We start from the raw sequence: 72,089 nt of genomic DNA on the forward strand, positions 1-72,089 counted from the left end.
TTAATTGCATTATTTTAAGAACTTCAAGTGACACAATGACAAATTAACAAGGGTATCACTAATGTAAATATTAGTTGACATACACACACGTATCACAATTTGAATAAAAATTTTGAGAGTTTTAACTTTGCTCATATCAGTGGAGAAGGGATTAGCCTGTCGTTAAATATTAAAAAAATATCACAATAATAACTTATAAAATATATATATATATATATATATATATCACAATTTTCTGAAAATCAAAGTTTTTATTAAATATTTCATAGGAAAGTACAATATTTTCTTTAAAATTTAAACAAATTAATTAAAATATTGTTTTATTAATTTAAAATTGATGTGGTTTTTGCCTATTGAGCAATTGAAGTCAACTTTTTATACCATTAATGTGATAATTATCTCGCATTACAATAATAGACAAATCATTGTGCATTTTCAGAACACTATTTATAAAAGTTATTATTAAATGTTTAATTGGAAAGTAATACAAAAATAGACATTATTTTACAATTTGAATAAATTAATTAAATATTTATTTAATTTTATAATTGACATGGCTTCCTTCATTTGTATATATACCAGAGTAATTGAAATAATCCAATTTTTATATTCTTCATTGTTGTGGTAATTATCTAGCATCAATCAATAAATAACACATGTCTTTGTTGATGTTTGTGAGTCAAACTTATGTCATATTTTACAAAACTTTCATCTTTATGACGCAAAAAGTTTATGTGAGATTCTCTAATTCACAAACATTACATTTCACATGTATGAATTCATCTAATAAAAAAAAATTTTTCCACATTTTTTTCCCCATATTCTCTTGCTCACCATTTTTTCTTTCTACAATGAGTGATATACTCCTTGGACCTTCTTAAATTATTTTTTAAAGTTTTAATGAACGTATATGATTAAAATGTTGGAGGAAACTAAGATAGTTCACTCAAAAAATTTGGAATCGTTGAATCATGGATGTGTATAATCACCCAAGTTAGAGCAATGATACAGGTATCATATGTATCTAAAGTGATGTTATATAATATTATCACATTTATGATAAAATAAATTTAACTAACATCTAATAAATGTCAATTGCACAAATTATGTATCCAAATAAATAAAATAAAAAATAAACCATGTTATGATACTTGATCAAATTTCAAGTCTATCATGTCACTTGAATAAGAAGAGTTGGATTCTTTGAGGGATCAGTTATTATTTTTGTGTGGAAATCACTCTATGTTAGTCTCGGTTGATCAATCTTCATCTTCTACGGAGACACAAAAAGAACTAAACCTATTTTATTGATAACTATTGAGATCTAATGGATAACGACTACCTTGGCTGAGTTAATGAAACACTTACAATTTCGGCTTGGATAATGGAAGGGTTGAATCATTTTCCAAATGTCTTCAGCTCAAGATTTAGCCATTTGTTAGATGATTCCTACATAAGGTAAATGATTTAATTTCTAAGTTATGTAATAACTAGTTATGTTCTTTTATCATCATCATCATCATCATCATTATTACTACTACTACACTCCTAGAAAAAAAAAAAAAGCTCTTTATGACGATTACCTGTCATCTTACCCATGACATGAAGGTTGAGCGACCGTCATTAATTCCAGTGTCAAGAAAAAAGTATGACGATTTTTATATGTCATGTTAGGCACGACGTATTATCCATCACGATTTTGTCATTGTTAGTTTGATGAAAAATTTTCACGCATGATTAATATCAGTCATAAACGTTTCCCATTCATAACTATTGTCTGTCATATAAACATGACACATTTAATTCCTTAAATTCGATGGTAAATGAAATATATTTTAATTATTTGACAGGAAATAATGAAATTGGCGCCAATTTTTTAATATTATTTTTTGGTAAAAATTAAAATATATCCTTTAAATTATTATATAAATAGAAAAATCTTTATATATATGTATGTATGTATGTATGTATATATATAATTCATATACAATTTCTCAAATCTATCCACAAGTTTCATAGATTATAATCATGTTATGAAATAAAATAACTACAACAATTATAGCTAAATAAATACTTCATCAATTCTTAATTTGTTTTCCAAAATAACGATTACAATTTCTTAAATGAACAATCTTGAATCAGTCAGCTAAACCACCAGCAACATAACTAAAACCAACAATATTGCTTGAATCAACCATCTCAATAAACCAGCAAAATCAGCTGAATGAAGCACCTGGAATTAACATCAGCACAGCAAGAACAATCTTGAATGAACACGAAGAACAAACCATACTGCCATCAAATGCCACATAGTCTCATACTGCCATCAAATACAAGTAACATATTTAACAAAACCAAATACAAGTGAGATGTTGGAAAACATCAAATAAACTAAACCAAATGCCACTATATTCACACTTCTAGTAGTTAAACTAGATGATATGTTCAATTAAACAAAATGTAGTTTGATACTGATGACATTACATTCAAAATTCCAAAAAGGTAGATTTCCATCAGTAAAGCATCAAAACCAAACCAATCCAATCCAGCATAATTACAAGCTCAACCCAAAACAACTATACGTTATATTGAAATATCAAAATTGGCTCTCAAACCAAGCTAATACAGCCAAGTAAATGAACATGAGAACTTAAAACAGACCCACACTAACTAAAGTATGTAATAAACAGTTCCTCAGCTTATATGAGCATTCGGACATAGTTCATCCATTCATACCGTACCTCATCCATTTCTGCCTAAGTGTAAACTGGTTTGTTGTTAAATTGCAAATGACCAAATGGTTTAATAGCAAATATGACGGACAAAAATATCAACAAAAAATGAACATAAAATATATTACTTACATTGTTGAGCAATAAACTAGGATCGGCAATAATATCCCTCATATACAATATGACATAATATCCACACTTATAAGAACTAGGTTTTTTTTTTTTTGAACCTACAATAATAAAACTCAATCTAAGTACGTAATACGTTATAGCATGTAGTTAATTAAAATGATACGCAAAAGGAAATTGTATTACCTGTACAATTTTGAATTCAAGGTGCACTCTTTTTTTATCGCTTGTTGCTGTGAACATGTTGATCCCACTAGGAGTTTAAAACTTACTATTAAAACTACTGAAATGTTTATAATGGACTTAACATTCTATGATGATTTAACGATGATATACCTACTTTATTACCAACTTTTTAATGTCTTCCACCGGATTATTTCCTTGCGGATCCATGATTTATCCAGTCTTTGCCACCACATGGATCACAACAAGAATCCAATGAGCTATATAATTGAGCAACAACTTATAAGTAAGAAGAAATGAAAATTAACAACTCATTTATTAATGAAAATGAAACTACCTAAGATTGTAAGGAATGAATATCAATTGAGAGGGGCGACTTGGCCAAATGATTAGCAATTGCTTGTGTCCTCGTTATACTCGTTTTAAGCGCATTTTCAACTCTGCTGGGGCTAACATGATCAGGATTCATGAAGGCAAACGGTTTCCCCATCTTATCAGCTAGAATTTTGTCATATAAGCAATTGATATTCAAGAAAAGCAAGAATTAAATATTTATATAATCTTTTAATAGATTTTATAATTAAAAAAATGAAAAAGAAATTACTTATGCCATATGGATATGCATGTGATTAAGGCCAAACCATTCCATGGTAGCCAATGCATAACAATCATCGCTCCCAATATAAGCCAGACATTCACCTTCAAATACCTCATTATCAAGTGGATGAGGAAGGTAATTCCACTGAAAGACAACTTTATGTTACGTAAGCCTAAAAAGAATTTGAATCTTGGATTCCACATGGCGTTCTGTTGGTGCTGAGTAGTTGCTTGTGTTGTCTTTCTTTTTAGAACCATTAGGCCAGTATCACCACAATCTTCAAGTTTGGTCTTCCGAACTAGTGCTTTATTGGGTTTTTCCATTGCTTTTTTTTTTTATCATTACTACTATCTGTGGACTTTTCTTTTTTGGGGCTACCTTATCTCGTGTTTGGAGTTTTAGGGAGTTTGCCAAAATCTCCCAACTTGTTGTATACTGTTTTGGGTCTTTTCTTTTTAGGGTTACCCTTTCTTTTATTTGGAGTCTCAAAGAATTTGCCAAATTCTTCAAGTATCTTCATTGTTGTTTTATACTTTTCCTTGTTGGTTGGGGGGGGGGGGGGGGGTTTTTTTTTGGATCCCTACTATTCTTTCTTGGAGATGTTGTTGTTGATTTTAAGTTATGTTTTGAAACCTATAAGGCAATTTCCATGATTTAAAAACAAGAAATTTAGGGTAATTATCCTTTATCTTTATAATGATGTAGAACAAAATAGTTTGTGCAGTACCTTTTGTTCATTAACTGTAGTGGCTTTAACATTCATCTCGAGATCTTTATCATGCATGTAATCACTCTTCATTGGTGTATTAGAGCTGCCGATGTTAGAGTGCCTAGGTTTCCTTCTAATTTGCTTCCACAACTCTTCAATACATGTATCATGCTTTGCCAACCAATCTTCCAACTTCAATATATCCTTTTCCATGATATCATAATTACGTGGAGTGTCAAAATAAAAAGTTCGGGTTACAAATTGGCCGACCCCTTGTATATGGCCATTTCTTGGGCGTTCCCTAAACTTTTGCAAGCAAATCATTTATTCCATCTGAACTTGAAGATACATTTTTTGCATTCCATCAAGCCTTCATATAGGTATTATTTACACCTTTTATCAAATATTGATATAAAAAACAGAACTTTTATAATAATACATATACAAACCAGCACTTACAAGGTTATCAATGATGAGTTGAACATCACGATGATATCCCCTATTCTTTTTTCTCATACCTTTGATATGAACTATACTCCTATCTATTTGATCTTCACTAAGACCAGTTTCAACACTCTGTAAAATTGAAGTTGAGCAGTAAATTAAAAGCCCCCTCAAGTTATACCTAATGAAAATGTAGGCAAAGAATACAAGTAAAAGAATGCAAACAAACATATATATTTCAGAACCTACTGTAACAATCAAATGCAAGCAACTAGAATATAAACATACTTACAATTTCTTCCAAAACAATGGTTACACTAGCTACTAGCACGCATTTTTTTATATTTCTCCTTTCTTATTTTCTACCATAAATCACAAACCAATATCAATGCAATGTTATACTCAATTGTTAGTATTATATAGCATTCAATGAAAATTTTCCTATGACAAAATATTGAATAAGATTTAATTTACGTTCTTGATACCTTTAACTTGTTCCCGCACATCATGGCCTATTAATAGTTTAGGTGGGTCTCATTCCTCCACCTTCTTATTGATTTTTTTAAAATCAAAATTCATGGTTCTTAGAAAGAAAACACATATGGCCCATATAAGCATTTTTCTTACTATGTGACAATTGACAGGGAGTTATGTCTTCCCCACAGTATGGACAAGCATAATACCCTTTTGTCATACACCTAGACAAATTTCCATAAGTTGGAAAGTCATTGATCGTCCATGGTAAGGTAGCTCGCTAGTTGAAGAATTCTTTTCTATAGGCATCATATGCCTCAACATTAACAGCCCGTAAAGACTGTAAGTCATCGATTAATGGTGCTAGGGACATATTAATGCCATTTCCTGGTTGTTATGGTCTGGAAATCAATAATGAAAACATCATGAATTTCTTTTTCATACAAAACCACGGAGGAAGATTATAACTTACAAGGACAACTAGCCAACAACTGTATGTACTACTTAGGGTGCTATGTGAATTGATTTTGAAAGTTGAAGAGCCAAGACGAAGATTTCTAGATTCAGATGCAAATGAAGGCCATTGATCCTCCACTAACTTCCAAGCTGGAGAGTCAGCTGGATGACAAAGCTTGCCGCCAACGTTTCTTTCATTTGTATGCTAAGTTAAGTCCTTGGCAGTTTGTGGTAATTGGAATAGCTGCTTAAACCTATGAATGAGTGAGAAATACCATAAAATGTTTGCGGGAACCCCTTTCCTATATTTTTCTTTAGAACCATCTTTTTTCTGCCACTGTGATACTCTACAGGTAGGACATAAAAGTTCTCATATTCCTTTCTATGTAGTATGCAATCATTTGAGCAAGTATGTATTTTTTCATACCGCAAGCCCAAGGCAAACATAGTTTTTTTTGCCTCATATGTACACCTAGGCAATGTATTGTTCTCTGGTAACATGTTAACAAGGAGACTTAATAAATTTGAAAAGCTAGTATCAGACAAACCATATTTCCCCTTCAAATTGTATAACTTAACCAATGCACCTAACCTAGTATATTTTTGTGAACTCGAGTACAAAAGTTTCTCGGCATATTCTAATAAGGATTTAAAGGCCTTAGGATTGTTATCAAAATGCTTGTAAGTATCATGAATCATGCTTACAGCCTCACCCTGATTAAGGTACATGTTTTGTGGGTCAACTTGATCACTTAAATCAATTTTTGTCATGTCAGGTTCGGTTTCCCCATGCCAACTCCAAATAGTATAACTCTCATCAAAATCTTTTAAAATAAATGGTCTCTAACTATCCTAGAATTGTAAAATGCAAGCTTTTTACATTTGATGCAAGGACACCTTATAAAATCACCATTATCAAAATTTTCAATTGCAAAATCCATGAACATATCCACACCAACAATATATTCCGAAGACAATCTATCACATGTTATCCAAGACTTTTCCATTTTATAAACAAAACAAAACTCCCGATACAAAAGTAAAAATGTAATAAAATATTAAAAAAACAAAATGACAAATTACATGCAAAATCTTATCGTTTTTTAAAGTTCCAGGACAAATACTATAAAACAGTAGCCAATAGTTTATGAATGACTTAAATTACAATAAAGCCAGCCCTATCAACACTCATTATTATCATAGAATAAAAGCCAGTCTAAAATTTTTATTTATATCAATATAACAATACCAAATATGCTATTGATCATGTTATGTGTTCAATTACATATGATCAATATTTAATTTTGGCTACTAATCATGAATATATTTAATTGCATATGATCAAATTTAATTTTACATGCACAAAAACAAAATAGACTTTACTTTCATTAGTTTAATGAAATAGGCAGTGTCATGCAAGGGAAATGAAATAAAAACTAGACATGTAGTACCTAAGCAACCGAAAAAGTAGTATTATATATTTCCAGAAAAACAGTCATATATCTATTTACCTACTTGATTATGCAGCTTAAATGCTTTTCTTTATCAGAGTATTTTACAACCACTTGTCTCTAATCTAAAGAACATATAAACTCGAAAGAAATTGGACATTAATGCTTTTTGCTCAGCCCAATATTAATTGTTTTTCTTTTTTAACTTTATAGTATAAAAATCGAAAACACATAAGTATCAAACAATTTAGGGGATCCATGTGTGTAAAAAATGCAACACATAAAGGCCCTCATTGTGCCTTTAACTATTTGAAAAAATAGCCATGATCACAAACACAATAAACAAACAAGGTCCACAATCTGTAGAAAAGAAAAATATATGTTCGGGGACCACAAACAAACTATTGTAATAAAGAATATATACCAACCTTTTTCTTTATCACACCATCAAATACCCAAAGAGACAACTCAATAAACTTTTGCGTAGCCTAATGCACATAAAGACAATCCAAAGCTTTACACACAATCCATGCAAAATTAGAATCACATGCAATTCAGAGCTTAACACACAATCCATGTGAAGTCAATTTAATATTCATAATGATTACAAATGGTCTTAACAAAGTCAAAAACAAGTAAACAACAATTAAATTAATTACTTAAATCATCCCAATTAGACATGTAAATTAGAAATAATTAGAATCACAACCACAATTTCACATGCAACACTTAAAATCATTTAAATTTGAAATGGATGAACATGAATGTACTAGCATTACATCATAACACCAAAATGAACAAGCTATCTTCAAAGCTCATATTGTTGTGCAAATTTTATTGAATTCGCAAGTGCACGAATCTATTGTAGTAGAGATCAATGGTGACGAGTGTCGATCCCACGAGGAGGTGGATTTTAATTATATGTAGAATTAATTTTGTATGAAGGTGGTTGGATTTGTGGTGAAAATGATTTGGATTATCCTAAAATTGGAATTGAAATGGCAAGAATAAATTGAAGTGAAAATCTATTAAATTGACGTACTTGAGTATCTGGATCCGTATCAACATGCATCATGGGCTAAATATTCCTTATTAATACCAATTAAATCATGAGGGGGGAATCCACACCTCATGAACCACACTCTAATCAATATGGTGCTAAGGGCTTATTGTGCTAAATAATAACAATCTTGTATTTGAGAGCCGGTGAAACCAAGGCGGTATCTAGACAAGATTATTATTATTTGTTGACGAAAAGTCAAATCATCCACAAAAATTAGAGGGGAAAAGAAAATAAATTTACCAAATAAAGCCCATGACACATGTTGAGACTTCACTTTCAACCCAAGCTTGAAAGAAAATTAGCTACTCATAATTGAACTAGGGGCAAAATGAAAATTTATTAAAATGCGTAGAAAATACAAGATGGAGAAAAAATTACAGAAAATGAAGTTTAAAAATGGATTCAGAGCTATCAAATTAGGGGGGGGGGAGACCCCTTTTTTATAAATACATTGAGTAAATCGTGGCCATCGGATTAAAAACAGTTTGGACGCTCATGATTGCGCCACGTCATTAGTCAACAATACGCGGTTTGACCACGCGGGTGAACAGTAACACGGTTTGACCCTGGTTGAACAGTGACGCGGTTTGATTGCAAATAATCTTGTGTAATGCATGTACTGTACGTGAGATTTTTGGTCCACTGATATGCTGCCACGTCATCGATCAACAGTGCATAAGAATTTTAGTCCAACAGGATCGTGACACCTCATTAGTCAATGCCACATCATCGATCCGTCTATGTGAACAGTGTCGTGAACAGTAACGTAGACAGTACCGTACATGTGAACAGTGCCATTTTTCCTTTTATGCTCCTCCTAAGGTTTTCGACCGTCTTGAGTTCAAAAGTGATGCCCGTTTTGCCGTCTGATCTCTCGTTCATTATGAAATGACTATGATGCCCCTAAAATACATAAAATACTTAATTAAAATAAAACACACATAATTAAATTACAAGAAGCTTAAATACATAAAAGTAAGGATTGTTAGTAAGGCTTGAAATATAAAATGACAATTTTCTCCTTTATAAATATGCATTTTCTAACACTCAACACATATCAATTTAGATATTAATCAACCACAACAACCATAACCATAATTATTACATAATTGCACCATTTTCTTTAAGACCAAAGAAATATAGAGGCAGTACCACCCATAGAGTCAAAGGATGCAAACCTCAAGGTATTTTAATTTCACTCATGTAGCAACAGAAACCAAAAGCTTCTTTTGTGATAATAGTGGTTTCAACTCTATGGCCACATCTGTAACTGTAACAAGTACATAAGACGTATTAGAACCTACAAATTTAAATAAAAAAAGAAAAATAGAAAAAGAACCAGGACCACTACCAAACATTAAAAATAATTATTTAAGGAACCACTGGATCTATATATATTCCATGGCTAAAATTTAATTAGGTTCCATTAGAATAACACCGCATCTAAAACCATCACATGCATTACCACTTAAAATCAACCAGGGATTTAACATTGCAGATTAAAAAATTGAGTGAGGCTTTTGATTAACATACTTTTTCTCCTTTTTCTCTTTCTTCTCTAATATCAATTGGTGACAACAAATGAGTGCCAGTGCTAAAGGCTTGGCAATTGGAGAGCTTCTTTAAATTCGTAATGGGTGCTGTGATGTGCTTCATTCAATTGATTTTCTTCAGTTGGGTGATTAGGTTTTCATCAATTGTGTGAAAAAGAGGGCGTAGCAGTGCGCGATGCTTCTTCTGTGCTTGAGAGGTGGAGAACGAAAAAGAAAAAAAAGGGCTGCAATCGTTGCAAAGCAAAACGATGGCATTTTGCTTTTCTTTTTAGTTTAAATTATTCAATTAAAAAGGCTTTCACTCGTTCCAACTTGAGGCAAAACGGTGGTGTTTTATTTTAATTTAAATAATTAAATTGAAAAGGACATTCACTCGTTCCAAAGCAAACGATTGTGGTTTTTTTAATTAGTTAACAATGGCAATCTTGTAAATAAATTAAGTTATACATTAACGAAATATTTTTAAATAATTAACAATGGCAAATTTGTAATATTTAAAATTTTAAAAATAAATTAATTACATGTTTAAGTTAAATATTTTTTAAATAATTCATTACAGTCCATCACAAGTTTGTGTCATATAGATAAAACAATTTAAATGCCATGTCGTTTTGAATTTTTAAAAATTTAAATTAATCAACCATGACATTTATCCATCATCAGTTTACGTCTGTTGTCTATTAGTCATGAATGTGTCATGAAGGCATGATACATGTTATATATCATGAAAATGTCCTAACTTAATGATACACTCGTGATATATCCGTATCTATCATAAAAAATATGTCACAGATCAATGTTTTTTTAGTAGTGTTATGGGAAAATTAGAAAAGTACTGCAACTTTATTTGGGATACAAACTTTAGACATGAAACCTTTTTAAGCTTATGCATCATTTATTAAAAATCAAATTGGGATAATTTTAAATAAACTCAAAAATGAGTTAGAGAATTCTTTAATTGGTCTGCTTTATTTAAATTAATTAATTTTGTTTAAGTATCGAAAAACTATGGTATGAAAGTATACCGGCCAACTACAAACAAATTAATCATATCAAACTAGGAAAACACACCAGATAATTTTTAAAAAAATACATTTCTCATAAACTGAACTACATACTAACTGTTGGTGGTAAATTTTGAGTAAGAAGAGCCAAGTGTGACGCGTATAGGAATATTGCACATGACTTTTAAGCCCTTGAAAGGAATGAAGGAGGAGTTGAAGAGATGATGGAAAAATGGAAAAATCCCATAAAATTAGCTCCAGCCACCCAAATCATTTAAGAGTTGCAAAAAAATGCCTCCTACAACATATCACCATCCACATGTCAACATAGGACCACAAGAACCATGATAGCTTCATCATTAACGCTAAGAGACGTCATTGCAGCATAGTCCCCACCTAAAATGTCTCCAATATATCTCCCTACAGGCCACAAATATCAGATGACATAACTATCTGTCTCACCTCTAGCAAAATTATATGTCCCTTGACTATTTAAAATGAGTCAATTAGAGTTGAGGATATATTGCTCGCAAGGACAGCTCCCCAAGGATAGTTAACCAACCCAAGCAAGGTAAAGAACCTCAACAAGAAAGACTAAATAACCCTTAAATCCCTACCTAAGGAGGAAAATAACTAATAGCGGCTTGCTAGTGTCCCAAAGAGACGTAAAGACGCCCTTAGCAGTACTCTACCTTATAAGTGAGGTTAGTATAAAAAAGAAAGAGGTTCTCTCACCAAAAAAGCTCATTTTTTTCTCAGATTCTAGGATTTCTCTGAAACTCATCATCTTTTTCAACCTCCATCTGACTTGATCGTCGGATTGCCAACGCCGGTGACCGTTTTCTTTGATTTCAAGTTTGTTGCAATCACAATCTTTCCCAAAAATTTTTTTTTAGGTGAGCCAGCCTCCATCATTATCGGAAACCACTTGGCCAAGTCTATTGTGCCCTTGGACGGCGTACCCCTTATTTATTTTCTAGTGAAGTAACCGTTTGATGAAAATCAGCCTTATCTTATGGTGATTGAGTGGGCACGTGGCAGATAAAACATACTAGAATGCCTGTCATTAGAAGGGAATTGTTTTCATAACAAAAGTGTGTTAGTAATAGACCACAAATATGTTGATCTATTTTAACAAGTTTACGAGTTGAAACAATGGTGACATATTGAAGCAATTAATTTGTTGGAAACAATAAATTTGATGTGACTAATAAATGTTATGCTACAATGTGCATAAATAATGTACAGTAACACTGTTCCCTTAAAAAGCAAGTAATCAATATTTTAGCAACATTAATGATGTCAAGTGGGACAACACATGATAACTAAAAATTCAATAGATGTTTTTTAGCTTAATATAGGTTTTTTTCCCCTTCATCTTTTACCATATTAAATGGATTTTTTTTTAAAATTTGATTCTCACATTTTTTGAATAAGAACTTATTCAATAGATATCCATATTTGTTTTAAGTGCTCTCTTTCTCTCTAAAAGAGGTACTAAGAATAAAGTAAAATGAGTGTCATGACTCTATAGGTCACTCACTTGTTGACTGGGAGTTTTTCTCTAAAAGAAAAATAAAAATGAAACAACAGAAAGTACAAGCTGTGAGTTGGTAAGGCATTAAACAAAATAGTAATTATATGGGGTGAGTAAGTGTTGTGAGTTGTGAAATACTAACTGGGCAACCTAAGAGGAGGTGAATTGGGTTTCTAAAAATTTAAACAACGAAAACTTGATGCAATATAAAGTAAGCGACCAAAATCAAAATAAACAAATTAATGTGTAATGAAAAATAAAGAGATAGGGTAAGAAAGAGCAAACACGTGATTTTACGTGGTTTGGCTAACCGTGCCTACGTTTACCCTTCCAAGCTCATCGGGCTTGAGGACTTGACTAAGCAAGCCTCCAAGGCTTCAACAACTCTTACAATTGACTTTCAAGGTGTCAATAGACCTTTACAACATGAGATTATCCCAATCTCTTAACCTAAGTGTATCCCAACACTTACAACCTTTCAAAATTAAAGATTACAAATTAATTTTCTCTCACATAATGTGTTTGATCACAAGTGAAAGCTCAATGGGTGAATCAAGGAAATATAAAATAAGTTTAAAGCTCAATAATGGTTGTATGCTTAGTAGCAAGCTCAATGATAACTCTTAGATCTCTCAATGTTTGAATTTGATTAACCATTTTATAGTTGGAGCTGAAAACTACCAGTTGTTGACTTTCTGAGAAAAATCAAATCATCGTTAACTGCTATCGGTTTACTGTTTTGACTAGTCTAAATGATCGTTGTGCTGAGATTTCAAATAGTCGGTTAACCATTTGGGGTTATCGGTTAGCCGTTAATTTCTAGAAACCTGTAAAATAAATTTGGCTTGACTGTTCTTGCTAAATGGTTCACGATTAGAATGTAATTGATTTCTGGAAATTATCGATTAGCCATTTGAAATTATCGGTTAGCTGTTTATTTCCAGAATCCTGCAAAGCAAATTGTAGTTATTCGTTCTTATTAAGCAGCTCACGGTTAGAATATATTATCTTTTTAGAAATTATCGGTTAATCGTTTTCAGTAAACGGTTCATATTATTTTTCAGAATTAGCATTTTAATAGATTTTTGTAGAGAAATATTTTTCGATTAAAGTTGACGATTAACTAAATTCATAAACATGTCTAGAAATATTATATGGTTTTTAAGAGTTTGTTTATTAATGAAAGCTCCAACATTAGTTTGTTTATTAATGAAAGCTCCAACATTAGTTTGTTTATTAATGAAAGCTCCAACATTTTTAATAAAAAATATATACATTTTGTTAACATCAAAATCAATATTATAAACACTTAACAAGTTGGTGTGAGAGTCATTATTGATAGTTTTTTAAGTCTTTTTAAAGTATAGATACAGAGGAACTCATACAGAAGTCCAGTGCTATAACCTTAAAAGAAGAAAAGAATGGTAATATTACTTTATTAGCCAGTAGGAAAGAGAAAGGACTAAAGCACGTTGCAAACTGTTTGATGGGTAAAATTGTACTAAACAGAAGAGTTAATATAGAAAGATTGAGAGCTGCAATATAACAAGTGTAAAGATATGTTAAAGAATTCAAAGTGGAAAGCGTAGGAAACAACATCTTCATTTTCAAATTCACCCTAAAAAAGGCCTTAGATAAGCCTGTCCTTTGTCTCCATACTTATTTATTTTGTGTACAGAATCATTTTTCAACTTGTTACTGCAAGCAGAGTAGAATCATCAATTCCAAGGGATGAAATTTGGAAAAGAGATTACTATTTCTCATTTATTTTTTGCTGATGACATCCCGGTGTTCACAAAAGCTTCTGTTGACAGTTGTAAGAATCTCAAAGCGATTTTTAACTGTTATGTTGCTGCCTCAGGACAACTCTTCAATTTTTATAAGTCGTCTATAGTTTTCAGTGGAAAAATACCAACAGATAGAGTTAATGCAATCAAGAACGTCTTTTAACTTAATGTAGTATCTAGACATGAAAAGTATCTAGGCTTACCAAGACAAGTTTTTTTAATGAAGCAAAGCTCAGGGCAGGGTTCAAGATTTCAAACTGGAAGCATAAGTTTTTTTTTTTTTTTAAGTACAGCCAAAGAAGTCTTTATCAAAGTAATGGCTCAAGCAATACCAGCCTTTGCAATGAGTATTTCTAAGCTTCCCTTAGGGTTGTATGATAACATTTAGATGGCAATGGCTAAGTTTTGGTGGAGATTAGAAGAAGATAAGTGTGGAATCCATTAGGCAAGATGGGAAAAAAAAAAGCCAGGCAAAGAGTAGAGGAGGCCTCAGATTTAGAGAGATGTCCAGCTTCAACCAGGCATTCGTGGCAAAGTAAGGATGGAGATTGCTACAGTACCCTCAATCATTGGTTACCAAAGTGTTAAGGCTAGGTATTATAAAAAGTCAGACTTTTTTAGAGCTCAAGCTGGATCTAATCCATCTTACATATGGAGGAGCATATTGTGGGGAGGACATGTTCTTTGAAAAGGAATTCAGTAGAGGATCGGTAATGGTGAAAAGATACATATTTACAAAGACAACTAGATTCCAAGTCCCAAAACCTTTAGGCCCCTCTCAATCCAAAATCTGCCAGCAGAAGCTATAGTCTCAGAGCTCATTAATCTTGAAAGTCAGTTGGATAAAAGAAATGTGATGTAGTGGTTTATGGAAGACAATGCAAATGAGATTTTAAAATTTCCATTATTAGGAAACTAAAAATTAGATGAGCTAATTTGGCATTTTGATAAAAAAAAAGATTATATTCAGTGAAAAGTGTATATCAGCTGGCTTTAAAAATCAAGTATCCTAATAAGCCAAGCTACTAGTCCAAGGGGTTCAATCATTGGAACCTTTTATGGACCCTCCAATTGCCAGAGAAGATCAAAATATTAAAGTGGAGAGCAGCCTAAAATCTACTGCCCACTACCAAGAACTTATAAAAAAGAAAGATACTACTGGAACGAAATATGTAAACAAGGAGTGGAAAGCATATCTCATGCTTTGGTACACTGCAAAGCTGCAGGAAAGATATAGGTTCATGCCCCTTTTGAAACATGCTTCCCAGATGCTGCTAGCCAAGACATGTGGAATATTATGCTCGAAATGGCTAAGAAGTTGAGCGAGCCAGATATAGAAAATTTTGTTGCATATTGCTGGGCTATCTGGTATGGTAGAAATCGTCAGACTTTTTAAGGAAAAAAATGGACTTTTTTCTAGTTATGGCTAAAGCAGAGGCTATAGTTAAGGCCTACAAACGAGTAAATCAGCAAGGGCAAGGATTGGGGGGAAGCATAATTCGATGAATCAATAGAATTGGTGCCCTCCACCAGCAAATGTTTTCAAGGTTAATGTTGATGTTGCTGTTAACTCTGAAAAATGGATAACAGGGTTGGGTGTTGTAATCAAAGATTAAAATAGCCGAATTATAGTGGATGTTGTCAAGATCACCAATTTACGGGAGATTTAAAGACTGCAGAAGCTGAAGCTGTTGAATGAGGCTTAGTTGTGGCAAGGAATGTAGCTCTTAGATCTTTAATGGTGGAGACAGATTGTCAAGACGTGGTGAAGTTGGTTAACAACAAAGAAGGCAGCAAAACAGAGACTATTTGGGTGATTTCAGAAATCTAATATCAAAGTAAGGATTTCCAACACATTAGCTTCCATTACGCCCCTAGATCATGTAATGCTCATCCCTATTCCTTAGCTAAGGTAGCTTTAAAAAGTAATGGATATGTTGTTTGGATAGAACCTTTGCCAACTGATATTAAATCTATATTCTCAAATTTGCTTTAATAAAATTGTAACTTTTCTTCTAAAAAAAAAAAGAATAAAAACTCATTTGCTAAAAAATGAATATTATAAAATGAACCATAATTTTCAAAGAATTTAACAAATCATAATTTCACATAAGATGTGAGCATGTCACAGCATAGTGCGCATGCACACATTCTAAACTTCTGAGTTCTGATGGTCATGATATGCTCTGCTCCACCTAATTTCATTTCTCTTTGCGTATTTAATTTTAACGTCGGTTAAATCCATTTTCAATGGATTGATTGGGTTAATTTTTTTAACCTATTTAATAATTGGGTTGAGTTGCATTAATTAAGATAAATCCATGTAAAGCAACCCAACTCATATAAAAAATAACAATAATAAAAATATATTAATCCTTAATTGTTGAACCCTAAAAGTCCTAAGCGGCTAACTTATTTTTTAACCTCTTTTTATTATTTTATAAAATAGATTTAAACATGATTTCATTATAATATCTATTGCTTTATACTCCAATTCCAAAACTAAAAACACACTCTCAATCCTTAGTAAAAGCATGGTATTATCATTCATTAATTCATTATTCTTTATTATTATTATTATTTTACTTGTAATATTCTATTTTAATTAGTTTATTTATTTCCACAAAACATACATGTTTTGGATATGGAAGATTAGAACTAATGGTTACGAATTCTTTTTATTTTTAAGTAACTGATAGTTTTCATACTTTCAATCTATTTAATTTTTAATTTTAGTTTGACCTTCAACCCAATCAATCCAACCAATTCTGATGACTTAAGGGTTGAATTGGTTTAGATTGAGCATTATCTATTTAGTTGGATTGGCTTGGGTTGAATGTTTCTTAACCTAATTAATAATGGGTTGAATTAAAATTTTATAAACCCAATCTAACTCAGTCATGTACCCTGTTTAATTGACCAAAAATTTATTTACAAAACACACTTTTTATATTCTACTATTCTTCATCTTCTCCTCCATACTTTGAGCAAAACCACAAAAACATAGGCCATTTTTTATTAAATATTTTCCTCTCACCGCTAGACTAAATCAATCTAGAATGTAAATAATCCATAATTTTGGAGGATTCACAATGACCAAATATACTATTGAAGTTTAAACAAATGTTAATACACAATTGTTTGCCTGGTGATGTAAGGTAAGAAATTAACAATAAACTTTCTCTATATGTTTTTTTTAAAATTATTTGGTTTATTTTCAACCAAGTAAATGATGATACACTAGAATTCATGGCTATTGGGTTCTATTTTTTCGGAAACTTTGGCAAATATTTGAAGGCTTTGAATCTACCAAAATAAATCTATAAAACTTTTGAGTTTTCCTGAAATCTTTTGGTACGAAATGAAATTCTTTTAGAAGAATATTTTTAACTTCTTGTGGACTTTTTGAAATATATTCATCTTCCAAAATAAGAGCTATCGGATTTTTAAAAGGAATCCTTCTATTTGAAGTCGGTGAAGCATTTGCAACCTTCATGAATAATGTCCTATTACCCAAAGATGGAAATATTTTTTAATACATTAGAGGTATTATATCAACCATACAATAAGAGAATAACGCTATAATATATGTAGATATATTTTAAAAGATCACCTTAGAAGTGATGGTTATATTAAATTTAATTATATATATTATTCATGAATCAATTGGTTGCCATACGATGATGTGGCATTGACCGATGATATGGCAGCATCTTATTAGACCAATAATGTGGCATCACCTTATTGAACCGAAATGCTGATGTGGTGTTGACTGATGATGTGTTCTAACCAATCAAAGCTTGCCACGTGTTGCAATCCTGAGCGTCCGAATTGTTTTCATGCGATGGTTATGATTTATCCATTGTATCTATAAATAGAGGGCTCTCCCATACTGTGACACCCCTGAATTCATTTTTGAGCTCTATTTTCTATAATTCTCTTTCCATCTTGTATTTTTTTTTATGTATTTTAATAAATTTATCATTTTAAACCTAGTTTAATTATGGGTAGCTAGTTTAGTTTCAAGTTGGGTTGAAGATGAAGCCTCAACATGATCTATGGGCTTAATTAGATAAGTTATATTTTCTTTTCCTATATGATTTACGTGGTTATTTTGACTCATTATCCACAGACAATGTATCTTGTTTAGGTTTTGCACGGTACATTGGCTCCTTAGTGAAGGATTGTTATTGTTTGGCATAATGAGCACTTAGCACCATATTTATTAGAGAAAATTCCCCTCTAGTATTTTGTGGGTCGTCTTCACTCAGTGTGGACAGAGAGTATATCTAAGCTATTTAGTGGATGGTCTTTCCACGTTGTTGACAGAAGGATTATTATCGTTTGGCACAACGTGTTCTTGACACCACACTTAGTAGAAGATCATTACCTTTGACACACTAAGCGCTTGATACCATATTTATTAGAGTGAAGATTATGAGGAGTGAAAATACCCCCTCATAAATTAATTAGAACTAAAAAGGAAATATTAAGCTCGTGAAGAATGTTGAGTGTAAATCCAGAGACTCAAGTGTTTCATTTGCATTGTTTTCATCTTTAATTCGTTCCCGCCATTTTATTTTAAATCTTAAGATAAAAAAAAATCACTTCCAGCCAACTCACATTTTCACCTAGAAAATTAAACCTACCCATAATTAAATCTACCTCCTCGTGAGAGCGATACTCGTTACTCGTTACCATAAAATTTATTCTACAATAGATTCATGTGCTTGCGAGTACAATAAAATTCGCACAATAAGTTTTTAGCACTGTTGCTGGGGAGGTAAGTTATTTTAATTTGTGGAGTTAATTTTCTTTGTAAATATTGTAAATAATTTTTTGTGCAGGTTTTAAGTGTGTTTTCGTAATAAGTGTGTAGCAACTTGATAAGGTCAGTATCGTAACTTCTTATCCCTCTCTTTATTTTCATTAGTTTTATTTTTAATTTTTACATGTTCTTTACATGCATGGTCAAAGGTCATAGTCACATAATTTAGAACCTGTAAACCTCAAACTAGAAAAAAAAACACTTCGCACATTAAGACACGTTGCATCATAGTGTGAAATTGAGGATAATATTAAAATAGATTTTGCAACAATAAGCACAAGCACCGCAAGAGAAGCCATTTAAGGATTACTTCAATCTATTAGCTAATTTAAGTACATCATGCATAAGATACCCAAAGGTAGCTGTTAGGAGTTTTGAGTTAAAACCTAGTGTGCTAAATTGTCTCCCATCATTTTATGACTTAGAAAATAAAGACTCATACAATCATTTGAATGATTTTCATGCCGTTTGTCAAACTTTTAAATATGAAAAATTTTCAGATAAAGATTTTAAGCATAAATTATTTCCATTTTCTGTAAAAGATAGATCTCGTTCATGGTTTAATACATTGCCTGCTACTAATATCACATCATAGGAGCAGACGGTAACTAAGTTTTTAAATAAATATTTCCTAGTACATAAATACTAAAAAAGAAGATGAGCAATTCTTTGAAGCATGAGAGTGATTCAACAGGTTACTTTTGAAGTGTCCATATAATGGGTACAATAAATGGCACCAATGTCAATTTTTCTTGGAGGGACTATTTCTATATGTGTAAGAATAGCTAATGATAACAAGTGGAGGTGAGCTCATGTCTAAAAGCGCATAAGAGATTTGAGATTTCTTCAAGCAACAAGCGGATAATTCCCAACAATTGAGTCAATTATTTAGGAATGTGAGAAAAATCAAGGGAGTAAATAAAATACATGTTGGCAAGTCAAAATCAGAAATCAAGGAAGTCAAAGCAATAATTGAAGGATTCTCTTGCCAAATAGCATTGTCGACGGCTGCTAAATCAACAAAGCCACAAACATACAACCAATTTGACCATGATTCATACCCAGATCAAGCCAATGCTATAAATGTAATAGGAAAACAGTCGAATTATAACCCTTACTCTAATACCTATAATCCTAGATGGAGAGACCATCCCAATTTTTCACAGTCTTAATGATTTCAACAAAATGGAACAACAACTCCATGTCCACCAATACAACTAGTTCATCAAGCTCCTCAAGTCTCTCAACCACTAGTCAGACTATACAATCAGAATCAAAGCTACTCACAACCAAAACCATTAGAAGAGGCATTCCAAAAATTTAAAAATTTGACCTATCTCACCATTGTCGAGTTATGGGCTGAGATGAGGGCTGGCTTCAGTTCACAAGCCCAATCAATCTCAAAGCTTGTGAAGATGGTGGGCCAACTTGCCTCTTCAATTTAAACCTTAGTGATGATTATTGAGAAAGACAAATTTCTAAGTTAGCCAGTGCCCAATCCTAAAGGGCTACATAAAATGAGCATCATAAAGAGGTCAAAGTCGTCATGACCTTGTAAAAAGGCAAAGAAGTAGACAACTCAAGAATTTGAAGACCCATCAACAAAGGAGAAAAAAGATAACAACCCATGAGAATACATCTCCAAAGCTCATTTTCCTCAGAGGTTAACTAAAGTAAATAAGGGAAGTACCAAATATGAGATTGTGAAAATTTTTAAACATGTGAGTATTAATATCCATTTGCTTGATACTATGAAACAAGTCCTCTTATGACAAGTTTCTCAAAGACCTTTACAATAAAAAGAGAAGCACTCATGTTTAGAAAAAAAGGCATTTTTAACAGAAAACATTCATTCCATACTCCAACATAAAATTCCTCCAAACTACAAAGACCTTGGGGTCTCTATCATCTCATGTAGCAGAGGGAACCACAAATTTGAGAATGCTTTATTGGACTTAGGAGCTAGTATAAATATTCTACCTTATTAAGTGTTTGTGAAACTTAGTTTGGGAATATTACACCCAACTTCAGTTGCTGCAACTTGCAGATCAATCCATGAAAATATCTCGCGTTATTGTGGAGGATGTGCTCATTCAGGTAGACAAGTTTTATTTTCATGTTGATTTCATTGTGATTAACACTCAACTAGTGCAGGATTCAAAGAAGCACATCCTTATTATCCTAGGCCGACCTTTCTTGGCAACTGCCAATACTGAAAATATGTAATTGTCTATTGACAAAATATGACTATGGAGTTGAATATCTCTAACATTGCCAAACAACCTCATAATGGAGAAGATGAAGTTGCTGATGTGGATGTAATTGAAGAATCAGTTGATCATACTCTACCTTCTAACCTTGGTGATAACCTGTTACAAGAATGGTTAAGACACTATAGATTGGTTTTTTACGAGATCAATGCCTTTCTTGATTCATGGAATTCAAAGAAAGAGCAATTGGCACCATCATGGGAAAATCTCATCCCATCATCAGAATCACCACCAAAGATTGAGCTCAAACTATCATCGAACTCTTTGAAGTATACATTCATGGGAAAAGAAAACACATTGTTAGAAATCATCTCATCCTCTCCTAACGTCAAACAAAAGAATGTAAACGTCATTTACCCTATTTGTGGTTAAAAAAAAAAGATTACAACTAGTAGAACCTGAAGATTCGCAATGATAAAAATGCTAAGGACTACAAAAAGCAGACGAAAGTCTTCTATGGCAAGCAAATTATGAGAAAATCTTTTACACTAGGTTAGAAAATGCTTTTATTCAATTCTCACTTGCACGTCTCCCTAGGTAAATTAAATTCTCGACGGTCTGGTCCATTTATTATGCACATTATTTTTCCACATGGGGCCATTAAACTTAAAGAATCCAAAAAATGATGCAATTTTTAAAGTTAATGGTCAGAGGTGTAAAGTCATATCACGAGTACCAACCACATGGAAAAAACAACACAATAGATTTAAGTGACCCTCCAAACTGGACTGAAACTTTTTTCATTTCTTTTTCAGTGATTTAACTTTTTTTCATTTTTTTCTTTACTAATTGAATTTATTTGTTTCCTACTAAAGTGTGTTTGCTCGACAGTTGCATTTTCTCTTTCATCACTTGTTTTATAAATCATAAGTGTTTTAGTGAGACAAATCCTTTTCAATCACCTTAAGCGACTTCGACGTGTGAAGTGTCACCTAAACTACTTGATTTAATTTTGTCAATTACATCCTATTTAGGATCTACGACTACCAGAGTTAGTATCCCATGTTTAAGATCTATAAAGACAACTCAGAGAAATAAAAAGTGGTATCTATAAGACCCAATTAGAACTTGAGATAAACCAGGGATGGCAAAATCCGAGTTCAGGTCCGGGTTTAGCCTTCCTGGTTCCGGACCCGGATACTAAAATGCTATACCGGATCTGGATTTAAACTCGATTTTTATAATACCAGGTCCGGTACAGGTTAAACCCAGAATAATCCGGGTTTCCGGATTGTGGGTATTTAACCTGGATCACATACAAATAAAAAAAATCAAATACACTTTACAAAACCATATTTGACACAAATTAAATACAAAGCAATAATCCATTTTAATTTTACAAATTTTAAATTTCAAAACAATAAACCATTTACAAACACATATCCATGACTTGACACTCACAAAATACAAATCCATGTCTACAACTCAAAATCGTGATTCACGGATTTAGTTCACAAATTTCAACAATCAGTGTCCGGCGTAGTGACGAACGGTGGTGGTTGATGATATGATGATGATGAACATGTCATAGTCACGAGCGTGATTCGCAAAAGACGAATGAACAACAGCCAAAACCGAGATCGCGATGGACAAACGATGGCCAAACAGAGGCTGATGATGATGATGAATATGAACACAGTGAAGCGATGAGGAGTGGCGACGATGATTTAATGAAGATAAGAACTGAAGAGGGGTGACAATGATGATTTGATGAAGAGAAAAGAAAGAGGTGAAGAGAGGCGGCTGTGAAAATGTGAAATGGATTTAGGGCATCAACATTTTTTCCCCTTTTTATATTAAAAATAATTTAAAGAAAATAAAGATATGCGGGTCCAGGTTTCGGATATGTAGGTTTATGCGAACTCGAAACCGCACCCGGAAACGTCTGGGTTGGTAAAATGGTATCCAGATACCAGATTTATTTTAATCCGGTAAGGGTTAAACCTGGCCCGAATTATCTGGGTCAGTCCGGGTCCGGGTTAGGTCCAAGTTAAATTGCCATCCCTAAGATAAACTCAGTAAGAGGGAGATGATGAGTTAACATCCCACTTATTACATTGTGTGTTTTTATTTTTGTTTGGTTTCACGTGTGTTGTGTTTATGCTAGATTTATTTTTTTCTTTGGTGTGTTATCATTTGTCACCCCAGTTAAGTGGTGGATAACAGTACTCTGTGACTATTGAAGTCAGTTCCTTCCGTTTGCTACAATAAATGATATTCTCCAGCAAGGTATAAATAGGAACACAGCTTATGTAAAGCTTCACAAGTGATTTTCCTCTCTTCCTCATAATGCACTCCTCACAATTTACAAAACTCAGTCCAAACTTATGTGCTTGCTTATGAAGAATAACATCCTTATCAACATTCGTTGGTTAATCGAAGCCCAAGTACGGTTAGCAGAGGAATTATATCCTAAATTTGTTGCCTACATGCCTAGTTGCGTGTAAGGAAATTATGTAAGAAAACAAAGAGTTGCACGACTTTCAGTTTCTTGTCATAAGTGTGCCAGAATGCAATGCTATAAAAAATCATGTACTTCTTTGGGAATGGTGTCCAATAATAGGGAAGATAAGATTAAATTCATTAGGAATAGCTTGAATAAGTAATCATTGGATGATGTCATTTTGTCCCTTGAAACGCATCCCAGTGGATACGAACAACGTGCAATTTCTCAATTATGGTTATTATTCCAAAAAGAACATGCACGATATAGTCTCGAGAATCTGACTATAAACAACCCTATTTGCCAGTTTATAAGAAAATTAGATGGGAAGAATATACTTGACCTATAAAGGACGTTCATGCCATTTCTGAATGTAAAACTAGAGGAATATATGAGCCACAATCACAACTACCAATACATATCCTTTTGATTTACTGTTTGCTTTATTGGTTTTAATGGTTTGATTTCTATCTAATTATTATTTGCTTTTTTTTACTATTTATTTTTTAATAATTAAGCCATTAGCTGTGCGCATCATTTGACAAACCCAACCTATTTATAGCTGTGTATCATTATATCTGTCACCAAGATCTTTAAATTTGAGCATTTTTCAAGCATTCATAGATAGTTTTTGAGATTTTCCAAATGGCAGCCATTTTGAGCAGACAACTCAAAAATATTTGTGTGCTTTTTGGGTTTCACTATGGCAAATATAGAGAGTTTGTTCAAGCAGCTATAGATCTTGGTTGAGTACTACCAGAGAGAAAGATACACCTAATATATGAAAGAAGTGACTGAGAATTATCAAGACTTGTCACAAAGTCACTTTTACTAGAGGAAGCTAAGTGCTAGGCATCATCCCAAAAGCTCTAAAAGCTTTTGGAGAGGAATTAGTTGTCTCAGGTATGCAAGAAAAAATAATCAAAATGCTAAAACATGTTGATGCTTTCATTTTCTTACCAGAAGATCTTGCAACTCTAGAATCACTAATTACATTTGCTTCTTGGGCCATTTCAAGACTCTTAAAAAAATCTATTGGTTTGTTAAATGTCAACAACTTTTATGATGGCTTTATAGCATTTATTAATCACACAATTAAAAATCATTTCATTTCAGTTTCAACTAAACAACTCTTTTTTTGTGCTCCTACTGCTAATAAATTACTTGACTTTTAGAAGCCGATAGACTAGAGCCAGAGCTCAAGATTTACATTAAATTGGTCAACTGATGATAGTAATAGTAGTAGTAGTAAGAAACACAAATAAGATTTAACTCTCCGTTTGTAAATATTTTCAATTGTAATGTTCAGGTGATGTCTTCTGAACTCTACTTCGTTCCTTCAAGATACTAAGGACAATGTCTCGTTGTAGTTGGAGAGAAGGAATCGTTGACAATTGTAGAATAAATGATAGTTGTATTGTTATATTTACTAACCATTTTTGAATTTTTGAGTCGAAGATGGCTGAATATGGAGTTTAGTGTAAAACAAAAAACAAAAAAAAAAAACCAAATTGTTGAATTGCTTTCCTATATTATTGACTAATCTTTTTGACTAACTTGGCCATCTTGAGAGATTCAACAAAGACCAATCTAGACACTAACATGACAAGTGATGGTGGTGGTAAGTTGAGATTTTGTAATACCTAATTCTTTCGTTTCATTCATGAGCAACAACTAAAGGCAGTGGTCATTTTGCCAAAAAAAAAAATAGAAAAATAGAAAAAAGTAGAAGAATAAGAGACACTCTCACTCAGTAACTAGGTCTCTTGCCTCAGTAAGCTGAGAGTACTCGCATCAAATAGTGAGAGATGATCAAAATTGTTAGAACTCTTACTTAGTAACCGGGCCTCCAGTCTTAACAAGCAGAGAGTGTTCGCGTCAAACGATGAGAGTTTGATTTGTCCAATCCAGCTCTTCCTTAGTATCTAGGTCTCTTGCCTCAATAAGCAGAGAGTGTTCACATAAAACGGATAGAGTTAGTTAAAGAAATAATATAAATAAACTGGCTGCCTACGGAAGGAACTCTGATGAGATGGTAAGAATGAAAGTATTACTTTATTTTGACCAAACCTAATAATCATTATATCTAACATTGCTAAGCATTAAAGAAGGTTTGCTAAATTTTTTATTGATGGTTGAGTAGTAAAAAGGAAGGACATAACTTTTTAGAAAAGTTCATTTATTTGGTTAGTAGATATCAATTTGAATTTTGTTAGATTTTATCGCTTAATTTGCTAAAGACTTGTAATAAGCTAGTTGAGAGGTGTGTTGAGTAATGGAGAATGCATATTTATATAGGATAAAATTTTCAATTGATGCTCTAAGTCTCGCTAACATTTTCAATTTTACATGTTTAAATTTTCTAAGCTTTTATTATGTGTGTATTAGTATAATTTAAGTATTTTATGTATTTCAAGGATATTTTGGCCATTTCAAGACTAACGAGAAGTCAGATAGTCAAACATATGGCATTTTTAAACTCAGAACGGTCGAAAACCTTAGGACGAGCATAAAAGGTTATTCGGTACTATTCACGTATACGACACTATTCACATATACGGTACTATTCACAAGTATGGCACCATTCACATGTACGGTACGATGACATGGCATTGACCGATAATATGGCATTGACCGATGACGTGGCAAGATACTATTGGACCAAAATACTGATGTGGTGTTGATCGATGATGTGGTGTTGATCGATGATGTGGCAGCATCTTATTGGATCGAAATACTGATTTGGTGTTGACTGATGACATGTTCCAACCAATCAAATCTTGCCACGTGGGGTAATTCTGAGCGTTTAAATTATTTTCATTCGATGACCATGATTTATCCATTATATCTATAAATAGAGGGTTCTTCCCCCTTAATTTGACACCCTTGAATCTGTTTTTGAGTTCCATTTTCTGTAATTCTCTCTCCATATTTTATTTTCTACGTATTTTTATAAAATTATCATTTTACCCTTAGTTCGATTATAAGTGTCTAATTTAGTTTCAAGCTTGAGTTGAAGGTGAAGGCTCAACATAATCCATGGGCTTAATTAAGTAAGTTTACTTTATTTTTCTCTCTAATTTATGTGCTTGTTTTCACCCATTGTCGACAGACATTGTATCATATCTAAATTTTACACAGTATACTGGCTCCCTAGTGAAAGATCGTTACTGTCTGGCATAATGAGCACTTAGCACTATATTTATTACAGAGAAATTCCCTTCTAGTATTTTGTGGGTCGTCTTGACTCAGTGTCGATAGAAAATGTATCCAAGCTATTTAGTGGATGTTCTTGCCACGTTGTTGACAAAAGGATTATAATTTTCTACCACAGCATGTTCTTGAAACCACACTTATTGGAAGATCATTACCTCTGACACACTGAGTACTTGATACCATATTTATTAGAGTGCGGATTATGAGGAGTGAAAATATCCTTCTCATGAATTAATTTGAACTAAAAAGAAAATATTAAACCCGTGATGAATATTGAGTGTGAATCCAAAGACTCAAACGTTTCATTTGCATTGTTTTCATCTCTAATTTACTCCCGCCATTTGATTTTAAATCTTAAGATAAAAAATTCACTTCCAACCAACTCACAAAATTCACTTCCAACCAACTCACATTTACCCCTAAGAAATTAACCCTACCTATAATTAACTCTACCTCGCCGTGGGTTCGACACTCGTCACCACAAAATCTATTTTATAATAGATTCATTCGCTTGTGAGTACAATAAAATTTGCAAAACATCAAGTCATACTTGAATCTTGAGTGCATGTTTACTTGAATATGATTTGTTGCCTTCACATTATATGTGTTTTTTCATTTTGCTAAGACAATGGGATTATGTTAAAATGAGTCTTAAAGTTTTGGTGAATACATGAGAAGTTGCATTGCATATGAGATCTTGATTAAGTCAATTTGTTGCTTTGAGTATTTGTACATCATTTGCTTACATTTGTGCATGCTTTACAAGGAGTTGAAGACTTTAAACACCAAACTTCATATCTTGATTCATGAGTGCAATGTGGTAAGCCCCAATTATGGCGTAGAAATGATCTATGTTGTAATTGTATAACCACATCCTTGGTGGAGCCAGTTGCCAGGAAACTATTACAGAAAGATGTGAACAATTGAAATGTTCTTGTTATTTTTTTCTACAATTTTCCAGGCTTCCTCCTATTTATTTTAGTTGTAATGTTCTTGTTATTGTTGTTCCAATTGAAAACCACAATTAAGTAGAGTTATTTTAAAAGATGCTTAAAGAGCTCCCCTCCAAAGCTGCTATAATTATGGTTTAGGAATTTGGGTACATTTAACAGTGTTTATTCTGGCATCTTATACATATATATCGTGCCTTTTAAAAATCATGTGTTAATGAATTTGGTTTAATGTAAGCTAAAAAGGGAATCTCAAGCTCAAGCTCATGCTCGTGAAGCCATAAAGGTTGTCAAGGATGTTATGGAAAGAAAATTCTACCTGGTAATACCTGTTATTTTTATTGTAGAATTTCATTTGATCTATCTTGTTGCGTTAATAAATCACTTTTCTTTTTAGTATATCAATGAGTTTTGCAGGTGCTGGGTTGCACTTGTACATGATTCAAAAGAGCTAGACAAATTGCTGCTAATAGTAAGATTGCTAGCTATTTAGATCTTCCAAAATTCTCTCAAGGTTTTTCTTTTCTTTTTTTCATCTTTCTTTTTCTTAATAATTATTTACTCACACACACACACACACACACAAAAACTAAATATCCATTTCAATTTTCTCCATCTAAATTTTTTGTTGGCAAATTCCTTTACTTAATGTTTTCAACTGTTAGATTTGGAGGTATGAATGGTGCCTTAATTGTTATTTTTATTTTTTCTATCCGGTATACAATACTATAATATAATTCTTTGTATAGCTAGTGCAAAATAGTTCTTTAACTCCTTATTCTTGGCTGGAATGGTTTTGACATATGATAAAGAAGCTTTATCACCAATTAATGTGGAATAAGAAATAGGAGAAAAATGAGATTAAAAAAGAAAGAAACATAACCAATATAAAAATCTAATCTACCTCATATAAACAACTTGAATAAATGTATCTCTTACTTAAATGAATAAGTGTATCTCTTACTTAAAGAATATTATAATTTTACTTTGATTCCTAGAAATTATGGAATATTGTAATATTCTTTAAATAAGACTCATAAACTTATTAGGTATATATTGAATCATCTAAGTTGAATAATCTTTTAATAGTTGAATTTGCAATGAAAATTTGAAAGTGGAAAAACTAACCCTACTGCGTGCTTGTCATAGATAAAAATTTTACTTCTTACACTTTATTGTCTGTTGTTAACTTAGATTAGTAAGTATGAACCTGCTTTAGCTCTGTGCTCTTGAAGATTTATAAATGCTATTTGGTTTAGATGTAAGAAAATTAAGGTATTATTATTCTTTTTAGTTTATGATGCTCATGGATTTTGCATTATAAGATGGTTGAAACTATTTGTTGCATTGCCTTTTATGATGATGGGCCATGGAATTTCTAGTGTAAAGAATGCTTGCATACTTTTAGGAATATCATCTACAATAACAGGGGAGTAACGAAAGGTAAAAATTGAAAATTTGACTTCTCTTTAAATTTTTTCCCAAATTAAGGTAAATAATTTCGTTATCTTTTTATCTTTTTTTGTAGTGTTAGTTAGGGCAATATGAACATTGCTTGAGTCCATGCATAATCTCTTTTGCATGCATTTTTCTTCCCAAAATTGCCAATAGCGAAATGCTTGCATTTGAAAACTGCTGAAGGATTGAAATTGCTTTAGTTGATCTTTCAGCAGGTAAACTCCAAACGAAAGCATGTCATTGGATGTGTAGTTTGATGGTTGCTTGGTCGATGTCAAAGATTTGAAAATTCATTTAAAAGTCGGACGAATGATATTCAGATCGATTTTGGTATTTAGTTTTTACGTGAGACTGTATACTAAACTCGAAAAAATTTTGTTTAGTTGAATTGTTTGCTTTTACTGAATAAATTGTGGGTATTGATTTAGATGTCAATTATGGAAGTATGGATTTTTTAATTTTTAATTTATATTTTTTTAGAATTAGTTGATATATGTATATGTTTTGGTGCCAATTTCAATAATTCCCGCCAAATAATTAAAATTTATTTTATTTACCGTGAAAATATATCTTAAAGAAATTTCAATTATTCCCATCAGATCTAATGAAAAGAATCAAATAATTTTATTATTCCAATTAAATATGTCATGTTTATATGACAAATAACAATAATGAATGGGAAGTGTTTATAATAGATATTAATCATGCGCGAAAATTTTACATCAAAGTAACAATGATAGAATGGTGATACATAATGTGTCATGCATAACACCACATACAAAAACAGTCATCTTATTTTCTTGACACCGGAATCAATGACGATCGTTCAATTGTTATGTCATAAGGTAGATGATGGGTTATAACTGTCATAAAAGCCTTTTTTTTTTAGTAGTGTAATTTAGTCAAAGATCCTAACCTTTATTAAAGTTTTGGAAACCTATCAAATCATAAAATTTAACAGCACAATGTCATTATAGTATTAAACTATATGACTTAATAATGTTCTTAAATTTTAATACATTCAAGATCTTGGATCTGAATATTTCTAATATATATATGGATAATTTTCCAATGAGGGATTAGGTATAAGCTAAAAGATAAGAAAAACACATGCTGCAATACATTATAGGACAAAATACATTATATCATAGAGTGTATTTTGCTTGTCGTTCAGTTTATCCCTTACTTCAATAACTTAAGGGATTTCTTATTAAATAATGACTCTATATGTGTGTTTGTTTGTTTGTGTGTGTGTGAGAGAGAGAGTGTGTCATATGGTGTAATACTTTATTGAATAAAAACATTATAACACCATATAGTATGATAGCAAATCCACAAATCTGTATTTAGCTGTATGTATGTATATATATATATATATATATAGTCTAGGATCCTGGATTTTATTAAGTCCAAAAAAGCTTTTATACCATACGGTATAATATAATGGGATTATATTATTACATTTGTGTAATAATTTTTTTGAACTTTAACAAAGTCCAGAATCCCAGATTGGATAATTTCTATTATATATTTAAATTCTAAGGTCCAATATGATGCAAGATGTGATTAATGTTAAAAATTGTATGTTTATTGAAGAGTAAAAATATTTATTTGTGCTTATATTATAATTTAAATTTGTAATTATGTAACATATTATGAATTTCTAATTATATTTCTAAATATTTGATTTTGAGCATTTTTTTGTGTGTTTATTAGATAAAATAACAATTTCATGCAATTCAAGGCTCCAAACAAATAAATGAATGTCAAATTTGGATTGCAGAGGTCCAAAAAAGTTAAGTCTTTGTCAAGGAAGATTCACGTCTTTTGTTATGAAATTGTTAGTGGAATAAGTTGTTACCATGTTAAGTGTAGTAATTGTTAGTGAAATAAGTTGGGTGTGCTTGAGTGAATTTATTTTTGGTTCGTGGAACAAATGTATGGCCATGAATATATAAAGAGTGAATCCATAACTCTAATTAATTTATTTCTATAGTTTCACTTAAATTAAATAACTTGTAGGATGAGTAGGGTACCTTCCGGAGGTCATAATTTGGGCTACATGTGTATATTTTGGCCATATAATATACATTGTCAAAACTTACGACGAGACAAACCAAACTTAAATAGCATGTCCAGTTCTGCCTTATGTTCAAGCTTGAAATTCTACTTATTTCTTTAATTATTTTTTAGTTTTAAGATATTTTCTTATTTTTTTGTTTCTTTTCAGATTTTTAACTTTTTTTTAAATAACGGATTTGGGTGCAGTTTGTCTTGTTTTCTTATTTGGAATAGGAAAATGTTATTATAAAATAACATTTTATATTTGCCTATTTTAATAAATTTACGGTATTTACGATTATTATATAAAGGAGCTAAAATCCCTTGTTTTGTTAATTTTTAGACTTTTCAATAAAACTTTCTTTGTTAAAAAATTTTGTTTCTTTTATCTATCGAACTTTTATATTTTCATACTGTTAATTAGTATAAGAGTAGTTTTGTACCAATCGCACAACTTTTCTAGCTACCTATATCCATCCCCACCAAAACCATCACATAGGCATCCACTAACCCAAACCTGACCAAACCCACTTACAGATTCTCGTAATCAGAGCCATCGTGTGAAGCCACAAAATCTCTTGAGCTCTACCACACTAATCACTATTGATCGTTCTAGTCGTCATATTCACCATCGAGAACCACCGAACTCGCCATCCATAGTTTGTCCAATTTTGGACACCATCAAGAACAATTAATTATAAGAATCATTGTAACCAAATCAAAAGCATGACCTAAATTTAGTGTTTCGATCCACCTTTGTCGTCGCGAGCTGATCGTCACTGCTGACATTAGCTTGCTTCCAACCGCTATCTTTTCAAGATCTGACTCCATTTAGTCCCAATCACAGCCACCAGTCCCTCGTAACACCAAAAATGAGAGTTAAGCTTTATTTATAGTTTTGTTATTGGTTCTATTTTTTATATGAGAAAAAAAAAGATAAAGATGGAATATTGAGGCCCATATTATCACTTTAGCTTTAAAGAAATTCCAGATTTTGATGGTAATCTTGATTATATTTTTGACCGAACATGCGTGATGGATGATTTTCTTCAAACTGTCTCATCAAAAGTTATTGTTTCTCATGCATCATTTAAATTGATAGGTGATGCTTTAGATTGGTGGGAAGAATTATAAGAATCAACTATTCGACAAGGACTGGATGAAATTAAAGAATGGTTTGATATAAGATAATTAATTAAGACTATTTTGTTCATTATAATGATGTCGAATCATTATGGTTGATCTATCTGAAAATTTTAAAGAATAGTTACAACCTACCCTTGATTTGAGCATTAAGCATAATAGTATGATCACATTTGTGTAGCAAAATCAAGTTGAAGATACCACAACAAAGATTATTAGTACAAAGATGTTGAGTATTGGAGAATGCATATTTATAAACGGTAAAATTATCATTTCAAGCTCCAAGTCTCACTAACATTTCCACTTTTATATATTTAAATCCTTTAAGCTTTTATTATATGTGTTTTATTATAATTTAAGTATTTTATGTATTTCAGAGATATTTTAGCCATTTCACGATTAAAAAAAAGTCAAACAATAAAATGGATGACATTTTTGAACTCGGAACGGTTGAAAACCTTAGAAGGAGCATAAAAGGGTATTCAACACTATTCACATATACAGTACTATTCATAAGTACGGCACTGTTCACATATACGGTAGGATGAGATGGCGTTGACCGATGATGTGGTATTGACTGATAATGTGGCAGCATCCCATTGGACTAATGATGTGTCATTAATTGATTATGTGGCGTTGACTGATGATGTGGCGTTGACCGATGATGTGGTAGGATGTTATTGGACCAAAATACTGATGCGGTGTTGATCGATGATGTGGTAACATCTTATTGGACCGAAATGCTGAAGTGGTGTTGACTGATGACGTGTTCCAACCAATCAAAGCTTACCACATGGGGCAATCCTGAACTTTCAAATTGTTTTTCATCCGATGGCTATGATTTACTTATTGTATCTATAAATAGAGGGCTTTATCCCCCTAATTTGAAACCCCTGAATCCATTTTTTAGCTCCATCTTGTGTTTTTTACGTATTTTAATAAAATTATCATTTTACCCTTAGTTCAATTATGAGTGACTAGTTTAGTTTCAAGCTTGGGTTGAAGGTGAAGCCTTAACATGATCCACGGGCTTAACTAGGTAAGTTTACTTTCTTTTCCTCTCTGATTTATGTGGTTGTTTTGACTTATTTTCAACAAACAATATATCTTGTCTAGATTTTGCACGGTATACTAGCTCCCAAGTAAAGGATCGTTACTGTCTAGTATAATGAGCACTTTGCACTATATTAATTAGAGAGAAAATTTTCCTCTAGTATTTTGTGGGTAGCCTTGATTCAGTGTCGATAGAGAGTGTATCTAACCTTTTAAATGGTTGGTCTTACCACGTTGTCGATATAAGGGTTATTATCGTCTGGCACAACGCCACAATTAGTGGGAAGATCATTACCTTTTGCACAATAAGCGCTTGATACCATATTTATTAGAGTGAAGATTATGAGGAGTGGAAATATCCCCCTCATGAATCAATTGGAACTAAAAAGAAAATATTAAGCCCATCGTGAATGTTAAGTGTGAATTTAGAGACTCAAATATTTCATTTGCATTGTTTTCATCTTTAATTCATTCTCACCATTTTATTTTAAATCTTAAAATAAAAAAATCCACTTCCAACCAACTTACATACAGACCTTGAAAATTAATCCTACGCATAATTAAATCTACGTTCTCTTGGGATTGACACTAATCACCGCAAAATCTATTCTACAATAGATTCGTGTGCTTGCGAATACAATAAAATTTACACAACAAAAGATAAAGTTAATTAGCAAGAACATTGCATGAGATTTGGCAAAAGACTTGAGAAGTTTAGAAGTGATTCATTTGTACAAGACTCCATCTTTTCAAAGAATTACTCATAAGGGCAAGAAAAAATGAAGCATGTAGAATTTGGTTTCTAACAGGATTGATGAGCAAGGCTACAAGATGCATTGATGCCCCACTTCAAGTTTCTTTTAAGGGGGCGAAATTGATGTAGGACATTATTTTAGGATTATAAAATTTTGTTATTGTAGATCTTTTGATATTTTCTATTTTAATTAGAGTCAATTATATTATCTACCTTAGTTTTTATTTCTACTATAATTATCATTTAATTTTCCTTTTTAAGTTAAATTAAGGAAGTAGGTTTCCTCTATTATAAATAGAGAGGTCTTCTTATTATTTTTATAACTTCAACTTTTGATTAATAGGTTTCCTCTTTTATAATTTCCTTTGGGATTATCTATCAAAATCTCTCTTATAGAGTCATTTAGATTAGAGCGTAATCTCTAATCTCACTTAATGTATTATTAAAAATCTCATTAAGTCGTTTGGATTAGAATGAGATTTCATCACACTTCATTTATAGTGTAAGCAAATTGCATTGACTTGGTCTAGTAGTAGAACGATATCTAGTGTTATCAATCCTAATTTCATTTCCACTACCCTGCTCCGTCACCATATTTTTTAAGAAGGGCTGGATTTTTTTTTTTCTAGTTATGTTCCCAATTATTGTTAAATACTTTTCTTGACTTATTGATTGGTTGTTTAACATTGAACCTTGTAAAAATAATGGATGCCACTAATTAGTAATAATTCACAAGAAAATATCACAACAATTCTTTTATCTTGTAATTCCACTCACTACTCTCCATTATCATATTCTATTGTAATACATAAATTGAGATTAAAATATAAAATGCAATTGATCAAATCTTAATAACGTCAGATAAAGCTTTCAAAAGTAACTCAAAAAACATTTTAGATAAGAGTATTGCCATGAAATTGAAATCGCGATTGTTGTGGTTTAGACATAAAATTGATTGGGATGAGTTGTAATTGTATTTGATTTTACCTTTATGGCTGAATTGAGACTTTGGGAAATTTTGATCTACAAATTAGATTTGTTGTGCTAATCTTGAAAATGCTTTAAACATGATATGCTTTTTAATATAGATGGTTTAGATTTGTTTTCAAATTTAAGAATTTTAAAAGAAGTTTTTGAAGGTGAAAAAAATACCCAACTTGATGCACTTAATTATTTGAAAAATAAAATTTGATTCTTTTCCAAATGTGTTGCTCATAGAATATTATTAACAATACTAGTAATAGTTGCTTCTATTGAAAGAACTTTTTCAAAACTAAAATTGATAAAAACTTATTTAAGATCAACCATGTCAAAAGAAATATTAAATAAATTAGCTATATTATCTGTTGAGAAAAATATATTAGTGAAATGAGAATATAAAAGTTTGATAGATAATTTTGCATTATAGAAAGGTAGAAAATTGATTTTAAATAAATAAATTTTTAATAAAATTGATATATATATTTAACCTCAAATTTTTTGGAAGACCTATTTAAAACAATTCACCTAAAACCCCAAAATTAGTTGAGCCGCCCCTACTCTCATGTAGTTGTCCTACTGAGCTTTTAAATTGCTGTACTTAATTGAATTATTAGGCTTCTCACTGAGCTCTCATTCTCATGCTCTCATGCTATGTTAAGTACAAAATAAGCTTTCTGCTACGAAACTCTCATGCCATTGTGCTCTCATATAGCTGTGCTTAAATGACTTATTAAACTTTCTACTACTGAGCTCTCATGCTATCATGTTATTGTACTTATTTGACTTATTAAATTTCCTACTACTGAGCTTTCATGCTATCATACTATCATAATATCATGCCTATTTAACTTTTTGCGTTTCTTGTGAAAGCAGTAATCAACCGAAGTATATCACCTATAAATATTCAAATCGAGAATAATTTTGTAATGAGAAAGTCCGGCTTCAATTATTATAAACAAAGGACCATTAGCATTTAATTTGCAAGTTCAAAGTCAAGTACAAAATCATTAACTCAAAAAAAAAAAGATGTCGAAAATTGCTCGTCCTGTTGGCTCTAGTTGTTGTTCGAATTACCCACTGGTTTTACACTTGGGCAAATCCCAAAGGTAATGGCAAACTAGTTGTTGATGCGAGATTCTGGTTCTCCTCGTTCTACGACCAGGGTCTCTGCTCGATCAACTTCACCACGACCAGGATCTCTCCTCGTAAAGCTTCTTCTCCAGAGGTTCCTGCGCACACAGACAGGTCAGAGTACGCCGGTTGTTTTCCCGGCGCAAACCCTCCGATGCTCAAGTCAGATATGAAGGTTCGGGGAACGCTTGCCACAAATCTTATGGCTGTTAGGTTGTTTTCTCTCTTTTAGAATCAAAATTGCTAACCCTTTTACCTTTGTTTGCTACCTTTTTATAGGCTTCCTCTGAGTCCCGGTCTTCCGCAGTTTACGCCCGTTGTTCTCCCCACGCTCGAATGTGGATGTCCCATTATCTTCATGATGGGCGAATGGAGATGAACCTCGTGCCTTGATTCTCGGATAGGAAGGCACGTCTCGCCAACTGCCGTTGACCGGGTCTCCTCGCCTCGAACCCTAGCGGGAGTGACCCTATGCCTCTAGCAAGGGTTCGGCCTCGCGAATAGCATATTCGTGGACGAGCAGAATATTCCTGCTCCTGTTCCCTTGCTACCTGGCTCTTACAGGAGACACATACTCGTAGAATTCTGCCACCAAACATCTGCTCATCACGTCTGGTCTCACCGAAGTATTTCCCTCAAACACCGATCCCCCCGTTTCTGGTGTTGGGTAATGTAATGGACCAGCAGTAGAAACTCAGTGGTTCTTGGTCGCGTGGGTCTGGAAAAGGCTGCCAAGAGTCGTGTCGCATTTAATTGCGGATGAAGTGATGTGGCGGGAATCAGCCCCTCCATTTGAATTTCAAATCTACTGTTGCAAGATTCTCGGGATATGTGTCATTAAATGCTGGCAATCCAAAAGTTTGCTCCTCAGTAAGAAAACCCAAAGTCCTTAGACGCGAACTCGTCATTCTCTCCCTTCTTGTCTCTCCGGCGAATGAACCTCGGCATTGAAGCTTTCATCCTCGCCTCTCTCTAACCGAGTCCCTACTTCAGGTATTTCTTCTATTTTCTCGGTCTTAGTTAGTTGTAGATAATTTCTTTTCTCTCTGCTTTGCTTGAGGTTGTAGTTGGCGGTGGTGTTTTGGTTAGAACTTAGGATATGTCGAAGGGTAAGGAGAAAGTCATTGAGATTGGTGACAACGAACTAGGTTTCTTGCCTAGTCTGCTCGCTGATTCTACTTTTGACCCCGGGGTCCCCTTAGAACCCACTAGGTCTAGTGTCGGGATTAGCGCTAGGAGGATGTCCCCCCAAACGACCTCCACGAGCGGAAGTAGTGGTGAATATGGACCTTCTGGCTCGGAAGACACCTTAAGTGAGGATCAAGGAGGTGATTCTGGTGAAGGATCTTCACCAGGAGCGCCGCGACCAGAGGGGCGTAGTACAGTAGGAGGTAGAGCCTCGTCGCGGGATTACGCTATTGATTACATGACCTGCACGACCACATTCAACAAGCTGGATGACCTCCGGCTCAGGTATAGCATTCCTGGTGAAACTCCTCTCAAGATCCCAGGAAAGAAGGATACACCTAGCCGGCCTCCTAGGGGATACGTTACCCTGTTTCTGGAAAGCTTTAAGTTTGGGCTAAGGTGTCCCTTGCAGCCTTACTTTGCCCGGATACTTAACGGGCTAAATCTGGCTCCTGGTCAGCTGAACCCCAGTGGGTGGAGAGTGCTCTCTGGTCTGTTCATATTGTGGGACAGATGTTGCCAAAGCGAGCCCACGGTTGATGAGGTGAAGCACCTGTACCAGCTGAAGAGCAGCCCTAAAGATGCCGACTGGTACTACTTCCAATCTAGTACCAAGAGCAGGAAACCCATAACTGATCTTCCAACTGGTGGTGGTGGGACTTGGAAGAGGAAATTCTTTTTTGCTGGGGGTCCTTGGGGTCAAGTTGCACAAATAGATGGGAAGGATTGTCGCGTCCCACCCCGTTTTACGGTCCCAGGTTGCCTGCTCGCTTTAGATGTCTTGTATCCATAATTGTTCTTGCTGTATTGGTTTGTCTCTAACCAAGTGTCTGTTTGTGCTGTAGTTTCTTGGGGTGTTCATTTCCCGCTCAAATCTGACCAACTCAAAAGGGTCGAGGCCGTATTGGTTAATTCCTGCCCGAGTCGAGAGTTGTTAACCACCTACAACCTGCTCAAGTCTCGTTTGGTGCCCCCTGGCCATAAGATGGAGGACGCAGTGATTGGAGCTCTGACCAGGAAACGTTCTCGGCCTCCAACAACCAAGCGGGACCAGAACAAAGATGCTCCTGCTACGAAGCGAAAGAACATCGTGCAGCAGGTTCCTCCCTTGCAGGCTCTTCCTCCTACTCCTGCTAAAGTCGGGGAATCTTGTGGAGCAGCCACTGATCCTGCTTCCTCTTCTCCACCTGTCGCACCTCGGTCTTGCTTACCTGACAACTGAGCAGAACACTTGGTCCCCTATCTCAATGAGTTGTCTAAACTCGTGAGCAAGAAGGACCTGGAGGACTTTGACGGTTGTACCCTGGGCGAGCTGGTGGGAGCCATGCAGTATAGCGCTTTCTATCTCAGTTGCATGACCACCTACTATAAGGCCAAGGTTGGCCGTTACGACAGGAAGATGAAGGAGGACATTCAATCGGCGGCGACCAGAGCTGACGTTGTCGAAAAGAAAGCGGGGGAGCTAAACGTTGAGAACCTCAAGCTGATAGAGCAAGAATCTCTTACTCAAGCAAAAGCCATTACCCTCAAGGAAGAGCTGACCAAGGTCAAGGAGGATCTGCAAAGGCAGAAGGCTATGTATGAGGCTCAGCTCGAATCTCTCCGCAATTCCCACCGAGCTCAGGTCGAGACCTTGGAGAGGGAGGCCGAGAACCAATACGACCAGGGACTTCGGCATTCCTATCGTTGCATTATGGCCGTCCTCGGGAAGCAGCATCCTGATCTGAAGATGGATGATCTTGCAGCTGGTGTTGCTCAACATATGGACGAGGAAGCGGCCAAGAAAGATGCCGAAGGGATAGAGCCAATCGTGATTGAGGAGGAAAGTTCTCCTCCTCGTTCAGTCCCTACTGACGTTGGCGAAGTGAGCACCCCTGCTGTCGTTACCGAGGCGAGCACCCCCCCGGACGCAACTGGTGATACCCCCCCCCCCCCCCGCACTTGAGGAGGTTCAGCCAACCGATGCTGCTCGGCTTACTGATCCGCCAGCTTCTTGAACATTTTTCTCGCGTTGTAGTGAACTACTTTGTTGTTTATTAACAGATTAATGAAAAACTGCTTTTGATTACTTTCTTGAGTTGTAATTATGAATTATTTTTCCGTTTGAGAATCTCCTCGTCTTTGTCTGGTCGAGCAGGATCGGGCTTGGCATATGGTTTTGCCACTTGCCTTGGAAAATTTTCCGATGTTTGGGATTCTGCTCGCCTCCGCGCGGTCGAGCAGATCCTGCCATGTTTGGCTTCTGTCTCGCTATAAAACAGGCTTTGAGACTTGACGAGCCTTTGCACGCCTTAGAAATTTTTTCGAATGCTTTGGAGTCTGTTCGCCTTCACGTGGTCGAGCAAATCCTGGCATGCTTGGCTTCTGTCTCGCCATAAAACAAGCTTTGAGACTTGGCGAGTCTTTACATGCCTTAGTAAATTTTTCGAATGCTTTGGAGTCTGCTCGCCTTCGCGTGGTCGAGCAGATCCTGGCACGCTTGGCTTCTGTCTCGCCATAAAACAGGCTTTGAGACCTGACGAGCCTTTGCATGCCTTAGTAAATTTTTCGAATGCTTTGGAGTCTGCTCGCCTTCGCGTGGTCGAGCATATCCTGGCACACTTGGCTTCGGTCTCGCCATAAAACAGGCTTTGAGACTTAACGAGCCTTTGCATGCCTTAGTAAATTCTTCAATGCTTGGGATTCTGCTCGCCTTCTCGTGGTCGAGCAGATCCTGGCACGCTTGGCTTCTGATCTCGCCATAAACAGGCTTTGAGACTTGTCGAGCCTTTGCATGCCTTAGAAATTTATCTCGAATGCTTTGGAGTCTGCTCGCCCTCGCGTGGTCGAGCAGATCCTGGCACGCTTGGCTTCTGTCTCGCCATAACACAGGCTTTGAGACTCGGTGAGCCTTTGCATGCCTTAGAAATTTATCTCGAATGCTTTGGAGTCTGCTCGCCTTCGCGTGGTCGAACAGATCCTGGCACGCTTGGCTTCTGTCTCGCCATAACACAGGCTTTGAGACTTGGTGAGCCTTTGCATGCCTTAGGTAATTTCTTCACAGCTGGGGATTCTGCTAGCCTTCTCGTGGTCGAGCAGATCCTGGCATGCTTGGCTTCTGTCTCGCCATAAACAGGCTTTGAGACTTGACAAGCCTTTGCATGCCTTTGATGATTTCTTCAAAGCTTGGGATTCTGCTAGCCTTCTCGTGGCCGAGCAGATCCTGGCATGCTTGGCTTCTGTCTCGCCATAAACAGGCTTTGAGACTTGGCGAGCCTTTGCATGCCTTAGGTAATTTCTTCACAGCTGGGGATTCTGCTAGCCTTCTCGTGGCTGAGCAGATCCTGGCATGCTTGGCTTCTGTCTCGCCATAAACAGGCTTTGAGACTTGACGAGCCTTTGCATGCCTTAGCTGATTTCTTCAAAGCTTGGAATTCTGCTAGCCTTCTCGTGGCCGAGCAGATCCTGGCATGCTTGGCTTCTGCCTCGCCATAAACAGGCTTTGAGACTTGGCGAGCCTTTGCATGCCTTAGGTAATTTTTTCGGTTCCCAGTGACTGAAATTCCTCGACATTCTATCAAATGCAGGATTCAACTTACATGGAATTGTTTTTTCATAAAATATAAAAATAAAAGATAAAGAGCACGAGCAGAAATTGCTTTAAAATGTGAACAAGTCTTACTGGAAGTATTTTCGGAGGTGTGCTGTGTTCCATGGGCATTTCACCTCGTGGCCGTCCGTGTGAACCAGCTTGTAAGCTCCGGGTCCCACCATCTGCTTGGCTCTATATGGCCCTTCTTGTTTTCTACTCGGGTATCGAGGGATGTTATCTGCATTGCTTCCCTTGCTGCCGAGGAGTAGCAGCTTCTTGCGATCCTCTGGTCTCCTCGTACCACTCCAACTATCCCATTTACCCGGTACTTCAGAGCCAGATAGTGGTTGGACAGCACTGTTTCCTCTGCATTCGCCACCCCGTGGTCCTCATTAAAAATCTGCCTTGCCGGGGACTGCTCTTCCTCTCTATGAAATTCTCCCCGCAGAGGTATGTTATCTCTCTCACCACCAAATCTCCCGGTGGTTTGACTTCTCCTCGCACTATCAGGACCTGGTGCCACTCCACCACCTCTCACCCTTTCCTCCTGGGTTACCCTGCGTTCACTCCGCAGCTCATGCAGGATGGTTGTCAGGGTCTCCATCTGCTTTTCCATCCGTTCCATCCGATTGAACATGGCTTTTTCCCGTGCTTCACTGGTTATCTCCGTCAGCGTCACAGAATCGTTAAGCCTCAAATCACCCCCTTGTGCACTACTTCCTCCTGTCTCCATTGCTTTTCACTTGCTTCACTCCTCTTTTTGCTATCAACAGAAGCTTTTTGCTCAGCTCCCCACAGACGGCGCCAAAATGTTGATGCGAGATTCTGGTTCTCCTCATTATACGACCAGGGTCTCTGCTCGATCAACTTCACCACGACCAGGATCTCTCCTCGTAAAGCTTCTTCTCCAAAGGTTCCTGCGCACACAGACAGGTCAGAGTACGCCGGTTGTTTTCCCGGCGCAAACCCTTCAACGCTCAAGTCAGATATGAAGGTTCGGGGAACGCTTGCCACAAATCTTATGGCTGTTAGGTTGTTTTCTCTCTTTTAGAATCAAAATTGCTAACCCTTTTACCTTCGTTGGTTACCTTTTTATAGGCTTCCTCTGAGTCCCGGTCTTCCGCAGTTTACGCCCGTTGTTCTCCCCACGCTCGGATGTGGATGTCCCATTATCTTCATGATGGGCGAATGGAGATGAATCTCGTGCCTTGATTCTCGGATAGGAAGGCACGTCTCGCCAACTGCCGTTGACCGGGTCTCCTCGCCTCGAACCCGAGCGGGAGTGACCCTATGCCTCTAGCAAGGGTTCGGCCTCGCGAATGGCATATTCGTGGACGAGCAGAATATTCCTGCTCCTGTTCCCTTGCTACCTGGCTCTTACAGGAGACACCTGCTCGCAGAATTCTGCCACCAAACATCTGCTCATCACGTCTGGTCTCACCGAAGTATTTCCCTAAAACACTAGCTACCTCCTGGTTCAATGGGATTTGCCCATTATTGGAGAGACATTTCAATTCCTCTCTCAACATGGATTGTACGATATCCCACCGTTCATCACAAACAGAATGGCTCGGTAAGATCACAATGACAATTCGATTGCTTAACATAAATCAATTTCTAATGTTATGAAAAGTATTTACACGAGTAGTTATCTACACACACACACGTATACACATGTTATTCCGTTGCTTATGATCTGGCCAGATGCAGGCAATGGCCTATGGGGAATTAATTTATGTGTGTAAATGAAAGTATTAATTAAGATTGATAAACAAATAATTGATTAAATATAATTCATTTCAGATATGGACCATTATTTCGAACAAATCTATTTGGGCAGAAGGTGATAGTATCAACAGATCCAGAAATAAACTATAAGATCTTGCAGGAAAATAAAACTTTTCCTGTGTCGTACCCCGAGAGTTTTCTTCAAATTATGGGGCGAAATGGCATGCTCACAATCCATGAAAACTTTCATAAGTATCTAAGAAACTTGATTTTGCATCTTGTTGGCCCTGAAAACTTGAGGGCAAAATTACTGCACGGCGTCGATCAGACCACTCGCAGGCATCTACATTCATGGGCTAGCTGCGGCATCTACGATGTCAAAGAAGGAGCTGCACAAGTAAGTTTGTTAATTACTCAATTAAGACCTACGCCTATAAATTCGGACTATTTATGACAATTAATTTCTTTATTTTAATTTGGGTGCAGATGATATTTGACTATTTTTGTAAGAAACTAATCAGTTATGATGAAACTCAAGATGTGAAGAAGCTCAGAGAGTATTTCAAAGACTTCATGGATGGTCTTCTCTCATTTCCTTTGAACATTCCCGGGACCGCCTTCCATGCTTGTTTACAGGTACCGTACCAGAAAAATATTTTGACATACATAGAGTATTTTTTTTAAAAAAATACTGTACTACCCTATATGATCATGCAAGATATTTTAGAGTATTTTTGTTGATGTACTATGCCTATTTAGTTCATGTATAATATGTGTGAATTAATTATAACTACTGATTACATGATAAATTTTCAAAATAAATATATACATGTCATATATAAATAAGTGGGTCCAATACAATAGAAGTATGAGAGATACAAATTATAGGATTTAGAAGAAAAAGAAAAAACTAAATGCTTTTATGTTTCAAAGTGAGATATTAATTATTTTAGCTTCATTGGCATTATGGGCTTTTATTGTTGTTGCGATTGAAATTGAAAATGTTGCTACCTTACAGCATTTGAATAAAAATAGTACTTTATTATTCTGCGACTGAATAAAAATAGTATTTTCTATTTTCTGTCAAATCCGTCAGTACTTCTCTATCAAAACAGCATTAATACTACTGAATACTCATACTATATTTCAAATTAAGAATTGAACGAATTTGCTAGTATTATATAATTAATTATAGTCAATGTAGATATTTTCATTAAATTTTCAATCTCATTGTAGTCATAATTAATTAGGGACGCAAAAAAGCAACAAAGGTGATTGAGAACATCTACCAGGAGAGGAAAGCGTCAAAAATATATTGTGATGATTTCATGGATCATTTAGTAGCTGAAGTGGAGAAAGAAGACAGCTTTATGGATGAAACTAATGCAATCAACTTGGTCTTTCTGCTTCTTTTTGCTGTATATGAAACTAGTTCTCAAGCCATCACATTACTCGTGAAATATATTTTTGATAATCCTGACGTGTTAGCAGAATTAACGGTTTGTATCTGCATAACAATTAATAATATGTTTAATTAGCTGAAACATTTAATCCTTTGCATTCCTCTTATGCCACCCTAAATAACAAAATGCTATAGTTTTGTCCAGAAAGAGCATGAGGGAATTCTCAGAAGCAGGAAAAATGGCAACAAATCTGAAGTTACATGGGAAGAATATAAATCAATGACCTTTTCGCATATGGTGAGTTCAATCGACGAATTACTTTTGAAATTTATTAAAAATTTTCTATTAATAATTTATGGCATATATTACGGTGGTTAGTAATTTAATTCGAATGAAATACTCTATTTTATTATCTAATAGATGAAAGTCATATTAGTTGAAACTTATTTTGATTTCGAGGTCATCAATGAAACTGTTCGGCTTGCAAATATAGTACCGGGGGTTTTCAGGAAAGCATCCAAGGACGTGCAGATTAAGGGTGAGTTTAATTTCAACTTATCACTTGCATTAATTGTATGTAACAAGATGTTTAATATAAGAAACACTTGTTTGTATATAACTCTAGCAGGATACACGATTCCAGCAGGCTGGCTAGTTATGGTGGCTTCATCAGTTGTTCATTTCACTCCAGAAAAATATGAGGACCCTCTTGCATTCAATCCATGGCGTTGGGAGGTACGTAACAATAATTGATTTACATGATAAAGTAGGCTTTTTTATTATAATCTGTGATCAACTGGATCGGCAAATTAAAATTTTGATTAATGATTCCAATTAAATATGAATTACGTTCAGGGAAAAGAACTGCATGCTGGATCGAAGAGTTTCATGGCTTTTGGTGGTGGCACAAGACTTTGTGCTGGAGCTGACTTAGCAAAGCTTCAAATGGCAGTTTTTCTTCATTACTTAGTTACAACCTACAGCTGGTCTATCATCAAAGGAGGGGATGGCGTTCGAAAGCCTGGCCTCATATTCCCTAATGGACTTCACATTCAAATTCTTGAAAAATAATTATTTTAACTGAAAATTAAGATTTTAATTTTTCAATACTAGTTCTCCTTGATCACAATAAGATGCTAGTTAGGTAGGCTACCTATATTATTTTATGACTTTTCTTCAGAATTTATCTTTAGTTTGTTTCGCTTAATACGGAATATGCGGGTCTTGTCAAGGAATAAAAATAACCTTACTTTGTTTAATTGATTGTAACGTTATTTTATTTATTTACATTGAGATTTTGCCACCTGTCCTCAAAAAGCCTATCCAAAGTCTTACACGCAGCAAAACCATGGCTCGACTCCTAGTCTATTAAAGAAATGAAGTTAGTATTTGCCCTAAGAGCTTAAGCAAGGAATGAGCTATTTAAGTTTATAAACCTCAGCATCTTCAAAGTCAGAATAAGTATATATGCAACTAGATGATCAAGGCTTCAAACAAAAAAGAAAACATGCCTCTTTGAATATGAGTATAGAGTAGATTTTCATTTTTTCTCATTAATTTTTCAACAAAAAAACAAAAAATGAAATAAAATATACCAAAGAATACGTGGCAAATGGCAGCGAGACAAGAGCATCTGTTGGCGAGGCACGTTCAAAGAAAAGGCTGGAAGGCTGCTGACTTGGTGACGTGGCGTGACCATGGATCTGGCATGCTTGGTGGTAGCAGGCGCGATCAAAACAAAGGTTGATAGCTTGGTACAGTGGACAGAGGTGGTGCAGTTCGTCGGTTTGGTTTCGTAGTGGACAGTGGCATTAGAGCTGGAAAAATTTGATACGATTATCTAACATAAATACAACACGAATAAATGGGTATGTGTGATTAAATTTGACTCAATCATTAGATGGGTCAGGTGTGAGTTGGCATGATTTTTCTTCGTATTAGGTTAGGATCAAAGTTCTTAACTTATTTACCCGACTAATGTCATGATTATATTTTCGATTCTAAATCAAAATTGGATATGATTCGTTTTTTTTCTTTTTTTGGGGAAGAATGAATATACACATAATGTTTCATTTATAAAATTTTGTATAGATTTAGAACTTCAATCATGTAAATAAGTAAATATTTTGGTTGATTTGTATAGTGCAAATATTTTATTTAAATGTTGTTAAGTATATAGATATTAAATAAGTTATTGGGTAACCTGTTCATTTTCCGTGTCGTGTAAAGACCTCAATATTTTTTATACGATTATTAAATGAGTTGTGTTTAAGTCAATCTAAATTTGACACGATACGAACATGACCCAACGACTCATTTTGCTAGTCTAAATCGCGATTTGGTGGTGGTGACTAGTATATTGCCGCTTTCAAGTTTTATGTTTGGAGTTTGGATAGTGGTGGCGGCTTAAGCTTGTAGGTCTGGTTGTAGAGAAATTAGGTTTTTAAGTTTATTTTTACCTTTGTGATTTTGTCTTAAGATTGTTATTAGCAGAGATGTTATCTTTGTAGAAGATCAACTGCAAAAGAGAGATGGAGATGATAGCATTGTAAATGAAAAGTCAAAAACTGTGCCGGTATATGTGAAAAATAATCTAGAAGATTCAGATTCTTTCAAAGCAGCACTAATTTGAGGAATAAGAAACAGTCAAGTCCAAGGCCCCAGAAGTTTGACGGTCAACTCGTGAGAGACAACCTCCAGCATGGCACTTAGAGTATGTTACAGAGATCAATACTGCATACTGTCTTCTAATATAGGATAGAGAGCCATCAACTTTCTGAGAAGCTTTAAACAGTCCAGATGTTGCTTTTTGGATAACAACAATTCAGGAAGAAATTAAAGCTCTACACAAAAATAAGACATGGGAACTTGTACTACTACTACGTGGAAGAAAAGTTATTAGTAACAAATGGGTCTACAAAATCAAATGTGATGGCAATAACTAAGTGGAGCGATATCGTGCAAGATTGGTGGTGAAAAGATATGCTTAAAAGGAAGGTATTGACTTCAATGAAATATTTTCTCCGGTAGTTTGACTCACAACAATCAGAGTAGTCTTGGCAATGTGTGCTACATTTGACTTACATCTAGAGCAGTTAGATGTGAAAACTGCATTTTTTCATAGAAAACTTGAAGAAGAGATTTATATGCTCCAACCAGAAGGTTTTGCTGAAATAGACAAAGAGAACTTGGTTTATAGGTTGAACAAATCTCTATACGGTCTCAACCAGGCACCGAGGTGTTGGTATAAGAGATTTGATTCCTTCATCATGAGCCTTGGATACAACAGGCTCAGTTCATATCATTGTATATATTACAAAAGGTTTGAAGATAATGATTTCATCATTTTACTGTTATATGTGGATGACATGTTGGTAGCAGGCCCCAGCAAAGATCGAGTTCAAGAATTAAAGAAATAGTTGGCTAGGGAGTTTGATTCCTTCATCATGAGCCTTGGATACATCAGGCTCAGTTCAAATCATTGTATATATTACAAAAGGTTTGAAGAAAATGATTTTATCATTTTACTGTTATATATGGATGACATGTTGGTAGCAGGCCCCAACAAAGATCGAGTTCAAAAATAAAAAACATAGTTGGCTAAGGAATTTGAAATGAAGGACTTGGGACCAGCAAACAAGATTTTATGGACGCAAATTTACCGAGACAGAAATAACAGGAATATTTAGCTTTCTTAGAAAAACTACTCGAAGAAAATTTTACAACGTTTCAACATGCAAGATTGTAGGTCAATTTCTATCCAATTTCCTGTTAATTTCAAGATATCATCAAGTATGTGTCCTAGCAATGAAGCAGAGAGGAAGGCGATGTCTCGAATGTCATATGCATCAGCAGTGGGAAGTTTAATGTTTGCTATGATTTCTACAAGACCAGACATTGCACAAGCAGTGGGAGCAGTCAGTACATACATGGCGAATCGTGGTGGAGAGCATTGGAAAACTGTGAAGATGATTCTGAGGTACATCAAAGGAACCTTGGATGTTGCATTATGTTATGGAGGATCAAAATTTATTGTCAAGAATATGTGGATTTAGATTTTGTAGGCGACGTTGAGAAAAGAAAATCCATTACTGGCTATATGTTTACACTTGTAGGAGGAGCTGTAAGCTAGGTTTCGAAACTGCAGACTATTGTGGCCTTAGATACAACAGAAGTAGAATACATGGCAGCTATATAAGCTTGCAAGGAAGCTATTTGGATACAAATGTTATTAGAGGAGCTCGGGCACAAATAAGAGAAAATTTTTATATTTTGTGACAGTCAGAGTGCCTTGTACATTGCAAGGAATCTAGACTTTTATTTTAAGACAAAGCACATAGGGGTACAGTATCACTTTGTTCGAGAAACAGTGGAAGATGGAGGTGTAGATTTACAGAAAATCCATACCAAAGATAATCTAGTAGATGTTATGACCAAACCAATCAATTTTGATAAGTTTATAGGAAGTAGATTCTCTTGTGGCCTTACAGAAATGTAAACAACATGACAATGGCGAAGCAAAGTGCCTTGCACATTGCAAGGAATCTAGACTTTTATTCTAGGACAAAGCACATAGGGGTACGGTATCACTTGGTTTGAGAAGCAGTGGAAGATGGAAGTGTAGATTTGCAGAAAATTCATACTAAGGATAATCTAGCAGATGTTATGACCAAACCAATCAATTCTGACAAGTTTATATGAAGTAGGTCCTCTTGTGGCCTTACAGAAATGTAAACAACATGACAATGGCGAAGTAGAAAAGATGGTGTGAAGATTAATTGGTTCAATCTAATCTCCAAGTGGGAGAATGATAAAAATGGCATGCAGGCACCACCCTTCTAGAAGGCGGGCACGCCCATTTTGAAGAAGGAGGCGTTGCTTCCTTCTTGACTGGAATAAAGAAAAAAAAGAGCAGAGAAAGAAAAAATAATAAAATAATATTATTATTATAATTGAAAAAGGGAGAGGAAATGAAGCTATAAATAGAGGGCTTCATTTTCCTTCTCAGTATCCAATTGTTCTCATCTTCTTTAGATCCGTTTTGAGAGGAGAAAAGGTCAAGTGAGAGTTTAGTGATTAGTGAGCGAGAGATTTGGTGTATTAGGGTTCTGCGTAGTGAGCCAAAAGTATTACAATACTTGTAATCTTCATTTCACTAGTCAAATATTTTTCTTCTATCTTCGACCATGGACGTAATCTAAAAGCCGAATCACGTAAATTTTGGTGATCCTGTGTGATTTTGTTGTCTTATTATTTCTCACTTTCACTTTAGTTGCTTGTCTGCTTCACCAATCAAATTCCCAACACAACAAATAGAACCCTAATAAGCCAGTGGCTGCTATATAACATGTCTCTTCCCATATTTAAAATATGGACCCATTTAGACCCATTTTAAAGAGAGATAAAGAATAAAGATTGTCCAAGTGCTTGAATCTTGAAAAGTTGTCCAAATTATCAATCACTCTTTTCTTCTAAGTGGAGAATTGTCTTGAAATTGAAAGTGAAACAACATGACCCCGAGCCTCAAACTGCATAATTAGGTGATTATTAAAGTCAAGTTATTGTTATCTATAAAAGCTTAAAAAATATAAACTAGAGTAGTATATATATTTATAACAAGATATGAGACAGTTCTTTAATTTATTTTTTTATGAAGTTACATAAGCTGTTTGTTTTTGTTGATAATGTAATATGATAAAATATGAATTGTGCTATTTGTACAGCTTAGAAAAGTTTTTAGGTCTAATGAAATTCTCTAGTTCTTTTATTTAATTATATCTCGTTTCTTCTTAAACTTAAAGTTTAAAATAATTTGTTACAATGGAAAATCGATAGTAATGTCTAGTTATAGGAAGAAAATCTCTTGTACATTGAAAGTAGTATAACTAATCAATAATAATAGGACAGAGAGTAGTATGAAAAATAGTCAATGTAAACATACATACATATGGCAAGATATCATTAAATTATTATATGACTATTATAGTATTTCATTTGTTCAAAAGGTTTTACAATAGTTAGCACACAAAAAATGTTCAATTCACCTATTTAGAGCTTTCATGCTCAGACATTAATAAAGTTTAGGATTCTGGACTAGATCAATATTATATACATGTGTGTGTGTGTGTGTGTTGTCGGCGGCAAAATTTGAAAAAGAACTATTTAGGATATGACACGTGTGAAAACATTTCACTTGATCTTTGAAGCCCTGTGAAGAAAGAAGAAAGAAGAAAAAGTCAAAAGGATGAGAGCATAACGGAAAGATCCCAAAAAATAGCCATTTAAATCACTTAAGAGTTACAGAGGCACTGACAGCTTCACCAATAAGGCCATGACACATCACTACAGCATGGTCCCCATGGGCTGTCTCCAAATATCTCATTATAGATCACATGAATCATATATAAGAATAAGGAACCACAGACACATCTGATTGCCTAATCTTTAATTAAATCAGATGTTTCTCCTCTCAATTGACTTACTTGAAATAATTCAGGGTTGAAGACATAGTGTCAGCAAGGATAGTCCCTTAAAGGATAGTTGTCCAGCCTAAGGAAGCCCAAAAGCCTCAATAAAAAGGCTAAATTGCTCTTAAATCCCTACATGAGAAAGAAAACAACCAATAGTGAACCGCTACATGTCCAAAAAGACGCTAAGATGTCTTTAGGGATACTTCACCATATAATATCAAGTCAATTTTTCAAAGTAGGTAAGTTCTCTCACTTATACAAAATACTAAAATTTCCTCTTATTCAAGAGTTTTTCTGAAACTCATTATCTCCTTTAACTTCCAACTGACTTGACCGTCAGAGTGCCATCGTTGGCCACTGCAGAAGTTGCCTCTAACAAACAATTTCTTTGATTTTAGGTCTGTATCAGTCACAATCATCCCTAGAAAAATACCTCTACGCAATTCAATCTCCATTATCACTAAAATTCACCTGCAGAAAAGAAGCTTTCTTAGTATTTTGGGCTTATATATGTTATGCACTGATCTATTACTATTGTTTCATTATGCAAAGTTAGTTAAATGAATAGAAATAAGAAAAGCTTATGTCAATAATTGACTAATCTTCATGGCGAGGTAATGCATGGAGATTGCCGCTTTAATTGTCGCTAATAATGGTCTTCCCAAGATAATATTATAGGCACCTGGGTGATCACAATAAGGAAATCAATCATATGGACGACTTGGTGGGATACCTTGCCTAAGGTAATGGGTAAAGTGATAATAGTCTTCATGATGACCATGTCTCCTGCAAAACCGATAAGTGACGTGTCATATAAGTGATTCTTGGTGATTCAATAAGCAACTGATCCAATGTGCTTTTAAAGATGACGTCTACAGAGCTACTGGTGTCCACAAGTGTCCTCGCTACCTTGCTAGTGGCAACTTTTAGTGTTATGACTAAGGCATCATCATGGGGGTATAAGATACCTTCTGTATTTTTCTCCGTAAAAAGAATTGGGATTGGATGGTCGAGCACCCAAGGTACCCTAGAGTGATTTTGACTAGCAAAGTTGACATCTTTGCTAGTGCAACCCAAGATCGGTGACTTGTTGTAACGCTTGATGGCTCAACTGGATTCATCCATGATGGTAGGATCTCCTGCTATCATTTGAACATAAACTCATTTCTTAGACCCCCGGGGTGCCTCAACCTCATGACTAAGGTCAGCAATTTGTTTACCCTCATCTTGCTCAAGAAACTTCATAGCCTCATGCATATCGGCCACAAACTCCTTGAGGTACTTGCTCATGATTAAGGACTCGATTTCCTCCCACAAGTGAAAACACTCACGATGTTATGGCCGAAATCCTCATGGAACTCACAATATTTCAAACTATGCTTCATATTGGGGTACTTTTGTATTGGCTTGGGTGGACATAGTATGCATGTATCTCTAATCTGGTAGAAAATATGATTTGGAGATTGATTCAAAGGATAAAAAGAATCATATTAGGATTTCTGTGGAGATTCTCGTCGTTCTGGAGGTGGTGGCTTAACAAACTGGGGTACCTAGGGTACACCAAGGAAATTTAATTCTCTACCCAAGGTGTTCTGGAGTGTGCCTGGGGTTCCTCAAATATCTTTGGTTTCTCCTTGCTTTTTACAGCTTCTACTTTTTCTTCCTCTCGTTTTAAGTGACACATCTCGTCCATCTCTATTTGTTGTAAAGCTCGAGAGCGAGCTTCCCTATATGAGATGGGACGGTGCTTTTGAAATGATTGCCACAACTTTCCATAAAGTAAATTGTTCTCAAAATGAGTGAGAGTGTGTTGGTGGCCAAACGTACTGATGTGCAACACCTCTTGATAGAAACGGGTTATATACTAGGCTAAAAACTTCAATTCTTCTTGCTTGATAAAAGCAAGCTTGGAAGATGCAATATCTTCGGAGGAAGTATAATCAAACTCATGAACAAAATCTTTTAATAGTTAGTCCAAAGAAGATACACTACCTGCCTTCAGTGATCGAAAGTACGATTTGGCCAGACCAGTGAAGGTATGCTGGAACATCCAGTACATAGCATTGTCGTCCACACCTTTAATCAACATCTGGTCACGTTACAACTCAGTATGTTCTATGGGATCCGAGGTACCTGAGTATTGCAGTATTTGAGGCATAACGAACACTTCCAGGAGAACAACTATTTGAATCTCCACGATGAATGGCGAGCTATATGTTACTGGTGTTGGAGCACTGATAGCATTTTACTTTTCAGAGAAGAGCCTTACTTGAGCTTCAAGGTACTTCATTTTTTCCATGAACTCACAGGGTACCCAGGTGCACCTGAGAAGGCTGCAATCGTTTGGGAAGCTCTTTTGGCATTCAACTTGTGCCAGAGATCTTCTTGGGCCTTTCGTTTGTGTTTGATATCCTAACTACTACGGGAATAGCAAAAGGTAGTAGAACATTCTTCCCGTGAGCCGCCGGTTTAAAACTTTGAACAGGTACACGATGTTCTATGCTTTGGTCTATTGCCCTCAGGTATTTCAGATCTTGGTATGATCTGTTAATCGCCGCGCAGAGGTGGAACATCTTGAATCACCAGGGAAGCGATTGGTTCGGGTACTCGGGATCCCACCACTCTAAGAATCATGTAGGCTAAATCATCGAAGTGCTTATGGGTAACGTGCTCTTCATCGGGGGGGAATATCAGTTGACTGCTTGACAAATTTTTCTTTCTTTCATCACTGTTGTGGTCCTCTAATCTATCATGATCTAGTATTGTGTCATCAGCGGGCACGTCGGGTACCATGGTTGCGTAAGCACACGTATCGACAAGCTTAGTACCGTGTGGTGGCTTTTATGCGCTCCCCACAGACAGTGCCAATTATTTTTAGTAGATTTTGGGTATATGAATGAAAGCCATAAAACTAAACTAAGAACAATAAATTTATTTTTGTTGGGAAGTAGGGTGCCTTGCTTGTTCTGAGTGTACAGACTGTTTTGGTTTTTTATGGAGTGAAGGAAGAGTCAAAGGGTGGTAGATATGGTGGGAAGTTTGAATCCAACTGCAGAAAGCTCTAAAAGCAGCCTTAAACCTGCAAAACAATGAGAAAAAGGTCAGAGGTGGAGCCGGGGGTGGCCGGCAACCACACTTTGACGCTCAAGTCAGAGTTGGGTTATCTCAGGTTAGAGAGCTTGTAAGCTCTTAGTAATAGAGGCTAGAGGTTGAAGAAACCTTAGGTCTTGTAGTGTGTGTGTGTGTGTGCGCGCGTGTGTGTATTGGCTCTCGTAATAAAAATTAAACCTGAGTATTTTATAAGGTGTACCCCGGCTGCCGTGCCACCTAGTGTATTTTATTAGCGTTCCTTACTATCATGTCAGAGCTACTTTTATCCTTCATACATGTGGCAGCTTGGACATTTCAAAAATAAGCGTGGAGAGCAAGTTTGAGGCGTGTATACATGTCAGGTGTGGTGGGGTGGTCCTGCATACCTCTGTTAAAGTTATTGAGAATTTGCAGGCGTGACAGGAGAAAGCTAGTGGTCCCAACTATTATAGCATCAACATTTTTGGCTTATTTACCGGTGTGACAGGTTGTTATCCCCTCTTTTGTAGCACGAGATTTTCTCATTGATTCCTTATTTTTTTATAGGAAATCAGTCGATCTTTTTGAGATTTGGGTTTATCTATTTCTTGACATTTTTATGAATATTTTCTAACCTCTATTCCCCAACGAGAGGTACCCGAGGTACCCTCCAGAACATCTAAGGTACCCAACATAAACCAGTTTCTTAATATCGACACGCGGCGGTTTGTTATTAGACCTTCTATTTTCTTCCCAAACATTGTGTGAACATCCCACAATGTTTACTTACAATTCTTTGGTGAAGGGTTATTGTAAGGCGGGTGATCTTGAAGGAGCTAGTAAGATTCTTAAAATGATGATTATCAGGGGTTTCCTACCATCTACTGCAACCTGTAATTATTTCTCTAGGTACTTTTCGAAATTAAGGAAAGTTGAGGATGCAATGAACCTTTATAGGAAAATGTTGGATTATCTTTTGTGGTGGAATGCAAGTAGGAAAATGTTGGAAGATTATAAAAAGTTCAGTGAATGATTGATTGTGCAGAGATCTTGTGGTTAAAGTTTTAGACAAATAATAACAGTTGACTTACAGAGGAAATTCTAGAGTTCACTGTAGGAATTATATTCCATAAAATGAGCCTTTTACATTTTGCCTGCTTTCACTTGACTTAAATCTGCACTTTCTTTTTTTTTGTTACAAAATTTCTCTCAATAGTGTTAAAATTTTAATATACTCGCAAACACACGAATATAAAAATAGAATAGTGATAACGAGATCAAACCCATAGGGATTGTTATAAATTGAAAAATCTAATTTAAATCTAAAATTAATATTAATCCTAACCTAGTTGAGCAAATTGAGTTTCTAAGAAAATTAAACCAATTAAACTAAGAAAACAATTAAAACAAAGGAGAATTCAATAGAACAAAAATTACCAAGGTTTTAGAATCCACCACTATTCAACTAGTAATTATCTAATTATTAATTAATTCTCAATTTTAGAGTGACAATTCGAAATCAATCTATGTCATCTCATGGATATAACAATTAAGCCCAAATAAAATTAAATCTAATGTAGGTTCTTTTTCTGCTTAATAGTATGATATCTAAGAATCCCATGTAAACATATTGAATAACAAAGAGTCAAAGTTTTCCTAAACACTATGTGTAAACTATTTAATGAAAGACACATAATCAAAGATAATCATATATAAACTTTATAGATCCAAGCAGAGATTTAGTCAAATATCATTGTAACAATCAATAATGCATGACAAAATTGGTGAAAATATTTTAATAACATCCAACTAATCATGTGAAATAAGAACCATAAACATTAAAGCACATATGTAGGGAATTAATTAAAAAGATAATTATTTTATTGAATAGGGTTTCATTTTGAACCTCAGTATAAGAAAATTAGTTAGACATACTTGAATTGGGAGTAACAAAATAAATAAAATCAGCCATGGGAAGGCGAACTATTGCTTCTGTCGTTGCTCTCTATTCTCTGTCGATTGCTGCTTCTTTTTGCATGTAGCGGCTACCCTTTCAAAAGCTAAAGTCGGCTTTTATAATCAGCTGAATCCTTGTCAAATTTTGATTGCAAATAAACTGCCTCACATGAGCTAACAATCGGCCCACTTATGCAAAGCCCAATTAAGCTTCCTTTAATCCTCATGTGCTGGCCACTTGTAAAGCTAATATCACTTTCTCTCTTTGTCCGCATGTGCATGATGAATGAATTTGTTGAGTTCGGTTTCCTTGGCTTTAATTCACATGCATATATGCCTAATGCTTCTAAAATTGAGCTCTTTATGTCATTTTTTTTTATCTATAATCTCCAATTAATTCCCTATTCAATAAAATAATTTAATTAATTAAAAATAACAAATAAAAATAACTAGCAATTAAATAACTAAGGGTAAAATATGTAGATAAATTACGCTCATCAAATAGCAAACATCTTCCTCTCCTTAACTCTACCCTCTTCATCATCACCACCATCTTCTTCTTCTTCTTCATTATCATACCAACATTTATTCACATTCACAAACACAACACAAGAGACAACGACAACTACATCAAACTATTTGCAAGGCATTCGCTGAGCCACGAACACCTACAACGAGTTCACAAAAATAAATCTTTCTATTAGCTTTATAACCAGCTTTGTTTTCTCATAGACTCACTGGAACATATCTATACTATGCAAAAAATGAATTAGTTTCTATCTACTGTTCTACACTCCTCCGGTACTTCCTGGTTTCCATCACCGATCAAGCTCAGAGGTGGGTGTGTATCTGCCAAAAATACGTCAATCATTCATTCTACGTCACCTATATCAACTCCAAATTCAAGAATATTACCTTCAGACGGTTGAGGCAATGGTGAATGAATACCTTCAGACGGTTGAGGCAATGGTGCGGAGCCCCAATCACAACCCCAAAGTTCATAGGCAATGGTGCAGGAACTCCAATTACGATCCCAGAGTTGTATGGTTGCAGGTGAGGATCTTGATCAACAGGATCCAAGCTCTCTATAGTTAGATGAGGCTCTGTCTGGTTGGACCCAGTTCCAAAAGAAGGATGAATGCCAACTAGCGAAGTAACAACAGAATTACAATTGGTCTGAACCAAGGATGAAGCAGTAAAAGCATTGTGCGGAATAGATCCATAGGGCATTACAGAATCACTTCCCATAGTGTGACAATTCAAACACAACATATCCCTCCCCATTGTATTACTACCCATACCCACATAAACAGAGCTAATTAAATCCCGATTAGGGTCAATGCCCGAGCCACCCACACTCACCATATATGAGCCCGTACTACTAACCACAGAATCATTCAAAAGAGAGTGTGTATTAATATTAAAAAATGGATCCAAACGTGTGTTCATATCAGTAAATGAGTCAACATTGTAAAGTGGATTTTGAGTCACTGTGGCCGCCGAAAATGAGGGTGTAGTTGTTCCAATCATCCTCGGCAGTTCATATTAGAGAAACTCAATCCTCTTCTGTAGCGCGTATATTATGTCGGCAGACCTTAAGATTGGGTGCTTCAGGCCGATGTTACCTTCTATTAGTATTGCTCGAATTTAAGCGAGCTTTTCGACAACGATCTTAAGTCTTCAATGACCTTTTCATTTAAGAGAGCTCTCAAAGATGGAGCACTCTTGACAACTTTAAAGAAATTGATGTAGTCTATTTCATTATCATTGGGAAAAAACCTCTTGTATTTGCAGTCGTCGGAACAAGATTTGTGGTAGCTTATATAAGCAATGCATCGACTACGCTGGCGCTTCAGCATGGTTAAAAATGGTGGAGTTTCTTGCAGGAAAGGAAAGGAGAAATTAAGAGTGGGCTTTGCCAAATTTGAAGTGATGGGCCGAGAGTGCGCTGAGCGCAAGAAAACGCTATTGGGTCAACTTAGTACTTTTATATTTTGGAAAAGGTAGGCGTATCTGCAAGCTGTGGTAAGGAAAATGTAGTTGCACCGCTGAGGGTTAAGTTATATGGGGGGATCCCCCTATCTTACAATTAATATAAGATACCCCTCTCACATGAACAGTGCATAAACCTCACACATGCAATGTTCATGTGAGGGGGTGTATCTTACATTAATGCTGTGTTTACTAAACTGGAATTGAAATGAGCTGGAATCGGAATGGGCTGGAATGAAAATAGGAAATGAGAATCAAAATAAGTTGTTTACTTGAACTGTAGGAATCGAAATCGGAATAAGCTGGATTGCCATTAATGTGTTTACTTTGTCTTGGAATTGGAATTGGAATTGGAATGAGTTAGATTATAAAAAATTACTAAAAAGTACTTAATGGATTATTGTCATAATTATTATTAACTAATATATTAATTAATTGTAAAAAAATTTAATTAATTAATTATAATAACTATATTAACTAATAATATTAATATTAATTACTTAATTAAAATAATATATTAATTATTGTGATTATTTATTAAAAATTATAATTATTAATAATTATTTTTAATAATATATTAATTAGTAGTAATAATTATATTATTTATTTAATTAATAATATTAATTAATTAATGATTATACATGAATTAATTATAATAATTATAATAATAATAATTATTATAATAGTATATTAATTAATTAATAATAATAATATTAATTATTGTGATTATTTATTCAGGAACAATAATTATTAATATATTATTGTTAATAATATATTAATTAATAGTAATAATTATATTAATTCATTAATAATAATATATAAATTAATTATATTAATAATTATAATAGTATATCAATTAATTAATTAAAATTAAAATAATAATAAATTAATTATTGTGATTATTTGTTCAAGAACTATAATTTGTAATAATTATAGTTAATAATATATTTATATATTAATTAATTATAAAAGAGGACAAAGTGGGCATTTTCAATTTTGGGGAGGGCAAAATGGTCAATCCTAGGAATGGAAGACTCATTTCCACCTCCCCTCATGGGAATCAATCTCCCATTCCCCATTCCCAAATAGTTGTGGGCCCCACCATCCCGATTTCAATTCCTGCTCCATATTTACGAAGTAAACGTCGTCAATCATTCCGATTCCAGATTTCGATTCCTCAATCCGGAAAGTAAACACACCATAATTGTAAGATAGGGATTGCCTATATAGGGTATCGAGGAGGCTATTAACATGTGTTTTTTTTATTATACTTCTTGCTAAAAAAAATTGTGTTGTATAATTTTACAATCTCTTTTTAATTTTTTAATTTTTTCCCTTACTCCAATTATCATATATATGTACATATATAACATATTATCTCGACTAACCCGCCAAGGAACAATGTCGTCACATATCAAGATTAGTGTCTGAGCAGCTATTGTCGTGGGACTTGAGCACTCAGCGGTGATATTATGTACGAGCATTCTACAGTTAATAAGACTTATTCATTAAGTGCACTGTTGATATTTTGCACGTCATTTAATGACATAAACATAAAAATAGTAAATTACTATTACTTTTTTCGTAATTACATATAAAAAACTATTACTCTTCAACAATAAATTATTGTTGCCAATTCTTTTTTTTTTTTAGTATTTGAAGATTACATTGGACCCCAACTAATTTAAATTCGAGCCGACTAGGACGTCTTTAACGCAACTACATTCCTTAATTCCTAAATTAAGATAAAACAATCCTATGCTAACTAATCTACACACTTATTGGTGTTGTTCCCAATACTTATTTCGGCATAATTGTAAACGGTAAGAGAATAATATTTTACCCCTATAATTTTTTGTTTCAATAAATTCTTGGCCCTTGATACAAAAGCCAACAAAATAAATTATTCGGTGGCCCAAACATTTGACTGAAGTTATGAGACCTTCAGGCAAACCCCAATATCTCTACCCACATGGTTATATTTGACTAAAGAAATGTTTAATGATCTTGAACCATTCGGCGTGCAACGATTGATAAGAATAAGCATTTCATTTGGTTTGCTTGCATTTGTCATTGATTCTTATACCTACAATTCACAACTTGTGTTTCATAGAAGCAATGAATTCATTCATGCTCTTGTTGAAAAAGGTTGCTTATATAAGATAGTGAAGATAAAAGAAATCTGTAAAGTAGATTCGGTGTTAAAAAGAGGCAAATACAAGAAGTTTTCTCAATGAATTTGCGGAAAAAAGAATTGAATGATCTGATTGTCCTTCGCATACAATGAACAGTAAATGAGAAAGCAAGCAGTGAGTGAAAGAATGCAAGAGACCACAAATTGTATGACAGCTTATACGCTTGAGATATAATTACAGTAAGAAAAATCAAGAGAAGAAATCAATCCCCCAAAATGGCTGCGGTACTTTCATACCAGTTAGCTCAAGTTTGAAGAAGTAGATGGCTCATCTGCTTGCTGCTTTTCTTATGATTATATGCCTCGATGGAGGATAAAACAAACTCAATATCATCTGAAACCACAACCAAAATATTAAACTGGAAACTTGTCAGTCAAAATGGGAAACATTTTTTTCTAGCTAAGGGCTGGGATGTGTTCAAGAGTGCAACAATTGAATCAGATGGCAACATTTTTCATTAGTTATAGTGATGTTTCTTCCATAACGTAATTCCAAAGTTCAGTGACTTACTTGCTGGTAGAAATATGACCCATGCAATAAACCAATAATGATCACTTCCAGGAACATTTGGAGGTAATAAACATGCAAAATATGGAGAATTCTTATGTCCGTTATGTGTGTTAGCAGAAGTTGTTGAAAGATGAAAGAGAAGGGCTAAAGACCATAAAAATTTCTGATCTGGCAAAGCAAGGCACAATTACTTCAACTAGCTTCACAGGGTAATCCCACTATCAAAGAGTAACCAAAAGAAAAAAGTCATAAAAGAGTAGAAACTAACTCAAGCACAGCAACACAAAAAAAATTTGTTAGTCCATCTTCTCATGGAAAGGTACGTTTTAGTTTCTATCAAAGCCATGGACCAAGAACTAATATGAACACTGAAAACGTAAAGCAGAGATATTATGCTCATGTTTTGAAATTAAAATGTCAAGGAACAAAAGGTAAAGGTACTTCGTAGAAAAATGGAAAGGAAAAACAAGGCTGGAGTTGAAAAATTATGATAGAGGTTAAAAGAAAAAAAAATCATGATTTCCAGTTGTTTGACTACATATTAAAAGATTTAGGTAAGTCCAACAAGAACTCTGTACAAATACTATTGTCCATTAAAAGCATAAAACACCTTAATCAAGTCAAAGAAGATTAGCTTGTGTTATGTTGCATCTAAACGACACAAAATTTACTCAGTTGTATGATTCTATGACACTGCAAATATCAACACACTTCAACTGGGACAATAGTAGTGTAAGGTCAACCACAGGATGGAATCTCCAAATGGTACTCGGAGCCTTTTGTACCGTTGGTCCCTGTTCCCATGGCTTACCTGCATAAGACTGTATATCAGTCTGTAATGGACACTCGGGTTGCTTATGACTTTTTTTTTTTTTTGGGGTCCCAATCATATAAAGCAATAAATTCAAAATTTTAGGGTATTAAATAATTGAATTGGAGATTAACACTACAGTTTACATTAAGCATCTTCAAACTGTTTTGTTCGGACGTCAAACAGCTTTCATACTCAGCTTGGAATCCAGACATACAAACAAGTTATGCTTCATCAGATGGTGTGATTCAAGCTCTCGTTTGAATGAGGTAATTCAGTGTTCCAACCAATCTCAGTATACCATTAGATGCAGCGTATCAACTTTTACTCTTGGTAGATTTGACATGTCCATATCAAGGATTGTTAGACTCTATATATACTATAATAAACTATGTTATGGGATTTAATTTCTAAAGGCTGCATTATTTTAATACTACATGAAGGTTAACAATTTTTTGATTCACTTAACACTTTCCTGATGTGATGAATTCTTTATCCCAAATACATGTGAAAGTTAAGCTGCTGTTAATTTTTCTTATTGTCTCTTGATATTCCTATTCTTGTGTATTTTTTCGTTTTTCACAGATATCAAGGGCATCTATGATTCCAGAGTTAAGCTACATAGCTGAGCCTGCTGCTTCATGGCTTGATGACTTTGTTGTCTGGGCATAACCATAGGCTTTTGGCTGCCATCGGAAGTTTGTGAATGGTACTTATTGTCCACCTGATGATCAGGTTCGTGCTTCTTCCACATGTGCCATGCTGAAATTTAAGTGGACATTTAGCATCTTCAATATTTTTCTTTGCTTCCACTGTCGTACACCTATCACTCATACACCACAATACCTGTCCGCATTGTCAAATTTATGTTGATGGTCTAGTTTTAACTCCTTCAAAGAGGAAGGACGAAGCCCATTGAGTGGTATGGAGTGATTAGATATTGTTTTGCTAGATGATTGTTTACTTTTAGATTACTAAAGAAGATTAATTTTTCTCTAGCCGCCTTGCTGTCATCTGATTAATTTTTCTCTATCTGCTTTGCCGTTCACCTGATGAAGAACCTTTGTGGTGTAGGTGGAGTCTCCAAAGACTGTACAACGGTAATTCCCCTCCTCTCCTTCTCTCTATGTTTGTTCATGGCCGTATTTTCCTGCTTTCTACTAACCCCAAATTCTCCAAAATACTCGTTACTTTATGCTGTTCTTTGATAATGGATTTTTGTGTTGTATAGAGAATATAACATATCGCTTGAAAAGGGTTGAAATACTTATATTTCGAGTTTCTTGTAGTGCTTCCGTGACTTTGATTTAGTTAACAATCAGCCATCTGTGGAGCAACTTATTAGGAGAAGCTTTCATGGTTAATGCACTGCCATCTGCTGATTGTGCAAAGGATGGCCATGAGGTCTGCTTCAGTAGTGTGGATCTAAATGGTTAGTTGAAGCCTTCTTGTTGGCACATATTTCTGTTAACGTGAGCCCAAAGCCTCTGAGTGAGATGCAGGCTTAGTTACAATTATTTGTTTCTAACATGTTGGCAGGCATAAGAGATTTGCACGTTTTACCTACCACTGGACAAACAGGTATGACTTTTGACTGATACTAAAATTTTCGCTCACAGCATGAGTTTTGTTGAATGCAAACCCTTTAATGGCAATTGGTGATTATGTTCATTCATTGTGAGCCGCGAGGGAGTTCAAGATAGTCTGAAACCTTGAAGGTTTGAACTCAACCTCCCAGTGCAACAATTTCATACAGCTCAATTGTTTTTCATTTCATCCATCCTCTTCATGTTGCTGGAGTGGTGCCAAATCGTGATTTGCACGCTTTCCCATCAATTCTCTGCAGCATTACTTTCTGATATGTAGATCAAGATTTTTCCTTACTTGGTGTTTTATATCTTCTTTGAGCAATATCTGGATATTTGGAGGACTAATTTGATCAATATTGCTGTGGCACTCGGTCAGTATTCCAAACACCATAATGACAATTCTATAATTCCAAATCTAGCTTTGTTTTCATATATTGACAGACATTCGGTATTATGATCTTTTGGTGATTCAGGCCACTGATCAATGATGGTGATGTTCATAACTTTCACCTTGTTATTGAACTTTATTTTCCTTTTTTTTTTTTTTCATGTTTGTTATGAATCAGTAGTCTTAGCCATATTTCTAATATTTTTTTCAGTTTTGATGAGTTTATTGTTGAGACCTTTCTGTATTTCTTTCTATCATTTATGTGACTTCCTATTTCCTTTTTTCGGGGTCAGTGGGAATGGAACTCTCAGCTTCTTATTACATCTGTTTCTAATTCATCTGATAATTACAGCAGGTGCTATATTTATTGTTTTTCTAATCATCACATCCAGGTTTTAATTCCTTCTATGGTCCATGTTTTCCGTTTTGTCCTTTTGACTAATTTTTGCTTCATATATTGACATTCTGGACTTTGTTTTCTTGTCCTTTGCTTCTGAATGAACTGTGTGGAGTTCATCATTCATACTTGCTGTATCGGTGATGATGGTCAACAATCTCTTGGTATGGTTTCACAATATACTCATTGCTTGTTTTGTTATTCTTTATCTTGCCAAAATATTCTATACACTGTTTTATATGTATATTCCCAATCATTTCATATACTACTCTTTATCTATCACATTGATTTTAAAAGTATCATTCTTCTATTTTGCTTCCTGTATTAGTTTTCATGTGTTCAAAACTTTACATCTTGTTGGATTCTGCTGGGGGATGTGGCAACTCTGGGCATTTAGCTAAAAGCAGTCTCTGTTGCAAACCTAATAATGTCAATAGTGATTGCTGTTTTTTTGTGTACATATGGTGCGTGCTTTTTTTGTTAGTAATATAAGGCTCCTCTTCTTTTAGAAATTAAGGTTTTGTTGTCATATTACAATTCGATTGTGCTGTTAATTTTTTTTTTTTAATATTAAAACTTGTTGTTATGTAATCATTATGAGAACAAGTGCATGACAAAACAACCAGATTGATACATATAGTTGTAATTGTTAACAACAACATATAATGGAGGACCAACTCTTAGATAATCTGGTTTTATCGAAATACTCCAGATGCATTAACAGGAAAAAAAAAATTGATGGTCAATAAGGTCCAAAGGGGTAAACATCAATGCTAATCAACAATCAAAAGACAAAGAAAAGTCAATTGAGAGTTCAAACTTGAAGATAAGACTCCCGAGGAAGAACAATCTGTTGCTTCAAACCAATTTTAATCATTATAGATAGAACCTATTATGTATAAGAAACAAGGTAATATACAATAAAGTAACTCAAGAACTAACGTGGGTAAAAAATTTGCTTCCAAGACTTTTAAAATTAAAAAAAAGAGTAATAATGTTGAAAGTCATGAGCCACTTATGATGCTTGCGACAGTGAACGCAAGAAACACAGCAACAACTACCATCCTCAATCTCAAGAGTCTGAGAATGAGTGCATGAACTTCTCACATGAAGTGATATCTTTTAAAAAAAAAGCAAGAGAATATAACTTTTCACGTTTTGCCCCAAGGCAATTAGCATCCCAACATATCTCAACATACTCGACTTAATACCACCTTCCACACAAAATAAGCAAAGAATTGTCTGCATTTACCAAGATGAAATTTCCATAGATTTCAAAAGCTTTCAGAGATTCTGAAAATTTTAACTTCATATTTCGAGCTAGTAGTCCAGAGGATATCTGACTGATGCCTACACCTCACCAAAATGACTTCATAAGAGCTACTAGTGAATAAGAAAAAAAGGGATATCCAACACTATGGTACTGACAATTTTTTGACACTGTGCTACAAGATACACAATGAAAACTATGTAAAGATTGTGTTAAGAAAAGGAAGATATCGGCACTTAACTAACAGCCAAGATTCACAAAGAACAGTGTATAACTATAAACAAATAGAAAACAAAGAGAAGGAATTAACGTGGTTCGGTACCAGAGTACCTACATCCACGGCTGAAGAAACCCCAAAGGGTGTGAAACTTTATTGCTAAGGGTTGATTACAATGTGACTACAAATGTCAGAGAACAAATCTCACTCAACTAAGAATCTTTACTCTCAGTCTTGGTCACTCAACTTAGCCGAAAAAGATCTACCATGATCAGCCCTGGCTCTGCTTATTTATACAGCTCTTTGGTCATAACTAATTAACCACCAGCTGGCCCACATAAGCTGACTCACTGCCACCTCACCAGTAACAGAATGTAACTAACTCTCGGCTTCACAAATCTCCACCTTAGTTCATTCTGAAACCAGCTCCACCCTCTTCTTCAGCAACCACTAGTCTGGTTTTATAAGCTACCAACACCAACCAAGTTCAGAGAGTTTCTAAACTTGATTGCAGGTACTGCTTTGGTTAGAATATCTGCAGGATTAGTCTGAGTAGGGACCTTAATAACATTCACAATACCATTTGCAATTTCATCCCTGACAAAGTGTAACCTAACATCAATATGTTTTGTTCTTTCATGATACTTAGGATTCTTACTAAGCTGAATTGCACTAGAGCTGTCACAGCCAATACAAACTGACTCTTGCTTTAACCCAAACTCAGAAACTAACCCACTTAGCCACTTTGCTTCTTTTACTGCTTCTGTCAATGCAATGTACTCAGCTTCAGTTGTGGATAAAGCAACCACTGACTGAAGAGATGCCTTCCAGCTCACTGCTCCTCCATTCAAAATGAAAACATATCCAGTAATGGACCTTCTCTTGTCCAGATCAGCAGCAAAATCTGAGTCTACAAACTCTGATACCTGACATGAGTTACTTTCAGAACCACCATACAAAATTCCATGATTTGCAGTACCTTTCAAATACCTCAACAACCATTTGATAGCACTCCAGTGTTCTTTCCCTGGGTTCCCCATAAACCTGCTAACAACACCTACACTATGAGCTACATCAGGTCTTGTACAAACCATAGAATACATTATGCTGCCAACTGCACTTGAGTAAGGCACTGACTTCATATGCTCAAGGTCATGATCCTCTTCTGGTTCCTGAAGCTTTGACAATCTGAAATGTGCTGACATAGGTACTGTTACAGGCTTAGCACCACTCATCTCAAATCTGCTAAGAACCCTTTTAGCATACATAGCTTGAGTAAGAAACAAAGTGCCTTTACTTCTGTTCCTCACTATTTGCATTCCCAGAATTCTTGTAGCAGTCCCCAGATCTTTCATTTCAAAAGCAGTATTCAACTCCATTTTAAGCCTTTCAATCTCCTCTCTTTTTTTGCATGCAATAAGCATGTCATCAACATAAAGAAGAAGGTAAATTCTATCTTCAGAGGATCAGGTTTTAAAATACACACAGCTATCGTATTGACTTCTACAATATCCATGGCTGATCATGAACTCATCGAACCTCAGATACCATTGTCTTGGAGACTGTTTCAGCCCATACAAACTCCTCTTTAACAAGCATACCATATCTTCAGTCCCTTCTTCAATGAACCCCTCAGGTTGATCCATGAGAATTTCTTCTTCAAGATTTCCATGTAAGAAGGTTGTCTTCACATCCATTTGATCCAATTCCAGGTCATTGTAAGCTGCTATTGCCAGTAGAATTCTTATGGAACTGTATTTTACTACAGGGGAGAATACCTCATTGAAATCCACTCCATGTTTTTGGGTGAACCCCTTTGCTACCAGCCTTGCCTTATACCTGGGAGGCTCACCATCCACGGTCCCTTCTTTAATTTTATAGATCCATTTGCAACCTACTAGCCTTTTGTTTTGAGGTTTCTTGACCAATATCCATGTTCTATTCTTCTTTAGGGAGATAATTTCTTCATTCATGGCATCCAACCATTTCTCTCTAACTTTACTGCCCATAGCTTGATTGTAGCTAACAGGCTCTTCACCAATGACTTCTTCAGCTACTGCCAGGGCATAAGAAATCATATCAGCTATGCCATATCTTTTGGGTGGTTTAATGATTCTCTTTTCCCTGTCTCTTGTTAGCTGATATTCATTCATTTGAGAAGTGATGTGTGTTTTCTAACAAGGCTTGGAATCCCTTTCTATAGTTTTCTTTTCTTCACTTGACTCCACCTCAAAATTGTGTTCCTTAACCTCATTTGTATCAGGTGTAGTGAGCTCTGTTTCTACCTTTTGATGCAGCATGGGCTCTTCATCAAACACAACATCTTGGCTGATCAATGTTCTTGAAGGTTTTCCATCTATGCACCAGATCTTATACCCTTTAACACCCTCTGGATAGCCTATGAAGTAACCCTTGACAGCTTTTGGCTCTAATTTTCCCTGGTTTATGTGAGCATAAGCAAGACAACCAAATGCCCTGAGGTTGCTGAGATCTGGAGGCTTTCCTGACCAAACTTCTTGGGGGGTCTTGAAATGCAAACCAACTGAAGGGCTCATGTTGACTAAGTAGGCTGCAGTGGTGACAACTTCTGCCCAGAAGTGTTTTGAAAGGTTTGCATTAAACAACATACACCTTACCTTTTCAACTAAGGTCCTATTCATCCTTTCTGCTAGTCCATTCTGCTGAGGTGTGTGCCTCACAGTTTTGTGCCTGGCTATCCCCTTCTTGATGCAGAATTGTTCAAAATCATTGCAGCAATACTCGAGTCCATTATCAGTTTTTAGTCTCTTTACCCTCCTTTCTGTTTGATTCTCTATTAAAGTCAGCCAATCTTTAAATTTCTCAAAAGCTTCACTTTTGTGCTTCAGTACATATACCCATACTTTCCTTGAAAAGTCATCAATGAAAGTGATGAAATATTTAGCTCCTCCATGAGAGGGCACTTGAGAGGGCCCCCACAGGTCTGGGTGAATATAATCCAGTGTGTTTTTGGTTTCTTGTTTTCCTGGATTAAACTTCTGCCTAGTTGCTTTACCAAATACACACTTTTCACAGAATTCAAGTGCAGAAATTTGATCAGTTCCTAGTAGACCATGTTTACTTAACTCCTTTAAACCTTTCTCACTCATGTGTGCTAATCTCATGTGCCAGAGCCTAGTTTTATGATTGTTTACATTTGTAATAATACCAGGTAACTCAACTGAGCCTTTAAACACATATAATCCATTTCTTCTACAACATTTCATTATGATTGCACCATCTTTAAGGATCTGAAGTTCACCATTTTCTGCCTTTATGCAGCAGCCTAATTGGTCTATCATCCCTAATGATATGAGGTTTCTTTTAAGCTCTGGAACATATCTCACTTGTTCCAAGCCTTTTACTGAACCATCATACATTTTAATCCTAACAGACCCTATTCCAGCAACTTTACAGGCTAGATTATTTCTAAGCAAAACTTTTCCACCATCAATACTCTTGAAAGTCACAAAGAAATCTTTATGTGGACACATATGGAAGGAACATCCTGAGTCAAGTATCCACTCACCAGAAGATTTCTTATCTGCTGCAATAAGGACATCTGCATCTTCTGACTCTCCTTCATCTACAGATGCAATGTCAGCCTTCCCACTTGATTCTTTCTGTAACTTTTCAAGCTTCTTCTTTTCAAAACAGTCTTTTATATAATGTCCTTCCTTCTGACAGAAGTAACATTTTCTTTTCTTCTTCATCTTATCAGTCTTCTCTTTCTGATTTTTGTTCTTCTTATCTTTGTACATCTTCTTTTCTGTCTTTGCTTTGGCAACTAATCCATCTCCAGTGATCTGATCTTTGCCATCTGCTCTTTTCTTTAAGTCTTTAGATTCAAGAGCATTCTTGACATCTTTTAGGGTGAGGGTTTGCCTACCATAGAGCAGAGTGTCCACGAAGTGTTCATAAGAATCGGGTAAGGAGCTTAGTAAGATGAGAGCCCTATCTTCATCTTCAAGCATTACATTAACATTTTCAAGATCAAGTATGAGCTTGTTGAACTCATCAACATGGTCTCTCATAGCTGTTCCTTCTTTCATTGAAAATGTGTAAAGCTTCCTTTTCATGTACAACCTCTTAGCAAGAGATTTCTTCAAGAAAAGCTCTTCTAATTTTGCCCATAACCCAGATGCTAACTTCTCTTTTGCTACTTCTCTCAGTACCTCATCAGACAGGTGAAGGATGATCGTACTGTGGGCTTTATTGTTTATGGTCCTCAAGTCTCCACCTGAACTTGAAGAACCTTTCTCTCTCTCTTTCTTGGACTTTTCTTCCTCACCATCAAGGGCACTGTCTAAGCCCTGTTGAATCAAGATAGCCCTCATCTTAAGACTCCATAGGTAGAAGTCATTTTCTCCATTGAATTTCTCAAGGTCAAATCTGGTGGTTCCCATCTTTTAAGATCAAGAACAGAGAACTTTGAAGCTCTGATACCAATTTGTTAAGAAAAGGAAGATATCGGCACTTAACTAACAACCAAGATTCACAAAGATCAACAAAGAACAGTGTATAACTATAAACAAATAGAAAACAAAGAGAAGGAATTAACGTGGTTCGGTACCAGAGTACCTACATCCACGGTTGAAGAAACCCCAAAGGGTGTGAAACTTTATTGCTAAGGGTTGATTACAATGTGACTACAAATGTCAGAGAACAAATCTCACTCAACTAAGAATCTTTACTCTCAGTCTTGGTCACTTAACTTAGCCGAAAAAGATCTACCATGATCAGCCCTGGCTCTGCTTATTTATACAGCTCTTTGGTCATAACTAATTAACCACCAGCTGGCCCACATAAGCTGACTCACTGCCACCTCACCAGTAACAGAATGTAACTAACTCTCGGCTTCACAGATTGATTAAAGAAATACCTTCATCAGATTCTCCACCAGATGAAGGAACATTTATGCATAGAAAACAACCAATCCTGTTATCCTCAGCTCTCAAGCAGTCAAAAGTTATCAGTAGCAGCTAGTAACAAAGGCAGTAACTTGCAAAAGGAAGTCCAGTAGAATAGTCGAGGCTTTAAAAAATTATCTTTTAAGTTATACAATTTTTGGACCTGCAAACATAGAGAAGACATGGCATGCTGGTGTGGGTTATTGTAAGTTAAACATTATCTTTTAAGTTGAAAATTAGATTGCCATTTTTAACTAGTTAACAATGGCAATCTTGTAAAAAAATTAAGTTATACACTATTTCCCATTTGTTTTTTTGCTGATGACATCCCGGTGTTCACAAAAGCTTCAGTTGACAGTTGTAAGAATTTCAAAGCGATTTTTAATTGTTATGTTGCTGCCTCAGGACAACTCTTCAATTTTGATAAGTTGTCTATGGTTTTTAGTGGCAAAATACCAGCAGATAGAGTTAATGCAATCAAGAACGTCTTTCAACTTAACGTAGTATTTAGACATGAAAAGTATATAAGCTTACCATCTATGGTTAGAAGAAAGAAGACTAATGAAGTGAAGCTCAAAGTGGGGAGCAAGATTTCAAACTTGCAGCATAAGTTTTTTTTTTTTTTTTTTTGAGTGGAGCCAAAGAAGTCTATATCAAAGTAATGGCTCAAGCAATACCAGCCTTTGCAATGAGTATTTCTAAGCTTCCCTTAGGGTTTCCCAAGGAATATTTGTGGAATCCATTAGGCAAGATGGGAAAAAATAAGCCAGGCAAAGAGTTGAGGAGGCCTCGAATTTAGAGAGATGTCCAGCTTTAACCGAGCATTAGGGGCAAAGTAAGGATGGAGATTGCTACAGTACCCTCAATCATTGGTTACCAAAGTGTTGAAGACTAGGTATTATAAGAAGTCAGACTTTTTGAGAGCTCAAGTTGGATCTAATCCATCTTACATTGGGAGGAGCATATTGTGGGGAAGACATGTTCTTCAAAAAGGAATTCAATGGAAGATCAGTAATGGTGAAAAGATACATATTTGCAAAGACAACTAGATTCCAAGTCCCTAAACCTTTAGTCCCCTCTTAATCTAAAATCTGCCAATAGAAGCTACAGTCTCAGAGCTCATTAATCTTGAAAATCAGTTGGATCACAGAAAGATGATGCAGTAGTTTATAAAAGACAATGTAAATGAGATTTTAAAAATTCCATTACTAAGAAAATTGAAAATAGATGAGCTAATTTGGCATTTTGAAAAAAAAATTTATATTACGTGAAAAGTGGATATCAATTAGCTTTAAAAATCAAGTACCCTGATAAGCCAAGTTGTTAGTCCAAGGGGTTCAATCACTAGAACCTCTTATAGACCCCCCCCCCAATTGCTAGAGAAGATCAAAATATTAAAGTGGAGAGCAGCCCAAAATCTACTGCCTACTGCCAAGAACTTATACAAAAAAAAGATACTACTGGAACGAAATATGTAAAATAGGAGTGGATAGCATATCTCATGCTTTGGTACACTGCAAAGTTGCAAGAAAGATATAGGTTCAAGCCCCTTTTGAAACATGCTTCCCAGATGCTGCTAACCAAGACATGTAGAATATTATGGATAAAAAGTTGAGAAAGTAGATATAGAAAGTTTTGTTGCATATTGCTAGGCTATCTAGTATGGTAGAAATCATTAGACTTTTTAAGGAAAAAAGATGGAAGTTTTTCAAGTTGTGACCAAAGTAGGCGCTGTAGTTGAGGCCTACAAACGAGTGAATCAACAAGGGCAAGGATTGAGGGGAAGCATAAATCAATGAATCAATAGAATTGGTGCCCTCCACCAACAAATGTTTTCAAGGTTATTGTTGATGCTATTGTTAACTTTGAAAAACATATAACAGGCTTTGGTGTTGTAATCAAAGATTAAAATAGCCAAATTATAGTGGATGTTGTCACGACCACACAATTTACGAGAGATTTAAAGACTGCAAAAGCTGACGCTGTTGAATGAGGCTTA

The 72,089-nt window shown here is 35.0% G+C and overlaps 1 pseudogene; it reads left to right on the forward strand.

Moving 5' to 3' along the window:
- The first annotated feature begins 21,197 nt into the window (after window positions 1–21,197).
- On the forward strand, window positions 21,198–45,369 carry LOC112100910 (annotated as a pseudogene).
- Window positions 45,370–72,089: the final 26,720 nt, after the last annotated feature.

The sequence above is a fragment of the Citrus clementina genome, unplaced genomic scaffold (genome assembly GCF_000493195.1).
Source record: "Citrus clementina cultivar Clemenules unplaced genomic scaffold, Citrus_clementina_v1.0 scaffold_2, whole genome shotgun sequence".
Classification (NCBI taxonomy): domain Eukaryota; kingdom Viridiplantae; phylum Streptophyta; class Magnoliopsida; order Sapindales; family Rutaceae; genus Citrus; species Citrus x clementina.